Source organism: Dermochelys coriacea, chromosome 4 (genome assembly GCF_009764565.3).
Source record: "Dermochelys coriacea isolate rDerCor1 chromosome 4, rDerCor1.pri.v4, whole genome shotgun sequence".
Classification (NCBI taxonomy): domain Eukaryota; kingdom Metazoa; phylum Chordata; order Testudines; family Dermochelyidae; genus Dermochelys; species Dermochelys coriacea.
The window spans coordinates 21,667,747-21,739,835 of NC_050071.1; the positions used below are offsets into that span (position 1 = coordinate 21,667,747).

At 42.3% G+C, this 72,089-nt stretch overlaps 1 long non-coding RNA gene across 1 annotated transcript; it reads right to left on the reverse strand.

Annotated features, from left to right (window-relative positions):
• Window positions 1-17,575: 17,575 nt before the first annotated feature.
• LOC119855039 lies at window positions 17,576-29,487 on the reverse strand. The gene is made up of 3 exons (XR_005292736.2): window positions 29,355-29,487; window positions 23,082-23,229; window positions 17,576-18,838 (listed from the first exon to the last, which is right to left on the reverse strand). It is a non-coding gene; the product is annotated as an uncharacterized LOC119855039 (long non-coding RNA).
• Window positions 29,488-72,089: the final 42,602 nt, after the last annotated feature.

A 72,089-nucleotide genomic window follows, 5' to 3' on the forward strand; every position in this document is an offset into this window, starting at 1 on the left:
TGGAGACTGGCTTAGGGGAAAAAAAAGCCCGTTCATCTTAGGTGCCATTGAATCCATAAATGTCTGCATAAGGTTTGCACAGCAAATAGAAAATGGATGCAAATTTCTCTAAATGCTAGTTTAGTTGGAGACATAATTACATATTTGCATTCATGCCAAAAATGATATGCATTACCTCAGGAAAAAAAAAATCTTGTTTTGTGGTATTAGTTGGCAGAGATATTAGGAGGATGTTTCCTTTTAGCTGTCTCTGCGGGCTGCATCATGTAGCTCCTCTTAATTCATTCTTCACCTGTATAGGCAAGAGTAGGAGAATGGCCCATGATTAAGACATTAGGCTAGGCCTCAGAAGACTTGGTTCAAGTTCTGGGTTCTACTAAATGCCACCTTTGTGACCTTGGGCAAGTTGCAAGATGTGTGCCATGCCATCTGTAAAAGGGGGATACTACTTGCTTCCTCCCAGTGTCTGTTTTGATTCTACACTCCAAGGCAGGAATGGTATTACATCTTTGTATAGCACCTAGCATAGTGGGACCCTGATTTTGGTGTGTCATCTACACACTGCAGTAATACAAGCCACGACCACCACCATGCTCTGGGATGCAAAGTATCTCAAAAAAAGTGTGGGGAGAAGAGGAGACCAGGATCCTGCCCCCTTCTAACCAGCTATCAGTGCTGGCTAGTTATGCAGTGAGGAGCATGTTGCAGTATCCTCAGTGACAGTTGCAGTGGGCATTCTCATGGGAGCTCTATGAGAGATTGTGCTCAGGCCCTGAGCTTTGCAGTTCCCACTGCCAAACTGAGCCCATAGCAATTTGAGGTTTTGAGGGAGAAGTGCATGGAAAGGAGTTTGAGTGACACAAAGCTGGTACAAGTCCTTTTATATGTGTATATGGACTTGCAAAGGTCTCATTCTAAGTTAATTGAAAGTGGAACCCATATGGCATTACCATGTTGTTTCAGCATCTTCAATAGATTTGTCCAATAGTGCATCAGATCACAATCTGCATTATTTGGTTTTGGGGGGCAAGTTAGATCAGAGTGGACATGCAGAAATATTTTCAGTTGAGAGCAAGGAAGAGAGGAAGCAATTTAAAGCCTTTCAAGGAACACTCACTGGCATATTGTTGCTAAATACAACTGCTGTGATCATAGGCAGAAACACACACCACAACACCAGGAACAAAGAAAATCTGTTTTCATTGCACTGCTTCTTTCATGATCCAATTTTGCTGCTGGTATGAAATTACCATTCTTTTTCTTAGAAAAAGGAAGTCGGACCAAGTCATAAAAATAAAACCCTCACACCAACATTGCTTCTCTTTTCATTCAGAGAATAGAGAAATAAAGTTCAAGGATGTTCCAAAAGAAGCTAAAATGATATCTGAATAGGTGATCCACCTAAGGCAGAATTTATTAGTGATCTGGGAAATGACCAGGCAAGTTTGTTGTGTTGTAAGAAATGTATCTTCATAATCAAGTTTTAGTTGGTGTTACTGGTCTCTTCCCCTTACTGTGAGCTGCAAGTCTCTTATGAGCAATCTTGTAGTTATGAGTCAGAACTTCCTGCTGCTAGCCAAGAACAGTTTGGGCATTACTCTGCTCATAGTCCATACAAACGATGCAGGCTTGGAAAAGTTTGCAGAGTGCTGGGAGACCAGCCAATAGGGATAGAGGAGAGCTAATGGAAGCAGCCAAGAGTGCAGCATGGGTGAAGAACTGGAATAGAGGACCTGGAGCAGTAAGTTTCCCTTGTAGTAAAAGGTATAGGGCAGGGATACGCAATCTATGGCATGTGAGCTGATTTTCAGTGGCACTCACACTGCCTGGGTCCTGGCCACTGGTCTGGGGGGTTCTGCATTTTAAATGAAGCTTCTTAAACATTTTAAAAACCTTATTTACTTTACATACAACAATAGTTTAGTTATATATTATAGACTTATACAGAGAGACCTTCTAAAAACAAACACCGAAATGTATTACTGGCACGTGAAACCTTAACTTAGAGTGAATAAATGAAGACTTGGCACACCAATTCTGAAAGGTTGCCGACCCCTAGTATAGGGAAAGGTCTAAGATTCACACTTAACATGCTCCAGGTACACAAGGTCTACAGTAAACTAGGATTTATGAGAGCAAAGAGTGTAGTTTTAATATTATGTTTATTACAGTAGTGCCTAAAAACTGACCACGAGGGGGCCTATTGTGTTAGGCAGTGTTGTTAAATGCAGTAGCAGGCAGTCCCTGCCCCAGCAACCTTACCCTCTAAAGTTACGTCTACACTCATGGCAGCATGTTGAGTACAGACACTGCACACCCAGCTAACACAGGGATAAATAGTGTAGACAGAGAGAAACTGCTTAGAGGAGTATAGATGTGCCCTACCCGGCTCTCTACATGTCCAAGCAGTGCCTCCCCAGTCTACTCGGCTATTTTTAGAAGCGTGATGCTGTACTGACTCCCTGCTCTGAGCCTTTCCCCGCTGCCAGAGGCCTTGCTCTGTGGCATGGAGCTATGGGTGGACAAGGCCTAAATAGATAAGGCAGACACAGGGGGGAGGAAAGGAGGAGGACATGCAAACAGACTGAGCTCCTGACCAAGGCCAGATCCTTACCTTGTCCCCGGTGAGAGCGCTCACCCCACAGGACTCCTCTCCCCATGCAGAAGGAATATTAGGGAAGTCATCAGCCTCGAAGGCAGAAGTTCCCACCCCACCCCACCCCCATATAGAGGGAGGGCTGCTGCTCAAGATTCATACTCTGAATATATGGGAATGGTACCAAAATGTGATATATACATAAGCAAGCCAAACATAAATCACCTATTCCTACAGATTAACTGGTGATTACATATTGTAAGTCCAAAATTAATTCCCAGACAACCCAAGTCCTGGTTCAAACAACTTAGTACAGTGCATGCACTCCTTGGAGCTCTGCATACATTAGTGGTGCTCTGTAAAATAAGCAGAAGAGAAAAAACGATGTCCTAGTTGGACATGCAGTTCCTATTTTCTTCTCCTGTTCTGCCACTTAGCCCAGTGGGATATAGAGATCAAGCTTAACAAGTTTGAAGTAGCTAGCCTGCCGTATCTGGCAATGCTGCCTCAGTATTTTATCTGCATAGCTCGCCACAAAAGGGTTAACATGATTTACCTTATGTAAGTGACAACACTTAAAAAAGCACCCTCTAGCCAGAGCTGTTTGTACTATAAACAGAACCATGTACATCCTTTATCACTTGTCTTGTAGAAGAGCAAACATTGCCTGGGTTCAGGGTGTCATTCGGAATGCAAAGTTCATTCCAGCATCACAAAGCTTTCAGAACCATGGACAATTTATTGTCTTGAGCTGAAATCATGTGCAATTACTCAGCTTCAGCTGAGTTACACCCTGGGGTGAAACCCTAGCCCCCCACTGAAGTGAAGTCAATGGAAGTTTTGCTGTCACTGCAGCAGAGCCAGAATTTCACCCATGGTGTTTTGTATTTGTTGGAAGTAGATGCTCAATATTCATAGATACTAAGGTCAGAAGGGACCATTCTGATCATCTAGTCCGACCTCCTGCACAGCGCAGGCCACAGAATCTCACCCACCCACTCCTATGAAAAACCTCACCCATGTCTGAGCTATTGAAGTCCTTAAATCATGGTTCAAAGACTTCAAGGAGCAGAGAAGCCTCCCTCAAGTCAACTGTGCCCCATGCTACAGAGGAAGGCGAAAAACCTCCAGGGCCTCTCCAATCTGCCCTGGAGGAAAATTCCTTCCCGACCCCAAATATGGCAATGAGCTAAACCCTGAGCATATGGGCAAGATTCACCAGCCAGATACCCAGGAAAGAATTTTCTATAGTAACTCAGATCCCATCCATCTAATATCCCATCTCAGGGGATTTGGCCTATTTACCCTGAATATTTAAAGATCAATTATCCCATCATACCATCTCCTCCATAAACTTATCGAGTAGAATCTTAAAGCCAGATAGATCTTTTGCCCCCACTGCTTCCATTGGAAGGCTATTCCAAAACTTCACTCCTCTGATGGTTAGAAACCTTGGTCTGATTTCAAGTCTAAACTTCCTGGTGGCCAGTTTATACCCATTTGTTCTTGTGTCCACATTGGTGCTGAGCTGAAATAATTCCTCTCCCTCTCCTGTATTTATCCCTCTGATATATTTATAGAGAGCAATCATATCTCCCCTCAACCTTCTTTTAGTTAGGCTAAACAAGCCAAGCTCCTTAAGTCTCCTTTCATAAGACAAGTTTTCCATTCCTCGGATCATCCTAGTAGCCCTTCTCTATACCTGCTCCAGTTTGAATTCGTCCTTTTTAAACATGGGAGACCAAAACTGCACACAGTATTCTAGGTGAGGTCTCACCAGTGCCTTGTATGACTGGAAAGGCCTCTCCTGATGCATCCCAAAACCGCATTAGCTTTTTTCACAGCCATATCACATTGGCAGCTCATAGTCATCCTATGATCAACCAATACTCCAAGGTCCTTCTCCTCTTCCGTTACTTCTAATTGATGCGTCCCCAACTTATAGCTAAAATTCTTGTTATTAATCCCTAAATGCATAACCTTACACTTCTCACTATTAAATTTCATCCTATTACTATTAGTCTAGTTTACAAGGTAATCCAGATCCTCCTGTATAATATCCCGATCCTTCTCCGAATTGGCAATACCTCCCAGCTTTGTATCATCTGCAAACTTTATTAGCACACACCCACTTTTTGTGCCGGGGTCAGTAATAAAAAGATTGGTCCCATAACCGATCCCTGAGGAACTCCACTGGTAACCTCCCTCCAACCTGACAGTTCGCCTTTCAGTAGGACCCGTTTCAGTCTCCCCTTTAACCAATTCCTTACCCACCTTTTGATGTTCATATTGATCCCCATCTTCTCCAATTGAAGTAATAATTCCCCATGTGGCACGGTATCAAACGCCTTACTGAAATCTAGGTAAATTAGATCCACTGCATTTCCTTTATCTAAAAAAACTGCTCCTTTGTCAAAAAAGGAGATTAGGTTGGTTTGGCACGATCTACCTTTTGTAATACCATGTTGTATTTTGTCCCATTTACCATTGACTTCAATGTCCTTAACTAATTTCTCCTTCAAAATTTTTTCCAGGACCTTGCATACTACAGATGTCAAACTAACTGGCCTGTAGTTACCCGGATCACTTTTTTTTCCATTCTTAAAAATAGGAACTATATTAGCAATTCTCCAATCATTCGGTACTATTCCTGAGTTTACAGATTCATTAAAAATTCTTGCTAATGGGCTTGCAATTTCAGGTGCCAATTCCTTTAATATTCTTGAAGATTATCTGGGCCCCCTGATTTAGTCCCATTAAGCTGTTTCAGTTTTGCTTCTATCTCTGATATGGTAATATCTACCTCTATATCCTCCTTCCCATTTGTCATGCTACCATTATCCCCAAGATCCTCTTTAGCCTTATTAAAGACTGAGGCAAAGTATTTGTTTAGATATTGGGCCATGCCTAGATTTTTAACCTCCACTCCATCCTCCGTGTTAAGCGGCCCCACTTCTTCCTTTTTAGTTCTCTTCTTATTTATATGGCTATAGAACCTTTTACTATTGGTTTTAATTCCCTTTGCAAGGTCCAACTCGACTCGACTTTTAGCCTGTCTCACTTGATGCCTACATGTTCTGACCTCAATTAGGTAGCTTTCCTTGCTGATCCCTCCCATCTTCCACTCCCTGTATGCTTTCTGCTTCTTCTTAATCACCTCTCTAAGATGCTTGCTCATCCAGCTTGGTCTACAACTCCTGCCTATGAATTTTTTCCCCTTTCTTGGGATACAGGCTTCCGATAGCTTCTGCAGTTTTGATTTAAAGTAATCCCAGGCCTCCTCTACCTTTAGATCCATAAGTTCTTCAGTCCAATCCACTTCCCTAACTAATTTCCTTAATTTTTGAAAGTCAGCCCTTTTGAAATCAAAAACCCTAGTTGCAGATTTATTTTTGTTAATCCTTCCATTTAGTTTGAACTGAATTAGCTCATGATCACTTGAGCCAAGATTGTCCCCTACCACCATTTCTTCTATGAGGTCCTCGCTACTCACCAAAATTAAATCTAAAATGGCATCCCCTCTAGTCGGTTCAGCAACTACTTGATGAAGGAATCCATCAGCTATCGCATCTAGGAAAATCTGAGCCCTATTATTATTACTAGCACTGGTCCTCCAGTCTATATCTGGGAAGTTAAAGTCTCCCATGATCATGCAGTTTCCATTAGTATTTACTTTATTAAAGACATTAAAAAGGGCTGTATCCATATCCAAATTAGATCCCGGAGGTCTATAGCACACCCCAAGCACTATCGTAGGAGAGGCTTTACTAGTTTTCTTCCCCAAAGTAATTTTTGCCCAGACAGACTGTCTTATCCATTGCATCGCTTCTTATTTCTTTACATTCTACCTCATCATTGATATACAATGCTACTCCACCCCCTTTACCTTTGTTTCTGTCTTTCCTAAAGAGCACATACCCTTCAATACCTGTAGTCCAGTCATGACTACTATTCCACCATGTTTCTGTTATCCCTAGAATATCTGGTTTCACTTCCTGTACCAGTAGCTCTAGTTCCTCCATTTTGTTACCTAGGCTCCTCGCATTGGTGTACAAACATCTTAATTTTTGCTGTTTGGCCTCGCTCACATTTTGTACCCTATTAGGCACAGTCATTCTACATCCAGTATAACCTATTAGACTAATATCCACACCGCCCTCACTCCTTATATACGTTCTCCTACCCACGGCTGTATCCATTATTACTTCATCTTCTTCCCTCTCAATGCTAAAATCTGGCGTGGAGATTTTTTGGACATCTCCCATCCATCTCCCCCCAATTCCTAGTTTAAAGCTCTCTTTATCAGTTGTCCCAGTCTCGATCCTAGAAGTCTATTTCCTTCCCTACTGAGATGAAGTCCATCCCGAGAGAACTGACCTCTGTCCGTGAATGCCTCCCAGGGGCCATACATCCCAAAGCCCTCCTTATAGCACCACTGCCTAAGCCATCTGTTGACAGTCATAATCTTGTCACACCTTTGTTGCCCTTCTCTAGGAACAAGAAGGATCCCGCTAAAGATCACCTGAGCCTCAATTTCCTTAAGCGTCTTCCCCAGCCTAGCATAATCTCCCTTAATACTTTCCAGCGAGAATCTAGCCGTATCATTTGTTCCCACATGAAGGATAATTAGGGGATTCTTTCCCGCTCCCTTTAGGATCCTTTTCAACCTCAGGTCTACATCCCGTATCTTAGCACCCGGAAGACAGCACACCCTTCTATTCTCAGGATCAGCTCTAGTTACAGGCCTGTCTATTCTTCTCAATAAAGAGTCCCCGATCACATAGACCTGCCTTTTCCTGGTGACAGTGCTATTCTCCAGTCTCTCCCCTGTTCCCTCTGGCTGCAAGTTCTTTCCATTCCTATTTTCCCTTATAATCTTCAACCCATCCTGTATCCTCCTGGGGCTCATATTTGGTGTAGTCTCCCTTGACTCTCCCCCTTTTCCTATAGGACTAGTCTCTTCTCTTCTTCCTTACCCTTCCACCTTCAACAAGTACCTGCTGAGCCCCTTCTTCATTTTCCAACTCTGCAAACCTGTTCCTAAGCTCTATTTTTCCTTCACTAGCCTGTCTTTTTCTCTGCCTGGTTCTTTGAGTCATGTTTCCACTGACCACTTTCCTCACCCAGTCTCCCCTCAAAATTCCCCAGCCCTGGTTCCATCTGTGAGTCTAAGCTTCTCCCTTCAGATATCTCATATCTTTCCTCCGTCATCTGCTCAAACCCCTTCCTAAACCTCAACCAGACTTTCCACCTGCATCTCCAAACCTCGGATCTTTTCCTCCATCAGCTCTATCAGACGGCATTTCATGCAGAAAAAACTCTTACCGGTTCCCCCCTCCAGGATCATGTACATACCACAGCTTCCACATCCAGTCATCCTCAATGTGTCTTTCACTGCAGGAGTCACTCCCACAGCTGCCTCTATCTGTCATCTCCTTCCCACCTAAATCCTTTTAATCTGGGGAACAAGCCACACCAAAAAGACCACAACCCCCCAGCAAAAGCCAACCCCAAACAAGCACCACAATCCAAACTCCTACTCAAAGTCCCCTGTTTAGAGCTCTGTTTGCTAGCTCCTGTGCCGCTGCAGCTGTGAATGCCTGGGATGAGAACCAAGGTGATGGTTTGTCAGGGCTGGCTTTCCCATTAGGCGAACTGAGGTGGCTGCCTCAGGTGACAGACTGGGGCGGGGGGTGGGGGGAGGAAAGAGGAGGACCACTAGGACCCAGAATGTAGAAAATTGTGTCTGCTGCTGGTGCACAAGTATTCTCTCTGCTCTAGACCCTCAGATGGTGGAGTGCTGTGCTAGAGGAAGCAGGGCTCAAAAGACTTAACAGGCAGGCAGGCGAAAAGGTGAGAGGGAATAACCGAAAGCAGCAGGAGCTGCCGGGGGAGAGAGGAGGAGGAGGAGGAGGAGGAGGAGTCTCTTCTGTACCTCTAGCACCCCCAGACTGGGCTGATTAACACCAGCTTCTCAGGGAGCTGAGGAGGACAGGCAGTCAACTGAAGTAGTACGAGCCAGTTAGGCCCTTAAGATGCTGCTATCTTCCCTCACTCAAGCCCTGCTACCAGCCTGCTTATTTGTTCCCTTCAACTGAGTGAAGAGAGCCACTATAGCTGACACAGAACAGCAGTTATGAGTGAAAGAAGAAAATGCCCCTCGGGGGCAGCGTTCAGAAGCAAGCAAGCAAGCAAGCAAGCAAGCAAGCAAGCAAGCAAGCAAAGGAAGCTTTTCTATCTAAACAGGAAGGAGATCTCCTCAGATACGTAGACACAAACGAGTTCACAGTGAGCCTTCCAACCCCAGTGAGGATGTGAGTGGTGAGGAGATGCCTGATCTTCCAGTTAGCCAGAATTCAGGTGACCTGGCAGCTACTGCACATCCATATCTCCAATGGATGTAACCATGCACATTCCTAAAGGAAAGCGTTGATCCGAGAAGAGTGGTGGAGGCACAAGACGACAGCTGCTGCTAAGTCTAGATGATTCAGGACTGTGGATCCACTTGAGCAGTAGCCTGAGGGACTTCCTCGTACTGCATGGGCCACAGCAAGTGAAAAGCTTCATGTTCCCCAGAGACAATGAAAATAGGAGTTTCCAAACATCACGTTACTGGCGTGAAATCCCCAATGGTGACAAAGTGCAGAGGCCATGGCTTATGTGCTCCAAAACCTAGAATGCTGCATACTGGTTTTGTTGCAAACTCTTCCAGACTAACGTTCCAGCCACATTGGGTTCTACAGGAACAAAGGACTGAAAAAGTCTGGCTAGAAATCTGGCATGCCATGAGAAGGCAGCAAATCACCAGAGAGCATTCCTTAGGTGGAAAGAGCTTGAGATGAGACTAATGTTAAAGGCCACCATAGATAATCAGCATCAAGAGAAGATTGCATCAGAGTCTCTTTACTGGCAAAAATGTTCTGAAAGGGTTCACTGCCATGGTGAGAATGCTTGCTACCCAAAACCTAGCACTGCGTGGCACTTCAGATCAGCTGCCCGTGCCAAACAATGGAAACTGCCTTAAAATTGTGGAGCTGATGGAGGAGTTTGATGCTGTCCTCCAGGAGCATCTAAGAAGAGTCACCACCCAATAAATGTACACACCACTACCTTGGAAAAAATTCAAAATGAGATCACACAGTTACTGGCAATGAAAGTTGAACAGAAGGTTGTGGCAGATCTGAAATCAGCAAGATATTACTCTGTTATTCTCGACTGCACACCTGACATTGGCCATACAGAACAAAATTACTTTAATGGTGCGTTTTGTAACAGAACCTGGTGAAAATGTCCCTGCAATGGTGACTGTCAGAGCATTTTCTAGGATTTATTGACATTGATGATACTACAGAGCTGGTATGACAAATGTGCTTCTTATAAAGCTGGAAGATACGGGAATTGCGATAGCTGACATGAGAGGTCAGGGCTACGATAACAGTGCCAACATGAGAGGAAAGAACAGAGGAGTGCCGACACGGATCTGAGAGTTAAACCCTCAAGCCTTTTTTGTCCCATGCAGTTCTCATTCATTGAACTTGGTTGTCAGTGAGGCAGCATCAGCTTCTAGTGAGGCTGCTGAATTTTTTAATGTCATTCAAAGCATTTTTCTCTGCATTAACTCATTGATGGCCAGTTTTGAAGCACCATCTGGGAACATCCTCTGACACTGAAACCACTGAATGCCACATGATGGGAAAGTCGAGTGGAGGTGATAAAGTCTAACACACACCAAATTGGAAAGATAGATGATGCCATAGTTGCCATTATGGAGGATAATGCTATGACAGGAACTGTTCGTGGGAGAACAGTGGAAGAGGGAAAACGGAATCACCAGAAACACACAACTTCAAATTTCTGTGTTGCTTAGTGTTGTGGCATGACATACTGTTTGAAATAAATGTTGTAAGCAAGAGACTCCAAGTTTGTTGACCTCGATATATCTGGAGCAATGGAACAACTGGACAAAGCAAAGTCATACCTACAGTCTTACTAGTCGGATGAGGGATTTCAAAACCTTCTGAAGAGGCCACAGAAGTTGACAGACGAACTTCACACTGAAGCTATTTTCCCACCCATTCAAGAATCACTGAAGACGACGACATTTTGATTATGAGGCACAGGATAATCCCAAACAACAATTCAAAATTGAATTCTTTAACCAGGTGCTAGATTGTGCAGTACAGTCAGTTGAAGAAAGTTTCACGCAGCTCAAGGAACACAGCGGTATATTTGGGATGTTGTGTGATATTCCAAAACTCCTCACTATACATGAAGGAGACCTACACAAGCAATGCAAGGCACCAGCAATGCAGTGTTGACAAATTACAGGTGCGATATTGATGTGAGTGATTTAGGTGATGAACTGAAAGCCTTTTCAAGATACATTTCGGCAGGATCAACTCCAAAGGTTGTTCTGGAATATATGTGCATAAATGAGATGATCACCCTCTTTCCAATGCTTTTGTTGCTCTGCGCATACTTCTAACACTTCCTGTAACAGTTGCCAGTGGAGAACGCAGCTCCTCCAAGCTGAAGTTAATAAACACATCTATGCTCCACAAATGACACAGGAGAGGCTGGTTGGCCTTGCAACCATCTCAATAGAAAATGAACTGGCCCAGACTGTGGACCTTCAGGAAGCAGTTCAAATCTTTGCAACCAAGAAGGCACGGAAAGCCCATTTAGATTATTCAAACAGATAAAAATGCCAGTGTTTAGTATGCAGACAAGAAAAGTTACATTTGTTATTCAGGCATTTGAAAGTTAAGTGTCACTTAAAATTTTTGAACAAGGCATTTTAAGTTGTTAACAGAGCAGTACCATGAGAGGAGTAGAACAAGGCGGCGGCAGAAGTGAGACCTTTCAAAGTTTTGGCCCAAGTGAGGGGGCATGGGGGTGTCATTTAAGCTCCCCGCCTCAGGTGCCAAAATGTTGTGGGCTGGCCCTGTGTATCATCTCCCTGTGATGCAAAAAAAACAAAACAAAAAAACAAAAACAAAAACACACTACAGGTTTGCCCTGGGGATGGGCAAGCCCAAAATCTCAAAACTAAGGAGTCTCCATCCTTCGGGGAAGTTTGGCTTTTGATCCAGGCATTTTTTGCTCATGCTCAGCTCACTTTTTGTGGAAAAAAAAAATACATCATGTGGAAGTGCATGTTCTCTCTAGTCTAAAAGCTTGTGCTTACTTTGAAAGCAGAAAAAAAAACCCACACACCACTGAGAAACAAAAAACTTCAGACAGGTTTTTAAAGGGAACCTCAGTTTTATCATCTGCCACATTCAAGAAAATTATGCTTTTATGTGCAGTTTTGAGTCAAAGCATTCCCACTTTCCTGTGTATTTAAAAGCACACAGTTTGACAGGCAGCTGAGTGCCTATAAATGGCTATTTGTTAGTTATGGTGACTAAGTATCCATGTTTTCAACTGTATTACATCTGCAGTGATGCAAGGCTTCTATTTTAAAAGATAATATTTATTTATCACACCAGAAGCAGCCAATGTCTGGAAAGGTTATATCCATAAAGCAAACAAAGCTCTCCCAAACAAAGTATACCCTAAATGGTCTGTTTGCATTCAGTATTGGATTTTTTAATCTCATTTCCCCATTTTGTTACAGGCAGTAAGGGGAAAAACTAATACAGGATCCATAGGAAAAAAAGAGTCCAGAACATTGTATAGAAGAACTACTGCTCTCCACTCACTTGTAGTTTGTTGCTACCAACACTACTGACAAGGAACAAGTGGTTGTCCTCAATAGCTGAAAGACTTCCGTTGAGTTTCTTTCCTGTGCCAGGGATGAACTCTGCAGTAGATTTACCCTCCAACACTTTCACCCCTTGATAAAGAGGATTTCTGAATGTTTTGTTGTTTAGGTCAAGTGTTATGTAATGGATATTCCAGTTCCCCCACCTGTACTGGCAGCTTAGAGTTGGGCAGGGAAACAGGTTGGAGTATTGACTCAGTTCTCTGGGCTGTCGGGAGGTAGCGGGTTGACATCTTGGAACCCCTTAAAGTAGTGTTCCCAGGCAAGTCTGCCATATTGGGATGCAGCCACCACAGAAGGGAGCACTCTCCACCCCCTACTCCCTTACAGTTACGGCCCTGAAGATCAAGGTGAGACGGAGCTGGAAAAGTCAGTGAACGTGTAGGAAGTGGGGTAGCATCAGGCCTGGAAAGAATGGGACTTGCTTAGCTGCACTATGTATCATGCTGGTTGGAAATAATCTGCATGGTATAAACAGTCATTGCACGGCAATGAGATCTGTTCAAGCCTGTTAGGTCCTGCGGTTGGAAGGGGATAGTGGATAGAAGTAGTTTACTCCCCTGTAGGTATCCTAGGGATTGGGATGCAAAGTCAGATTTAATTGGCCAGTCCCATGAAGAATAAATATAGGGTACAACTCCTTGGAGATGTTTTCCCTCATCCCCAACCACATAGAAAAGGGATGGAGATGCAGACCATGGTTACCTCAGAAGACAGCCTAATCTGAATCCTCTCCCCCTAAAGGCCAAAGAGGACCTGTATGCTCATCTACTCTCACTTACCCATGTTATGATGCAATAGAACTTTACCCAATAATTCCCATCTCAAGCCTATAACTTGGGGAACGGAGCTACAGTATCCTTTCTAAAGCGTCTTGATTTAAGGGCTCCAGTTGACTACCACATCCCTTCAAAAATTGCTCCCTTGCTCTCAAAACTCTGTACCTCATTTCCAGTTTGAAAGTGCCTGCTATTCTATCTTCCTATGTCTTTATCTGCTAAATTAAAGAAACCTTTGGTATCAGATATTTCCCTCCTGGCTTCTAGGTACTCAGCCTGTAATCAAGGCATGTCTTAAATAGATTTTCCATGAGACAAAGTAACACACTTACGCTTTCCACAAGAACGAGTTGAGGTCTGGCACCGCTCTAAACCCTCTCCATTCAACATCCTTTTTAAAAATTAGACACCAGAAACAGATGCAGTATTCCAGCAGTGGCCTCACCAATGGTGTGTACAGAAGTATCCTCACCTCCCTAGCTCTACTGGGCTCATTGTAGCCTTGCCTGGGTCAATAGGGAAGCAGTAAAATAGTATCCTAGAGATGATTTGTCCAAGGTGATTGTTTCTGGGGCAAACCTCAAGGCAACTCCAATTTTGCACACTTTCCATATCAACCAAGTTTCACTTGTTAGTTCTCATGGAGTCTTTGAATTTCTCATTTGACCCTGAAACGCAGAGAGGTGCAAGACAAGACCCAACACCAAAGATCTGCTAAACCTTTTGCAAAGCAAAACCACAAGGTTTCAAACATCTCTACAAAGATGGCCTTAAGTCGGATTCCTTTTTCCAGTCAGTCCTCTTTGTTTTAACTACAGTCCAACAGCCAGCCCCATAAACATTTTTATAAACAGTGAAAGCAGTGCAAAGTAAAGAACCACCAGGCAAATCAGAATGGACTTCTATTGATTTTGTGATAAAGGCTCCATGGAGACAAGCTGTTACCTTCCTAGAGGACAATCTTGTTTAGCCTGAAGCCAGTTTCCTGCTCGTGTTAGCATAGGATTCAGACCACAAGTGTGCATTTTGAGTGGGACTTTTCAAGAGTGCTCAGGGCAGACATAACTCTGCTCCCATTTTGGACAGTGGGAGAACTCCAATTAACTTGAATGAGAGCAGAGGTAGGCCAATGCTGTGTGCTTTTGAAAAAGCCCAACCAATGTTTCTTTCTACTACTCACATCAACTACATTGTGGCTCAATCCTGCCAGGTGCTGAGCATGCTCAACTCCCTCTCACTTCAGGAGCTGGACACTCAGTACTGTACAGAAGTGTTCAGCACCTTACAGAACTGAGTTACAAGGTCTGGACCCTGCTGTCTGGCTGAGCTGTGCAAGGCAAGGACACGTGTGGCTTAGAAATCATCTCTGCTCACCTGATCCTGGGGCTGGTTGGGGACCAGCCCAATTCATGGCATGGCTGCTGTAACTTCTGCTGGACCCCCCCTTGCTTCCCACATTAAAGCAATTCTAGTTATTTGTGACAACAAGTACAGAGTTTGATGGAAGTTTGATTTTTATTAAAGCTGACAGGGTCTTTAATAACCAGATAGAAAACACTCCCTACCCCCAAGCTGTATACACAAAACAGGCAGTTGTGTACAAAGCCAAGAGTTTCACAGGGTTCCCAGAATTGCTAGGAATATCGCAAAGAAAGTAGGGCTACCTATGCAAGTAGAATGACTGACACCATCAAGCCTGATTAACACTTGTGCTTTTCTCTGGAAAAGACTCATCATTGCTGAGCCTGGTGCTGTTCCACTCATGGTAGTGACGATAGCAGTGCTGGTGTGGAGATCTGTTGGCTTTTCAATCACATGAGGAGACTTTCAAACACAAATGACAGTTAGGCATTTCACTGTCTATTGAAAGTGACTGAGAGCTGGGTGCCTAACTGCCTTTGAAATTTTCTCCCTGTGCCAGCTAGACCTTGCTCTGATGCCATGGCAGTTAGGACACCAGCAGCTTCTGATGCCTTCTACATCCACCAGCTCTCTAACCAGTGTAGGGAAAAAGGCTATCGCAAATGCAGTCTGAGACCTGCTAGGGGCTGCAAGGGTGGTGGCAAAGCTAAAGTTCTTTGGTGTAGACAAGGCCTTAGACGCTCTGAGTATTCAGGCCCCCTTTCTCTTAATCTAGATGTGCTGCACCAGTTTAAATAGGCTTGAGCGCTAGGGAACATCCCTCCAACCAAGAAGCCAGCCCTCTTTCTTCTCCCCCTCCCCCAGTAGACTGGACACAATCAATACTCACCTCGGTTCAGAGTTTCTAGTTTAATAAGCAGTGACTCAGATTAAGTCAACACCAGTCACAAGTTAATGATCTCCCCCTTCCAAATTCATGGTGCCTTGAAAAAACATTACATCTTAAAATACTGTTGTGTTCAATATGCATTGGGTACAGTGCTGTAGGTCTGTTCCAACACATTTCACATGGCCTGGGTAAAGAAAATTTGGCCAGTTCTATTTATAGAAGCCTCCATGCTAGAAATGCAGCCAAGCGGATTTCAGTGGAGAGTTTTGCTGGAGTAAGGATTGCCGAGATCTGGGCCCACAAGTTGCTGTGCATATCACAATTTGCATATTCATTATCTCTGATGTATAATCTGTGGTAAAGGGAAATGCTGAATATTTTGGAAGTCTCTCATACTGTGTGTCAGTTTAGTTGCAGTTTATAGTAGTTACATGAAATAGTTCCCTTTCCCTACATAATTTTGTCTACCATTGTAAATTTGGTATTTGGGGAGGTGGGACAGTTTGTCAAAATCCAGACTCAACCCATTTAGGGCAGTCAGCTAAACACTTTGCTGTTAAAATCAGGAATGTATCTCATCTCAGCGGAGATAAAATGTAGTGCTTGTGAGATAAAAAAAGCCATAGAAATTGTAGTCTAAGAGTAAGATCCTCCAGTGGCATAAATTAATGTAGCTCCATTGAATTCAGTGGGTTATACCAATTTACACCTGCTTAAGATCTGCTCCCAAAAAGGTAGTGAGAAAGGAAAAGCCTTAAGAATTAAACGTGGGCCCCGATGAGTGCCTATTACAGGTTGTTTTACTCAAAGGTAAAACTAATAATTAGATTTTTTCCTGGCAGCATCAAGTTCAGGAATGGTGTAGAATGCAGCATGGCAGTATCCAGATAGCTTTCTCATCACGACCAGCAGCTGGGGAAATAGTGCCACCTAGTGGCTTTACACAATGTTTTCCTGATGAAGATGCAAGGCTGTGAGAGATGCTTGTCAGCATTACAGATAGGACGGGATTTGAGGGAAGAAATGCTCAGGATCTGGCAATGAGTTAATTACAATTCAAACACGAGTGGGGAAAAAAGCAAGCCATGGAATAAGAATGAACAAACACTGCTGAGATGTATTGTCTTCCTCCATCCCAACTATGACACAGCTCACTTCTTGATTAATGGACCATGCTTACAGCCTGATACAAAGCCTGCTGATATAAATGGAAGGCACCCTCCCGCCTTTCCCACTGACTTCACTGTGTTTTGGATCAGGGCCTTGGAAAGGGACCTTGGGGAGAGGGACAAAAACATGCTGACATAATAAAACCACTTAGTCCTCTTAAAGAGGTTTGGGGCAAGGAGTGAAATTTAAATACAATTAATTGGGAAGATGATAATATAGGGGGAATTAGCAAGGGTTGGGACTTCATCCTCAGCTGATATCCTACTGAGGGTTTTCCCCTCCTAAAAGTGGTCAAGACACCTTAAGACTTGTCTGCATTTGAGGACTTATGCATTAAGAAGAGCAGGGAAACATTTGCAAATTTCAGCTCCACTGGTGCCAGCAACAGAGAGAGAGCACAAGCTAGTATGGAGAGATTGACACTTCTGATTTAAGCACTAGGTTGATTACACCTTCTCCAAGCAGAGTTAGGTGATCCTTTGCTTAAGACAGCTGTGGCAGCCAGCCTGTCTGCACTCCAGCTCTGATCCAGCAGAGCCATTAGGCCTTTTCAATACACAGATCAGCACTAGTTTAACCAAACTTGGTTTTAAAATCTGTTTAAAAATAAGAATGCTCTAATTACAACTATGTCAACCACTGTAGTTTATACTGTATAAATCCTGATGTGTGACACCCAACTCTATTTTATCAAGGTGAAGATGTAGTTCTGTAGTGAGAATGGACCATTAAGGAGAAGAGACAGTTAGCACACAAAGGGCCTGATCCACTTACCTTGCACCTGATAGAGTCACATATGTGCAATATGAGTATAAAGAACCACCCAATAAGAATGACACTGCTTTACACTTGTAGAAGTGACTAAATATGCTGCATGACAGTGGGGAGTCATGCCCAGCCTTCTTGGTGACTAGTAATTAGACTGACGCTTTAATAATAGATATGGTATGGCCATTAGTTAGACTGACACAGAGAATGCGGACTTACCATTCTCATGCATCGAGTTAGTATCTGATCAGCTGTAGTACAAACTATAAATATTGGATAACAAGGGAGAGCCAATCGGCTCACATCAATTTAGTTTTAGTAAGGAATCAACTTAAATTGGCTTACAGCTGTCTTGTATTGATTTAGCTTAAGTGTATGTCCACAGAAATATTTTGTTAGCAAGAATGTGTACAGAAGGTGAAAGTATAGTGAACAGGTGCAGACAAGCATTTACATGGTTGTCAGAGACTTGTTTGTGCACGTGGGAATCAGAAACAATAGCATGTGTCTAATCACAAAGACAATAGCAAATTAAGACCATCAAATATCTAAGCCATTTTTGCAGTGAATGTCAGTTTCATTGTAATAGGTAGCCATTGTGAAATGGTTTCCTACTCCTACATAATTTTTTCCATAATTATACATGTATTTGGAACGTGGGACAGCTTGTCAAAATCCAGTCTGAGTGGCTGCTGCAGGAGTCAGCTAAACACTTAACTGTTAAATCAGGAGCAGTCCATATGCTGAGCCATGTTCACAAGCCATTTACCAAATAACTTCAGAAAAAACCTGTAAAAAAACCAAAAAAACAAAGTGTTTGCAGGTAAAGGGAAAAAAGCTCCGCTCATTCAAGAAACTCTTCTGTGAATATTTTGCTGTAGATGTGATCAAGATGGTGTTCTTTCCAAGTGCCAGCAATATTTTGCCATGTGATGAGGGTGGTATCACCACGGGTATGTGGGGCTGATTCTTCATTGCCTTGTGTTTTCTGTAGTCATTTTCAGCAGTGCGGAGTATAGATTGGCACTAAGTCAGAATGGTATCTCTTTACACCCGCTTTGCACTCACTTCACACTCCTGCAAATGGTCCTCATAGTCCTGCACATTAATGCCCTCTTGACTGCATACACATGTGTCTGGGTTGCTGAGCAGAGCTTCCCTCCTTAGAGAAGGCCATCATGAGAAATTCCTCCCCTGCACCCCGAGCCTCTCCCCCCTGACTCCAGGTTCCCATTTAAGTCAATGGGAATGGAGAGTAGGTTGGTCATGCTTCTAAAGAGGGCCTGCAGCGTACTGTGGTTGTGGTGATGTCAGCATGGGGATATGATCCATCATCCCATATCTGCACCTGGATCATCAAGATGACCTCACTCCACCAATTGTAGACGCTTGCTATATGAGTTGCTGCCTTGATTGACAAAAAAGTACACCAAGTTCAGCCCCATTACAGTGACTGAAGGGGTTAATGATGAAAGTAGCAAGGAAGATTTCAGAGCTCAGTGCATAAACTAGAAAAAAACAAACAAATAAGAGGTGAAAAGAAAGCAGCACCTTTTTTAGAATGCTAGTGACAGCATTTGAGGAATTCCAAATGCCCTACAAACATGAATGAATTTAGTGGTACAGGAATGGTGTAAGCTAAGCATTATCCCCATTTGGCAGATAAACAAAGGCACAAAGGGATTAGATAACTTGCCCAAGTTCACATGAAGAACCTTTGTCAGTGAGATTTGACCCTAGGCCTCCTTACTCAGCCCTGCACCTTCCTCTCAAAATGATCTTTCCTCCCCCACATTTAGTACTGAGTTGATTCACTTCTCATTAAGCAGCAAAATTGCAGTCTCTCCCAACCCCACCCCAGAAGTGTCCTTATAAAATAAGCCTGCTATATCTGACACAAGCTGCTTTAACTTATTTTTAATCATAGTTTCAAAGTTAGATTCTCTATGGTTGTTTTTCCTTCCTCTCTCCCATGCAATACTGATGGGCTGATCAACAGGGAAGTGGCTTTCAGCAAGAGGTCTGTTTCCTCCAGCAGGAGGCGATTGTTACCAAGTAACTATCAGCAAGGAAGATGTGTTATCGGAGCTGTCACCTTGCAGAGTTTATAATTTAGATACAATAAAAAAAAGACTGCAAATCAAGTGTTACTACTCCAAGAAATAATCCATTAGAATTGCTTCATTTGATGCTTTTAAATTAGCATGTGTTCAGAAAGCCACACTCAGCTTGTTTTCTAAGCGGTCAAAGGTCTAAACTTCTAGCTGGACTTGAACTGGAGTAAGACAGTTTGTTGTGATAGAGTAGTAATTGACCTAGAACTTCATCTGTCACTTGAAATGGACTTTACAGGAAGTTTAAAATTTAATCTCACCGTCCTGTTATTACATCCTTGCTCAGCTCTGAGATTCCTGACTCTGGCCAAGACTGACAAGAGAAGTGCCAACACAGAGTTTGTACTCACACTTGCTTTCCAGCTGATTTTTGGCAACTATCTTCAGGAGTGGAGTCCACAGAGAGTTAAATATCTAAGGGTGTGTTTTAAAAGCCAGCTCTAGATTCCACAAGAAAAATCCAATATGCTGCTTTCCATGGAGAGCTGCTGGAATTCCCCTCTTACCCTCCCATGGTGCAGGAGTTTAACAGTAATATTGGTACCACAGTTCATAGACAATGCAAGCACACCAAGTCCTTCTTTTCCCATCTCAGGGAGAGTGATGTAAATGGCTTCACTAGAGAAATTAGAGGTATGTGGTATGAGATAGAGGTATGTGGATTTACACCAGCTGATGAGCAGGCCTGATGTTTTAGTCATTAAGTATCTAGGATTCTCTCGAAATTTCTCTAGATTAACAGTTTGCCATTGATTTCTTATCAAGACTGCTCCCTTGGGGCATAGGTGAGGTAAAGTTTCCCCAATATCCGTCTGTTTTTTCTTCTGATTCAGGAAATCAAGTAGCTGGGAAAGAGCCTTTTGTTGGCATTTATGGAAGGAAAATGTATGGTGCACCATACATTGAGTCATAAGGCAGAGACCATTACACAGAACATTTTCCTCCTCCCATCCTCCTGATTCCCCTTAGCTCCATTGCAAAGTTGTTTCATTTGGTAGACAAGCTGGGCACCATACTCTGAGATCATTGCCCTTCGCTCTGCATCCCTCCCTTCAGATCTGTGAGAAGCCTCATTTGCAAAGCTACCTCAGGAACTGGACTCAAAGGAACCCAGCCTGTGCTCAGCTAAGAGTGCTTGGGGAAGGGATTCCACATGCAAAATGATGCTGACAGCAGAGTTATTTCTTCCATGCCACCACACCTCCAGTTCTTACGGGCTGATGGGACCTTCAGTATCATCAACTAGCAGCCATGATGAGGGAGTGATTGTTTGCTGCTAGTAGGCACCAAGCTGCCTTTGCCATTTCCAGCTGCACAACAACAACTGAGCAGGGTCAATAAATTAGGGGGGTTCCTGTAGTGGAGGGAAATACTCACCCCAAAAGATTGATAGCCCAAGAGGGTGTCATTCTAATGGGCCCAGAGTTAAGGCTGGTGTGTGTGTGTGTGTGTGTGTGTGTGTGTGTGTGTGTGTGTGTGTGAGAGAGAGAGAGAGAGATACTTGAACTGAGCAGTTTTGGGTTTTCAAACATCAGAGTTGGGGGTTTTGAAGTCCTACTTTCTGGAAGGGCCAGGGGATCAGAAAGCCATGTGTGATAGTGTGATTTAGTGGACAAGGCAGTGAACTGAGAGCCAAGAAACCTGGTTGCTATGCCTGCTAATCACCTGTTGTATGATCTCAGGCAAGTCACTTCACCTCTTTTGAGGTGATCTCCCTTGCTACTTGTCTATTTAGATTGTAAGCTTTGAGGCAGGGACTCCCACATTGTGTGTGTGTGTCAGGCACCCAGCAAAATGGGACACTGAAGTGCTACCATAAAAATAATTGCTTTTTAATAGGCGAGTTAATGAAGCATATGTACAGAATATTTTCTCTGCTTATCCCATATTTGATAACAGAAATGATTCTAGGAAGTGAACAATGGAAACCTAGGTGCTGGTTAAGAACCAAATCTCTTCACATTTCATTCTAGACACACAAAAGCCAAGGAATGCAAAAACACTGTAGTGTAGAGCACATCTTAGCTTTCAGTTCAGGAGCTCCAATGACTATCGTTTCATTGCCTTAAACCCTGTAGATACCCAGGCCAGAAGGGACCATTGTGCTTAGGCTGACCTCTTGTATTACACAGGCCATAAAGCTACCCCCAAAAATCCCTAGAGCATCTTCTAGGGAAAAGAAAAAAAAATCTTGATTTTAAAATTGCAGGGACAGAGAATCTACCATGACCCTTTAAGTTTTTTCAGTAGGTAATGACCCGCCTTGTTAAAAATGTACCTTTTCAGTTTGAAGGTCTCTAGCTTCAGCTTCCAGTCGCTGGATTGTATTACTTTTCTCTGCTAGACTGAAAACCTGTTATCAAGTATATATTCCCCCACCTCACCCCACATAGGTACTTATGGGCTAATCAACCCACTCCTTAACCTTCTTTTTATTAAACTAAATAGACTCAAGGACCTCAGTCTATCACTATAAGACATTCTAACCCTTGAACCATTCTTGTGGCTCTTCTCTGAACCCTCTTCAATTTGTTAACATCCTTCTTGAATTGTTGGCACCAGAACTGGACACAGCATTTCTGCAGCAGTCACACCAGTGCCAAATATTGAGGCAAACTAACCTCTGCTCCTACTGAAGATTCCTTGTTTTTGGATCCCAGGATCACATTAGCTCTTTTGGCTACAGTGTAGCATTCAGAGCTCATGTTCAGCTAATCATCCACCAAGAGCACCCCAAGTCTTTATCAGAATCACTGCTACCCAGGCTAGAATCCCCCTTCTTATAAGCATGGCCTACATGCTTCATTCCTACACTTGCTTGCACCATTTCACCAAGCAATCCAGCTCACTTACTATCAGTGACCTGTCCTCTTCATTATTTACCACTCCAATTTGGGGGTCATCTGCAAGCTTTATCAATGATCTATGTGTTGTTCCAGGTCATTGATAAAAGTTAAGTTACTGTGGATCCCACTAGAAACACCTGTTGATGACAATTCCCTGTTTACAATTACATTTTGAAATTTATCAGTTAGCCAGCCTTTAATCAATTTAATGTTTCCTTCTTCATTTTAGATTTAAAAAAATCATGTACTACCAAAGCAAATGTCTTACAGAAGTGTAAGTATTACATCAGCATCTTTACTTTTATAAAAAAACAAGATATCAAGTTAGACAGGATCTATTTTTGTATAAACCCCCACACTGATAGGCATTAATTATTTTAACTTACTTTAAATTCTTTAGTAAAAAGAAGCCCATATCAGCCATTCCATTATCTTGTCTGGGATCTGTGTCAGGCTGACAAGCATATAATTACTAGGTTGTCCCATTTACCCTTTTTAAAAATTGAAACAAGCTTTCTTCCAGTCTTCTGGAACTTCCTGGTGTTCCAAGACTTATTGAAAAAAGTCCACAATATTAATTGTTCAGCAAGCTCCCTATCCAGCTCTTCTAAAACTCTTGGATGTAAGTTATCTGGCTCTGTTGATTTAAAAATGCCTATCTTTAATGGTTGCTGTTTAACATTCTCCCAGGATGCTAGCTGAATGGAAAAAAGTTTGTTATCATATGATGTCATTACACCATTTGTCCCCCTCCCCCAAATACTACACAGAAATATTTATTGAAAGCTTACTTTTTCTGCATTATTGATAATGCTACTGTGATGGATTGGACTCCTCTTCTGGGTTACCACATGATGTACTGGGATTTCTCTGAGCCTCTCCTGCTCAGCTTGCGTGGGTTCCCTCTCCCTGTTTTGCTGAATTAGGCTCTCTGGCCTCCTGCAACACACACAGGGCCACACCCAGCTGCAGCCAGACTGAAGTTAACTCTGTGTGAGAGGACTCCCCCAGCACTCACTTGCACACCCCTCTTGGGAGATAACCCAAAATACTGTCTCGCTCTGTATAGAAAAATCTGCACAGGGCAAGCTCATGAAAATCTGCTCTCTTCCGCAATGCGAAGAGACATGTGCATGACTTCTTGCCTGCCCCCCACCCCCCGAAATTATTAAACCCAGTTTATGTAAACAAAATAAGTTTATTAACGACAAAAGGTAGATTTTAAGTGGTTCAAGGGATAGCAAACAAAACAAAGCAGATTTTAGTAAACAAACAAAACATGCAGAACACGCACTGGATAGGTAGGATACAAATTAGCAAATTCTCACCCTGAGTGATAAACAAGCTGGCAGATTAAGGCACAAGTTGCCTTGGCTTTCCTAGGTTTTCATACACAAGCTAAAGGTCTTAGCCTGGGATCATCACTTCTCACAGTTCAGTCTTTGTTCCTCAGGTGTTTTCAGCTGTATTATAGGGAGAGTGAGGGCCCCTCATGTTGTCATTGTCCCTCGTTTATATCTTCCCCACACTTGCTGGAAAGCTTTTTTGCTATGACTCAGGTCAAACAGTTCATTGTTTAGAGCCATCTCTGAGAGGTTTCTAGTGCACACAGTTCCTGGGGTGATCCTTATGCTTGTGTGCATTTCTTCAATAAGCCACTAACCTTGTTTGGCCTCATCCAACATAGCACATTTGAAATACAGAGACATGGTCAACATTCCCAGCTTCAGATACCAAAATGATACATGCATACAAATTGGATAAACACATTCAGCAAATTATAACCTTTCCAATGATATCTTACAAGACCCATCTTGCATAAAGTATCTGTTATACCATATTCATATCATTACCATATTTCTATGAAGAATATGGGGTGTAACATCAAAGCTACCATTACCATCTAGTAACAGAACACCTTTTACCTCCTCCCCCTCATTACCAGGAGAATCTTCATTAAGTCTCAGCTTTGCAAGGCTCATCAAAACTTCATTCTGTTGAGTCAACCTGCGAACTTCCAAATCTACATTATCTGCCTTCACTTAGATGCAAGTTTCAGAATCAGAGGGTATATAGTGTCTATACGCTCTAGCTGCACTGCTCCAGTCAGCCCTGAAAAAAGTTGCGGTCATTTAGTTTATTCTGCTGGGAAAAGCAGCAGCAGGCACCACATCATTGTTTATTTACAGGAGTGTCTTGATAATGCAAGTTCAAATGGTATTGACTTTCCAGACACTGATTGTTTTGACTCAGTATGTTAAAGCGAGAAACCAAACCAAACCAAAACAAACAAACAAACAGCCAAGTAAAATCTATGTAAAAGGAACCCCTCCTTTCCTTAGTGTGCTGTCTAAGGATAAATCTTTGGGTCAGGAACCAAGTCTGTCTCTAGTATGTACAGTGCTTGGCACAAGAGGATTCCCACATATTACTGTAACACAATATTAATTCAACCACAGAACAAACAAATTTTGAGCAGAAATAAGACCAAATGGAAGGAAACCCTTTCTAAGAAAATGAGGGAGGAAAATTTGGCTAAATATTAGTTCTGCAATATATAAATAAAATAAATCTCCGAATAAAAGAAAGTTCTTGGGTAGCCCTGGAATAAATAGAAAGTTTACCTGCACAGGCATGTCTGTCAGCTAGATTGTCCTTTGCCATGATCATGTTGAGAACCAAGCTAATGATATTCTACTAGCCCATCAGAAATGTTACCGGCCAAAGATAAGCATGCGAGTTAAATGTTGCAAGTATAACATTAGCAGGACTTCCAGGGAGGCAGGATGGAATTATGGTTAAGGAACTGGATTGGGACTCAGGAAATCTGCTGGCTTCCTGTGTGAGCCAGGGCAAGCTATTTCTCTCTGTACCTCAGTTCCCCTGCTATAAAATGGAGTCATAACTTCCCTACCTCCCAGGAGTGAGGTGTTATGGTGATAGGGGCCCTGTGGATAGCTAAATAGGAATCAGGTGGCACTATTTCAGATAGTCTTGCAAATTTTGAATGCAAAGGTCTTAAAGAAATGCTTATTAATAGTGATGCAATTTTTGGTAAGCTGAATATCACTAGAAAAGTTGGTTCCTAGCCCATCTGTCTCAGTCGGATGTATTTCATAAATGCAGCTGCTCCTTACAAGACATTCGCCTGCCAGCTTGCTGGGGGTTGGCAGAGGGATGAAGCTCTAGAGAACACTCCTGTTGGTGGCAAAGGTGTATGGGACTAGTTGGTTGATTGCTTTCCACTCCTCTCTGAATGCCACTCTGGGGTTCAGTTTGTAAACTTTCATGAACTGAACCCCAAAGGTGGGGAATTTCACAGCCCTGCCATAGCCCCTGGAGCAACCGGACACTCATCAGATCTCATTTGCTCAGAGTCTGAACAGAGTCATTAATATTTTTTGCTACACGGCTAGCTCTTTTTCCAAGTGAGGAAGCCTCATGACTGTTAGCTACCCAAGGAATTTTTTGCTTTAACTGAGGCTTTAAGCCTGATGTAAGATTTTTCTGAAGATACCAAGCTAAGTTCCCTTCTGTTCAGCTTGGCCCATCTTGGGGATTCTTGCTGTGGGATTCTATTCTGACTATAATACTTGTTGGTCTTCCTCTTCTCCCCACTGCTAGTTTTAGAGGACTGCTTAGGAAAGCAATAGTGCTACAAACATAGCAAAGTTTCCAATTTAATAGCAAACCTTTATTAGTACTCTTGTTATCCCTGCCTTAGCACAGAAGCAAATTAGTGCCTAGCTCACAAACTGTTGCTTTTTTCCCCCACAAGGGCTTGATATAAACAGGACTACATTTCTCATCTCTTCCAGTTATGAATGTGCCCCTGGACTCGTACAGGACATCTGTTGTGTGGCTCAAGGAATGAATTACACTCAGTATTCCGAGTTGGCCAGTTGCACTGTACACTGAAGCAACTGGACTGGACTTTAAATTCTCTACCATTTAACATTCATGTAGTAAGATGTGCTGTTGTATTATTTAGAACCCATCTGGCAATGTGCCCAGCATCCTCCACTGCCACTGAAGTTACTAAATTTACCACAGCTGGTCCAACTCTGCTCTCATGACAATCCCAGCATGCAGGAAATATAGCCGTGGTCACTTTCTGAACCAGACAGTTCATATTCACCCATTTCTTAGCAATCCCCTTTGGGGTCTATACACCCCATCACATCTATTTTACAAAGGAAGTAATATTTTGGCTACAGTTAATTTATGCTTATCAGGATGGCCAGCTGCCACCAATAAGCTGCCCTGCAGCAAATCTGGGATACAACAGTTCTGCATCATTCTAAATGGAGGTGGCAGGGAGGGATTGTGGTATCTCAGATAACACTGTATATAGTATTGTGAACAAACATTGACTCTTTAGAGGTGGCCATCATCTTTTAGCTGTTTGTTAGACACCAACCCACCTTGTTTAATTGTGAGGTGAGGTAATATGGCCACACATCAGGTCAACCACAGAGCTAAGAATAGCAATCAAGCCTCAGTCCAGGAATCTATCCATTGGACTACACTGCCTCTGTATGCGATACCATTCCTCTAGAGAAACTTGAGCAACTAGATAATGCAAGTTCTAAATATTATTGTCTTCTAGCCAGGAAGAATCAGCTCAATTTCTAAGCTAGCTTCTGCTTCTTGTCCTGATCCATCTAACAGAGGACTCTAGGTTTTGTCTCCACTTTTAATCTTCAGAGATCTTATTCATGGTGATCAAAAGATCCTTTATGCTTCAGTTTTGGGCCCTCCTTGTCAGGTAATACCCAAATATTTCCTGCTACAAAGGTTTGGTATTTAAAGTCACATACTATGGATCAATCATTCAAACTTTGTCCTGGCACAGCTTAGTCACAATTCTACACTCACTTGCCCCTTCAGACTACTGAATGCTAACTAGTGCTGGGAGAAATTATGGTCAAAACAATTTCAGGGGGGGAAAAAGCAGATTCAAATTGCCCAAAATATTTTGTGAATGTGTCAATTTCAGTAACTTGTTTGGGCTAACCCCCCTTAAAAATCCAAAAGGATTTATTCATTCAAGACAACTTCTTCAGAAACTTCCTTTGATATAAAAAATGCTCAAAATCTGAACAGTTAAATGACACATTTCATTTGAAGAGTCTGACACAAATATGACTATCTGCAAAAAATTCAGAATAGTTTTTCTTTTGGGGTTGACATAAAACCACCTTTGTACTTTCCAGAATTGACAGCAACACCCCAAATCCATTATTCTCACAGCTCAAATGCCAGCAGAGTTATATGCACAGCTGAAGAGACTAGGTACCTAATCCTACTCCAGTCATCTTTTGGAAAAAACAAAGACCTATATGTGGTTCTCTAATAATTTCTCCAGGTTTAAACACATCCTTCTATTTCCTAGAGTAGAAGATGGTGTTCTTGAGTGACTTGCTACATTTACTATGAGGCTGCATAGAAAGAAGTCTTGATTAGAAGAAAGATGTGTTTATAGCACACTCAGCATTGGTATCCTGAACACCCGTTGCCTTGGATTCTTCAAAGGACAGTACTTTGACCCTTCCTAGTGACAGGCCAAGGCAGAGACACAGGCCTCAACTCTCAGTGAGATGTGTGAAATCTACAGTGTTATTCTGATTTTAATAAAGTTACTTCCTTCTAAACTCAAAGTAATTCAATGCTGAATTAGGCCCACAATCTCAGAACAAGACGTGGAAGAGGGCATATGTCTTTCCCACAAATATACATATCTAAATAGGTCACTGGAGATTAGAGCTTGCCACATGGGCACAGCCTAGCATAGGGGGCAGAGCTGAGCGACAATGCACCAAGGTGAGCATTGAGAGGCACTGTGTACTCCCTGGTGCAAAAGCACACCTGCACATCATTCTGGCATGTGGCCTGCTCCCCCTTACACTTGGAAGTCAGGCAGATGGGTGTCAGGAGCAAGGTACTACTCAGCATTCATAAGGGGGCCAAATCTGGCACATAATGAATTTCATTTCATGATTAAACCCCTTTTGGCTACAGGCGTGGAAGTCATTGATAACTAACATTTATATGAAAGTCTTCATTGCCATATGTGTTCACAGACAGCAGGAAGAAAGGGGTGCAAACATGATGTGAAACTTTATTGGTTTTAGATTTTGCAAGATGTTCACAGATTCTTTGCCCCAGTAGTCACCCAACTCTAGTAATTACCATTATCGCTGTTGTCAAGATGAGAAAATGGAGACATAGAAGTTAAATAACCTCATGAATCCATGAAATTCTTTTAAGGCCAGAAGAATCACCCAGCCTGACCTCCTGCATAACACAAGTCATGGATTTCACCTAGTGATGCCTGCATCTAGCCCAACAGCTTGTGGTTGAACTAGACCATAATATTTATTCTTGATTTAGAGCTTCCAAGTAATGGTGATTCTATCAAATTCCTTAGAATCTTTTCCAATGATTAGTTGTCCTCAATGTATAACATTGCATCATAATGGTCCCTTTTACCCTTAAAAAAAAAAAGCCCCAATCAAATGATTATTACTATAGTAGCACCTAGAGACCAACAGATAGCAGGGCCTGCTCCCTAGTCACTGCCTAGTGGTCAGATGAGGGCATGACAGGCACTCTTCTGTCCTTGGTACTCCCGATTGATAGCTGCTCTAGCCCTACAATGATTTGTCGCCTTGTGTGATTCAGTCCTCAAGCTGGCCCACAAGTTGTGTCCGCTCCTTTCAGGATACATAAAGAGTCCTACAAAAAAGACTAGTTCTACCCTCCAGCAAGGTGCTTCAGGTTTTACCCTACTCAAGTCCCATAGTCAGAACTTTCTGGGATATCCAGTCTTCCCAATCTGGAGTCTCTGGTATCAGATTTGGGCTTTCTGCCTCCAGCCTTATCAAGGGTAAGTAGGAGAATCCCACCAGATTCCAACCCAGGGCCCAAAGATAGATCACTGAATCCTGCACCCTAGAGTGCTATGCAGCTGCCTACCTCAGTCTTTTCCTATGACCCTTCCCACACAAGAAGGAAGTGCAAAGACATAACTAAAATAAATCCAAGAAGAAGAAGTCTCTAACCTTGCAAACAGCCAGAGTCCTTTTTCCTCATCAGGTCAGGTAAACCACCAATAGTCAGGGCCCCAGGAGCTAGGCCTCCCACAGTGCTCTTTTTGCAGCGCTTCAAAGCACAGACCTGCTCACCTAAACCAGCTATCTCTAAAGTAAGCTACTCCATTCCCCTTTTAAGCTCCTCCTCCAGCCTGTGTATGCATTGCAGGTGTGGCAGGGTGGAGCTGCCTGGGTTTAAAGTAGCTCCTTAACCCCTTCCTCTCCAGTGAGGATTTGTACAGTTCATCACAGGGCCTCATTGAATTTGGCACTGTGAAGTCACATAGTGTGAGAGAGTCTCTGTCCTGAGCAGCTTACAGTGTATATACACAAGACAGACAAAGGGTGGGGATACTGAGGCACAGAGGTGAAGTGACTTGTCCAAGGTCACACAGCAGGTCAGTGGCAGAGATGATAATAGGACTTCAGACTTATAATGTGCCGCTTACCTGTGAGTATCTTCACTTTATCTTCACACACAACTGAAGCACTGAGAAGTGAAAGCCTGGAGCACCTCAAGGAAGAGATGATTAATTATGATCATTTTAATATAGCATCATCATAAGTGTATAAAGTGAGATCCCAGGTCTCCTGACTTCTAATCCTCTGCTTTTAACCACCGGCTCATCCTTCCACTCCCAAAAGGAGCACTGTGTGTTAGAGGCAATGATTCTTCACAAATGGCACCCTGCCATTCTAATACATGGATCTATATTTTTCTCCTGTTCTCTGCCATGTTTCTGGCTGGAGAGTGCACAAAAATCCATAGCAACATCTATGCAGTGTCATTTTGAAAGTTTGCATTGACTTTCTAGGAACATACACTATGAATAGTAAACAACCCTGCAGCTTCTGGGGGCTGCTACTTGCAACTAGCCCATCTTTCTCCGGGATGTTTTTTTAGACTCAGAATCTATTTTGCTGTATGTATTGCCAGGGTTAGATTTTTCACTTTATATCCATGCATATCCACATTCTGTTCATTATAGTGGGTATTAAATACCACAGATTTGAAGGAGTTTTATGTGACAAGGCAATTTCCATCAATATCCTGGACAAACCTTATTGAATTAAATTTAAGTACATTAGGCGTTCATTGTATTACAATGCAAATGCTCATGTGTGATTGTGGCATTGTAGGTAACATAAAGAGGAGACCTGACCGAAGTAAAATCCTGGGAAGTGTTATCAGCTTCAAAGGACTCTTTTAAACACTGTCACCTTTTTAAAGTTAAATGAGTTTCCCAGGAAGTCTCTAGGGGAGATGTATGCAAATGTAAATGCCTCCCGGTATGTAGGAATTCAGCCTTTGAAGCTTTGCCAGGAGGAGGAGACCTCTTGTCTGCGGATCCCCTGTTACATGAGGATGGATCAAAAAGGCCCAAATTGGATAAAAAAGTGCCTCCCAGATTAATGGGTGGTTGTTCTGAGCTGAGGTGGTTTATGAACTTGTGCCCTATACAAAAACCCCTACGTGGGGTTTGAAGGCCTGTTCACCTGCCAGAGCCCTTGCTGGAGAGGGGACGATCTCAGGTAAGATTATTAGCATGCATGTAGACTCTTTTATTGTTTAATATCTTTTCTCTGGAATGCTTTTATCGGAAGAATAAATGTGCTTGCTTAGAAAGAGCTGTGTGGTAACTAAACTGTGGGCAATCACTCTGCTTAGACCCTTTGGGGAAGGAAGGCAAAGCAGGCCTGCTGAAGCACTCTGCATTGCTGGGGAATATCACAGGACAGCCAGGGAACTGGATAGCCTGGAAATACTTTGGTCAGGTTAGAGAGACATGTGGGTCTCTGCCTAAGAGTGGTGATGGCTAGAGTGGGTGCCCTTGCTGGACCATGAGGGGAAATACAAGTGCAGTTGCCTTGAATGGTGATGCTGTAAACATATTTTAGTTGCCTAGTTAAGCCAGGTTTACATGGGCTTTGTGGCTCAAAGCAGCCAGAGTGTTCCAGTGAATCCAATCCAGTACATATACAGCATCACTAAAATGTAGCCTCCCCTGTTTGCCAAAGGCACAGGGGCAATCCCCTACTTCCAGGAACAAAATCAGGCCTGTTTTTAATGGATGGAACTACCACAGAAGTCAACAGGAATTGCAACCTTGGAAGTCAAGGCTGAATTTGGCACAAATAGAGTCCACGCAAAGCAGACAGGACCTTCATTTTTAAGGTTTCATCTGAGAAATCCCCAGAGAGTTCCATGAAATTTACACAATTCCCCTCACTCAGACAAACAAAGGGCTGAATTGAAGACGGTAAAATTTGAACCTGAATTCTAGAATCTAGATGGTTCATGGTTGATGCTTAGACCCAGTGATGAGCTGCCAAAATCTTAACAACTGGTTCCCTATAAAAAGTTCTGATTTAAGGGATGTGCCAAGAGGTGGAGGAGGTGGGGGTGTAGTGGCAGGGAAGAGATTGCACAGAGGCAAAAGGGGCTCGTTGCAGGGGGGGGTGAAGGTGGCAGGGAGGGGTTTGCACAAGGGAGAAGTGGGCAGGAGGGGGTTGTTGCAAGGGGCTGGCAGGCGGGGGTGTGTATGTACCTGGGGTTGTTGAAGGGGGGTGAAGGTGGCAGGAAGGGGTTTGCACAAGGGAGAAGTGGGCAGGAGGGGGTTGTTGCAAGGGGCTGGCAGGCAGGGGTGTGTATGTGCCCGGGGTTGTTGCAGGGGGGTGAAGATGGCAGGGAGTGGCCCTGCCCGACAGACCTGCCGGAACTCCCATGCCTACCCAACCCCCCCGTTCCCCATCCCCTGACCGCCCCCCCAGAACCTCCACCCCCTCCCACCGCTCTCTGCCCCTTATCCAACCCCATCTCCCAGCCCCAGCCCGGCCCCCTTACCATGCTGCTCAGGCCAGCGTGAATGGATGCCACGCGGCCTGCTGGAGCGCGCAGTCCCACCCCCTTACCATGCGGCTCAAAGCGGCAGGAGCTGCCGAGCTGCCCAGGAGCGGTCCAGAGCGCTGGCGCCGGCAGCGCGGCACGCTGAGGCTCTGCGACGGGGGGGGGGGGGAAGGCGGGGGAGAGGCCAGGGGAGCCTCCCCGGCCAGGAGCTCAGGGAGCCGTAACAATTTTTAACAACTGGTTCGAAAACTGGTTCAAAATTTAACAACCGGTTCAGGCGAACCGGTGTGAACCGGCTCCAGCTCACCACCGCTTAGACCTCTAGGCCAACCCCTCTAATTTTAAACTCACCAACGCACAGGCAGTACAATACTATATGTCTGCTAACAGCTGCTTCTTATTCTAGAATACCTTGATTAGAGCCCTATGGAGCACCCTCTCAACATGAAGTACCTCTGTTACCTCCTTAGGATATAAAGGGTGAAACCCTGGCTCCAATGCAGTCAATAGGAATTTACCATTGATTTCTATGGGGCCAGGATGTTACCCAAAGATTTGGTAATGACTGAGATTTGTAAAAATTGATCAAATGTTATATTGGTTCATTACCTACCTTCAAAGCGTATTGCAGCTCATACTAAAGTAAAACGTGAAAATCTCCATGTTTCAGAGTAGCAGCCGTGTTAGTCTGTATTTGCAAAAAAGGAAAGGAGTACTTGTGGCACCTTAGAGACTAACAAATTTATTTGAGCATAAGCTTTCGTGAGCTACAGCTCACTTCATCAAAGGCATATAATTATATAACTGGTAATATGGATAGTTTTCATAATTTGTTGGCAGCTAGTGTCTGAGTTGAACAGCTCATTTAGTGGTACTTTTCTCTTACTACTGTAGGTGTCACTATAAAATTGAAGATCTGTAAGTACCAGATGCTGTTACAGACATTTTGCTGGGGGAAGGTACACACTGGGATTTAATGTGAACTGACTACAAAAAACAAATCCTTTTGAGAACTGGTTGTTCTCATTATATAATGCAGAAATTATGCTCTATTATAATTCTAATCCTGCTGCTCTGTTTGTATTTGGAGGTTGTAAATCTATTAAGAAGAACAATTGTTGTTGTGTTTATCTCCCAAGCTGCATTTTTGTTTGTGATACAAATTCATAGCATCTTTGAGCCTGAAATTCAAAGTATCAGTTATCACTATTTTAAGGCCAGGCAAAATACACCAAAGCTGTAACACAATTTGGTAACATAATGACACAATTTGGTTCCATCTTCAGCTGGATAAATTGGAATCATGTTTTCCACAAGTCAAAGTCATTCTGGGCAGAACAATGTATTCATTATAGTACGTTGGGTAGGTCTACAAAGTTATTAGGGCAATATACTACTGTCAGGCTTCTGACTGGAAAGAGGGGGAGGATTACACAAAAGTTTGACCCATATATCAGTTAGAAAAGTTACTATTATATTAGAGAAGAAGGCTAGTTGGGTGTTTAAATTGCTGGCGGAGGAGTTGGAAGGCCTGGGTTCATGCTCCGCCACAAATTCCCTCAATAACCTTGTGCAAGTCAACTGGTCTTTGTGCCGTAATTCTTTATCTATAAAATGGGGATAATAGCACTGCCTACCACACTAGAGTGTTGTGAGGATAATTATATTAAAGATTGTGAGGTATCAAGATAGATATTTATTTGGCCCCTATTACTGTACTAAGACAGATATTCAGAAAAACGAGGCAGGACACCTGTAGGGCCATCCCTTTCTCTGTCCTGTGTTTTTTGGCCAATTGCACATGCAGCGATCAGATCTGAGGGCAAGATTTACACCAGCTGAGAGTCTGGCCCCTAGTGTTGTAGAGCTGCTTTAAAATAACTTGCTTTTGGAGTTTGGTCTCAGAAAGAACAATATCGAATTGATCATGTAAATCCAGATGAATCTAACCCCACGGTGATGCTGGAGATTTCAGTGAGCCAGCCAGACATCTCACTGTCACCCTTCTAAATGAATATCATGAGCCTGACTCACTCCTGTGTTACTCTAGCTTTACCCTGGAGTAGCTCCATTCATTTTAATAGAGTTACACAGGTGTAAAACAGGAGTACTGACATGGTGAATTAGGTCCCACATGTTCCTTCCAGAGAGAGTCCACTCTCCTTTTGCCCTAATTAGAAACTCCTGCATTTTCCTCAGATCTTCTCACTTCATTTCCTGCTTCCACCCAGTGTTCCAGATGTTGATATACCCCATGAGGATTGCTATCTGTCAATCACAATGGAAGCCAGGAGCATTACTGAATCAAACCATCCAGTATTTACTGCTTGCTCACATCTTCTAGTGGTGTTGACAGGCTTGGGTCCTGCTGCAATATTGTACAGAAATCAGAAATGAAATGAAGTGAGTTCGCCTTCCTAGCCAAATTACCGATGAATAGCTGTGTCCAACACACCACCTCCTCTTCCCCAAAATGACAGGTTTCAGAGTAGCAGCCGTGTTAGTCTGTATTCGCAAAAAGAAAAGGAGTACCCGTGGCACCTTAGAGACTAACAAATTTATTAGAGCATAAGCTTTGAAATGCATCCGATGAAGTGAGCTGTAGCTCACGAAAGCTTATGCTCTAATAAATTTGTTAGTCTCTAAGGTGCCACGGGTACTCCTTTTCTTCTTCCCCAAAAGGGAGCTTAAAATCTCCTCTACCCAATTTCACCTAGTCATTTCTCGCTATCTGGTCCTGGAGCCCCCTATGCCACTCTTCTCCTTCCTTGGTGTTAATGCCACTCAAATACTCGTACACAGTTACCATAACTGTGCCCTGCCCCAGTAACAAATATTTAGCTCCTTTTATCTTTCCTCACAAGTCACTCCCTCCAGCCCTTTAATCATTTTTGTTGCCTTTTTCTGAATATCAATTTTCTACACCTTTTGGTATTGAGGTACTCATATCATAATCCAGGATCTCTCTCACAGAGTTGTGTAGAGCAAAGAGGTCCATGTTTATGATGGTAGGCCTCTGTGTTTGAAGGCCAAATTCACATTAGATGTTCATCCAGATGCATGGCAAGCACATTGTATCTGATTTGCTGGCTAGCAACCCTATGTTTTTTGTAGCATTCCTGTTCCTTAGATGTCTGGCCCTGGAAGTTGAGGGCACTTGGTGCCAGGCAGGATTGAATTCCAGATCTGTAGCTGATGTACACTGACATAACTCCTTCAAAGTCAGTTATTGCAAGCATGGATTTACACAAGCTAAGGGTCTGCTTCCAAGTGTTTCCATTCATCTGTTTAATATCTGTGGTTTGTATTATTTCCCACCACTCTTTCTTGGCATGCATTTGCTTTCATTTTTCTTAGCTGCACCTCCATTATTTGTTGTCCGTATTTCAGAGCTCTCTAGGGGTCTGATCTCATGCCAATGAAATTCAATGGAAGGTAGGCGCTTGACTTTTGAAAATCCCACTAGCTGCCTATCTGCATCCTGAGGAGCCTGGATACCTTTGTAAATCTAGCCCAAGACTCCTTTGGAGACCCCAATTCTGCTGTTAACAAAAGTATTAAATAAAAACAGGTCTTGAATTTCATTCTGTTTCATTTAATATGTCTTTAAAAAAAACAGGAATCTTTCCAAGGTTTGAGCCTTAAAACAATCTCATTTATTTAAATCCTAGCTCTAACTCACTAGTCTGATGATAACCAGGGATGGCAGCAGGCACTCCACAAAAGCAGGATTAAGAGCACTGGCTGCCTGGAAGGCATTAAACTCCCAACAATCCATTTGTTCCTTTTCTTCTACCACTACACTATTCCTTGGCAGTATCCTGGGTAACAAACACTAAAGGAACGATTAAGAGAGTAGGGTTCAAATTCTGCCCTCAGGTATGTGTCTGCAGCTCTTATTGATCTCAATAGAGGTTCTGCACATGTCTCTCAGCCAAAATTTGGCCCTAGCTAGATGTAGAGTAGAGTAGATGGGTTAGACTTCTACAGGCAGCATATTCCCCGCATGCTGTGCGACTTGGCATGTTCCATCTAGTGGCTTCTGACAAGAAATGCAGAGAAACCTTTGCTTTTTGGGGTATAGCTCCATTGTACCTTCTCCCTCTGCTATTATTGATCATTGTTAAGGCTGTGCCTGTCTGCATGGAAATTTGGTGCTAGTAGCTTGCCCTGGGAGCAGTTTCCAACTCTCAATTCTCTCCAATGCATATGAGAATTGCCTACCTCCTGTCTCTCCAAAACTAAATACTGTCATGCTAGGGATGCTCCTGAACCCCATTGTCCTCCTACATGCTGCCACAGGGTAGAGGGGCACCCTTGCTGAACTGTCCTTCCTCATAGCAGAAGACTTTTCTTTATATGTGTCGGTTGTGGGCTACAAACTCAGCATTCCCAACATTAGCGGGAAGCCCTTTAACCAGGTGTCTGCAGCCCTCCCTAGCAGCCTGCCCTTCCACCTATCGCCAAGAGGGTCAGGAAAGCACTGGGGAGCAGAGAGCTAGCAGCCCTGTGTTCTGCTGGAGACCTGCACTGCTCCCACAGCAGGGGCTCAGGCCAAAATTTTCAGACTTAAGCACCTAAAAAAGGGTCAAAATTTTAGAGGTGCTAAGCACCCAGAGCTCCCTATGAAGTACCTGCACATTGGATTTAGGTGCCTTACTATAGGCGCTCAAACATGAAAATATTGGCATCTGTGCACACGCCCACGGAGTTCTGTGCTAGGGGCAGGAAGCACTGCCAGCATGCGCTGCTGCACAGAGCATTACTCCCCATTATTCAATTTCAATGCTTCACTGCATCCAGGTATAGGAAGAAAAATCTAAATGCTGTAATTAGGAAATAATTTTACAGCAAATGGAGCTCTAAAAGCAAAGGATGGGTGACAGCAAAGTTTCATGCACCTATGGGTTTCTTGGATAACTATTGCTCCCTTGGCCATTTCAAATTATATGCGATCACTGATAAGCTGTCTATTAGGTTTTTACTGATTGCATATCAGACCTACGTATAGCAATTATCTTGTCTGACAGCTGAGCCTTAAAACTGAGCAGGAAAAAATATCAAGCTAAATTCCTGGCTCTCCCCTCCCGCTATTTACATTGTAAATTGTTGGCCACTGCAGCTTGCCTAGCCATGCTAGTTAAGAAAAGAAGAGACTGAGCATCCCAGTTCTGCCTTGTGATAGAGCATATGGGTCCAGTTACTAGTGATTTCAAAGCACACTGTGCGGGGTATTGTCAATAGCACCCTGATCACTGACATTGCTGCAACCTGCAGAAGGCTACAGGCCAGCTGAGGGCAATTATACACTTTCTGCTGTGGGATTGTGAGCACCTGGGTGATAATCACTCAGCTAACAAGTTCAATGGGGAGAATATAAGGGGAGGAAACAGGAAGCAAGGGGCAACTCAAAAGGGGCTCAGAAGGTGGGAGTGGGAGTGGGAGTGGGAGTGGGAGTGGGAGTGGGAGTGGGAGTGGGAGTGGGAGTGGGAGTGGGAGTGGGAGTGGGAGTGTATGTGTATCCAAGCTGTAAACTTCCATGGCATGGTATTTCTATGTAAGAGAGGAATAAATACACACCTTGGTGAAAGATAAACTGCCTGCTGTCTGTCTATGACTGTGAAACTATTGGAACTAACCAGGCGGTGCGGTTCACTGGATCGCAACTGAGGTGCCCTCTGATATTCATTCTTGTCTCTGAAGACAGAAATAATCCATGGAAAGTGTTGAGAGCTGGACTCAGGAAGCCATTTGCAGTTCACAAGACCAACTTCATTGACCCACTAAATTATGCTACCTACTCTTAGATGTCGGTCATAGTGGTCCTCTTCACTGCCCAGCTATGCACACACTCACACACACAGATACAAAGTTCCAGTAACAGAAGGTGAACCCCACTATGCTGCAGGACCGTCCATATGTTGTTAATGTTTCCTTCTTTGCTAAACATTCATGGGGTTTGTGTGTGTGAAGGGAGAGAAATAAAAGAATAACTCTTGTTAGTGACCAGTTTAGGAGTTCAAATGCTAAACTGGCAAGAATAGACCAGCTGTACTTCTCCAGTATTGAAATGGATTGCTAACAACATTGATAAATGCTTAATCCAGAGGGATGCAGCTAGCACCACTGCAAAAACTAATTGTTCAATATGCTTCTGAGTTGGCTCAGAGAAGCTCCTGTAACATTTTTCTCAAATGGTGGAGGTTAATTTTGAGCTCTGGAGTTAGAGTCCTGTTCCCGTGAGGAACTTTTAATATTTACTTACTCATACAACTGTAGTTCTGCATTTGAGGTGCAGTTCTGTGCAGTTTGACTAAATAAGAGTTTGACTCAATAATTTTAAATAGGGGGCCTCTTTCAACATAGCCAGAACTCTCATCCCAAAAATATGGCCTTTTCAGTTGACACATGTAGCAAGATCCTAGCCACAACATCACCTCTATTAGTGCGATATCATTTATTCTGGTTCAGACTGCAGCTAACATTTGATTAAATGTATGTTTTACTATTCATTAAGAAAATCATGTTCTGAAAATGGCCACACAGCAGCCATAAAGGTGAATGTACCTGAGCTTTGGGCTGTTACAGAGTTGGATCCAAATTTTGTGGCTTGAGATCCTCTCTAATAAAAAAAAAGATTCATGAATGTTTTCATGAGGGAACTTCTCAAGTTCACTCCACTGTTATTGATAGACTCATTTATTTGCTGTTCATAAACCTCCATCTGACTGCAATTACTTGTCAAACTGTTCACAAATCCAAAAGACACCAATTATCTATACAGACATTCATACCAGAAAAGTACTATTCGTTATTTGTCATTCTGCTTCTTAAAAAGTTTCAGACATCCAATCAAGGAGCAGAAATGATGCCATACAACTTCAATGACCAACAACAAATCATGACTAGCAAACGGTCAAAGCGGACCACTCACAAATAACGCAAACTGAAATTTGTTCACATAAACTATTGAACAAATAATTTGATCAGCACTACTGTCTATAATCTGTAGCATTTATAAGGAGCTACTGGCGACACCTTGTATTGTCTAGTGAATCATCTATTGTTTTCAAGCTTCCTATGTTTTTCCCAGCCCACAGTATACAGTCCTAATCCAGTTTATATAGTCTTGTTTCAGTAGTTTAAATTGGGCATCTTTAGGAGCCAAACAGCTTTCAGTCAATATTTTGGGCTATGCTTCTTCCAAACAGTTCTCATAGCTTCATTCACCTATAGCCAGTGTAAATCAGAGGTGATACCCCAGGAATTATTAATTTACACCTCTGCAAAACCAAAGTGAGATGACTATCCAAGCTCAATGACCTCAGTGGATTAACTCCAGAATGTCCCTGGTGTTAATGAGGATAGAATCTGACCTCTGTCCTTCATTAACAAATTTCACTGAACATAGACTTTCTTTGTGGTTATTTTAAGAGATTCAAAGATTTTAAGGCCAGAAGGGACCATTAGGATAATCGAGTCTGTTTTAATAGGCTTCATTCCATGTCTTTGGTCCACACTTTTTTATGGGACTGTTCACTGTAGGATCTCCAGTGTTTTTAGAAGGTAGCCTCTTGGTAGCTTTCCAATCATAGTTTTGGATGTCATTCTGTTTTGACCTATGTGTGCACTCCTCATTGGGTTCCCTTTCAAACCTTAAGAGTTACCTCATGCTCTGCAAAGTCCTTCTACATTTTACCTCCTACTTGACTATCGCCTGCTGCTCCAGCTGATCAATTGATGGCACTCATGAAAATGTAATTTCCCTTGTTCTGACTACACCAGTCAGTCCAATTCCATCCTAAAATGTTGCTGCCGCTGATAAAAGTATTTTAAGAAACTCAGGACAACAAAATAAAAACCATAAGATTTCAAACCTTTGGAAATCTTGGAAAGCTTTCTGACAAACTGAGTAACTCATACTTGAGATATTTATACAGTGACCGAGATCCGTATTGGTTATGCTAACACCTGTCTAGCAAGAGCCATGTTTAAGCATAGTTCACTAAAAGGACCAATACAGTTTCCTGACTAATGTAAACAGGGCGTGAGAATACACCTGCAGCTCCATACATACCATTCTGCAATGTGGGGAGTAATTCTGTGCACTACAGGCCTAAATCAAATGTAGCTTAGCATTATCATAATATTAGCATCTAAAATATGAACTCTTACTGTGTTAAACACTAAAAGGGCAGCAAATCCTTACCCAAGGGGACTTTTGCCATTGCCTTTAGTGGGGTCGGGATTTCAACCTGACTCTACAGCATAGTTGTAATTTAATGCTACCTATGAAAAATATTCTAAGAAACATATTAGGCCACAGACAATTCTGTAATTTCTATTAGAAGGATACACAGTGGCTCCTTTGTTTGTTATCCTGATGGAGCTGGTCTGTGTGTGTAATGGGAGGGATTTGGAAGGAAGGTCCTAGCAAATATACAGGAAAACAGAACAATGTGCAGGGACTTTGGTGCCAGAGTCTATTACATGGACAATGAAATAATGTTTCTGAGAAGGACAAAAGTTCTCACCTTCTGATAGTCAGCATGATTCCATTATCACAGCTATGGAAATGGAATAATATTTTTGTTTTTTTACATAACCCAAAGGAAATCTATCACATAAGGTATAATGCTGCCTCCACCCTGATCTGGATGGGACTTCAGGATGGCAGTTAAACCCTGATAAAACAATGCCAGCTGAAGAATAATGTCCCCTTCCAACCATTCCATCAAAGTTCTCATGCAGAGATTCCTCCTATCACCCCACGGGGGAGGCAGAGTTTGCCCCCTATGGAAAAGCCTCCCACAAACATGATACATCTCAGATATATTGCTTTTGAGTACAGAGCCTCTGTACTAGCAGAGAGAGAGAGAGAGAGAGAGGTGGTTATTTATCAGCTTTTGGTGTATACAGCAGTGAATTTAAATAATCCATAATTATATTATCAACATTTTGTAGCTACCTGATAAACTTGTTAAATGGCAACCGTTTTTAGAAGTATAGTCTCTTTTCCCTGCCGTTTACCCTTACTATCAATAGGTGTTACAGAGCATTGTCAGTTCAAGAGAGAATAATATACGTTATCAGCTATTGCAAGGCTAATGCGGAAGTTTCTTTGGCATTGGGACGCTAGTCTGAATTCTTCAGTATGGTGTCAGTTTACATGATGATAGCACAGAACCTAGGATGGTGTTAGCAGAATACAAAATTAATGTTCTGTTAATTAATGTAGAAATGCATCTTTTCCGATATTAATACTATTCAATCAGGAAGCAACACTCGAGGCTGACAGTCAGATCCTCAGCTGGAGCAAATTAAAATAGCTTCTTAGAAATGGATGGATTAATTGGAGCTACGCCTATTTAAACCGGAGGAAGAGCGGCCCCTGCATTTATTGAAAAAGAAGAAGAATAAAATAAATTTGGGTTTCTCAGGGAATGAATGATTTTCCTGTACTTTGGTGGCTTTTCTCTCATGAAACATTAATTGTGAAGCAGGAAAACAGTTGATATATGCTGTAGGACTTGGTTCCTCTCTTTCCTTGAACCATCACATCTAAACTCTCAACAAATCTTGTCTCTTTTATCAGTCTAACCTTCATGAAATCTGCCCCTTCCTTTCTGTTCCTGCTGCTAAAGTTCTGTTTCACACCTGTGCTCTCACTCATTTGAACTACCATAGCTCCAATTAGGCAGAAAAGGATAAGGCGCAGTTGGAGCCACATCTGGGGAGCTATGTGGGGAATATGCTGCACTACAGAAAGAATGCCACAAGTTACTTCCTATTAATTTATCCATGGAGCCCCCTGGGAGGCATTGTACTTTTTTGGAGCTGCATGCAAATAGCATCATCTAGTTAAGAGCTCCTGAAGGGAGAAATATTGTCTTTTATATATGAAATAACAACAGGAAGTTGTGGGTAATTTTTGTAAAGTAGGACTGGTGGTGATGGATAGGAATGTATTTGACATGGATGTTGAGCTGCAGCTCCTTGAGTACCAGAAGAAACAGACAATTTAATGCAAGATGTAAGTCCAAAGCCAGCAACAATTACAACATGCAATGCCTAGTCCAGTACCTAGAGCAATGCACCATTTGGAGTCATAGTGGATAGTTGTCTGAAGACATCCACGCAGTGTGCAGCAGCAGTCAAAAAAGCGAATGGGATGTTAGGAATCATTAGAAAAGGGATAGAGAATAAGTCGGAGAATATGTTATTGCCCTTATATAAATCCATGGTACGCCCACATCTTGAATACTGCATACAGATGTGGTCCCCTCATCTCAAAAAAAATATACTGGCATTAGAAAAGGTTCAGAAAAGGGCAACTAAAATGATTATAGGTTTGGAACAGGTCCCATATGAGGAGAGATTAAAGAGACGAGGACTTTTCAGTTTGGAAAAGAGGAGAGTAAGGAGAGATATGATAGAGATATATAAAATCATGAGTGGTGTGGAGAAAGTGAATAAGGAAAAGTTATTTACTTGTTCCCATAATATAAGAACTAGGGGCCACCAAATGAAATTAATGGGCAGCAGATTTAATACAAATAAAAGGAATTTCTTCACACAGCGCACAGTCAACCTGTGGAACTCCTTGCCTGAGGAGGTTGTGAAGGCTAGGACTATAACAGGGTTTAAAAGAGAACTAGATAAATTCATGGAGGTTAAGTCCATTAATGGCTATTAGACAGGATGGGTAAGAAATGGTGTCCCTAGCCACTGTTTGTCAGAAGGTGGAGATGGATGGCAGGAGAGAGATCACTTGATCATTACCTGTTAGGTTCACTCCCTCTGGGGTACCTGGCATTGGCCACTGTCGGCAGACAGGATACTGGGCTGGATGGACCTTTGGTCTGACCCAGTATGGCCATTCTTATGTTCTTACACACAGTATGAGAGAGTCCCTACGTTGAAGGAAAGGAGTACTTGTGGCACCTTAGAGACTAACAAATTTATTTGAGCATAAGCTTTCGTGAGCTACAGCTCACTTCATCGGATGCGTTCACATCCGATGAAGTGAGCTGTAGCTCACAAAAGCTTATGCTCAAATAAATTTGTTAGTCTCTAAGGTGCCAAAAGTCCTCCTTTTCTTTTTGCAAATACAGACTAACACGGCTGCTACTCTGAAACCTACCCTGAAGGGTTTACAGTCTTCCTGGGGCTTGTCTACAAGGCTAGTTAGTGAGCAGCATGTCAGGATGTGAGTGTGCAGCACCAGGCACTAACTGGCTGCGTGGACCCTGCTACTGTGCATTAAAAGTTCCATAATGTACTTTGACATACTCTAGTTTGACTGAATTAAGTGGCATCCCCTACATGACACGGGAAGCCTATAGGAGAGCTGGGAACTGAATGCAGATCTCCTCAAGCCTAGTCCAGTGTCTTAACCACAAGACCATCCTTTCTCCTTTCTAGGATGAGCAGACAGACAGAATCCTCTGGCTCCCTTGTCTCTGAGCTCCAAAAATGCTAGGTCTCCCGGCTCCCCCAGCCACTGTTAAGATCCCTCTGCGGGGTACTATGTGAAGGGGATAGTGCTACAGAGGCACCTGATCCCCAATTGCAGGGCTGGCTGGAGGAATGAATAGTTTCCAAAAGGCAATGCAATGCCTGGACCAATCTAAAAATAGGGAATTCAACTGCCAATTAAAAGAGACATGGTTATGTGAAGGGCACCCTGTGTAGTCCCCAGTCCAAGAAGCCTATAAATTTCATGGAAGCAACATTGAGGATATGAAGTCATTTAAAGCACAGATCTTTGTATTTAATTACACTTATTCCTCTAACTGACATATCATTTCCAAACACTGTAGCTCAGTGAAATACAGTTCATTGTCTTGTGATGCAAGAGAGAAGATAAATACTTGAGTTCTGCTTGAAAGTAGCAGGCTCACTAATCAATGAGTAGGAAAAGGTATATTTATTTAAACAAAATTAGATAAAATGAGCAGGTTGGTAACATGGGAGGCAGGAGAAACCTAATTAATTCACGCTGTTAATACATTCAGTAGATTTTTATGTATTTTTCCTTTGTTAGGCTAAGGTTTTTGGTAGCCCATTTAATTTTTTCTCCCTTCAATGATTAAAAATATTATCCACAGCTTATATTTTCCTGATAAATCACACCCAGAAATTTTTTTCTCTTTCCCCTTCTTTGAGAAATGGTGAGTGTGATGAATAAGATTGGCTTGGTTTGCCTTTAAAATTGTGTTGCATGGTGCAGACCTATTTGGTTCGTCGGTAGCAGCAACACATCATGTTAAAAAAATGCACCTGAATGTTTTAAAAGACTTAATTTGGATTCTTTTGCCTCTTTCCCATTGGTTTATCATCACTTGCACCTGTCAACTTGTTGAAGTAAGGGAGATAGAAGAAATATAACAATATAAAATAGCCAAGTTCCATTCAGGGTAGGTAACGCAAATCAAATATTAAACTAAATTTCTGCTGTTTTAATGTTCTGAAATGGCCTTCTTGATATTCCTGAGCAGGATTTTGGAAGAACCAAGGTGGGTCCCTTAAAAAAAAAATTAATTGGTTGATTTGCATATGGCTCCTTACCTAAATATTGCTCTTTTATATTATTGCATGTCTTTTATCGCTGAGAGTGTAGCAACAGTTTATGTGGCCCACCGTGGAGTTCCAGAAATCTCTACAGAGTCAGTCATATTATCTTTTCTCTCCTCACCCCCATGTTCATTACTTGTGTGCGAGAAAAGGAGAGTAAATGGAGGGCCTTTTAGGGGAAGGGGGAAGAGGGAAAATATGGGAATAGTGAGCATGACATTCTTACCCTGTCCCCATATTATTAGTTGCTGACAAGAATTGAATGGGTCCTAGAAAAAGACAGGCGTTTGGAGGGCTCTCAAATGCAGTGATAGAGCCTGCAGGTTCCATGGGTGCGGGGAAGGGCAGCTTGGCACTTGAGAGGAGATACACGCACAGCTGACAAGAATGGAAAAACTGAAAACCTTTTCCTTTTGGCTGCTACTCCCAATTCCCAACCCGTACCTTTGCCTTCTCTCTTCCACTTTTAATATTTGTCAATAGAAGTAAATAACATCCCCTATGTTACGTTGATCTGGACAAGAGCGGGACATAAGAACACCATTACGCAATGGATATTCCAGCACCACTGGAAGCCCTGACCTTTCCTTAGAAACCCCTCATTTTCACAAACTTTATTCTCTACAGGTAGCACTGTAACGCCCTAATACGCAGCCCAATGCATTGCATTTTTGTATGGTATTGACCCTCTGCATCAAGTCCTCCTTTCTCCTGAATAGGTGGAGCCAACATCCAAAAGCTGAAGCTTCAAAAGTCTTTTGCTGGATTGGGGTCTTAGTGCTCTGTCTTGCAAGATGCTGATAACTCTGGCCCTGATCCAGCAAAGCACTTCAGCATAGGCTTATATTTAAACACATGCTGAAGTGCAGTGCTGGATCCAAGACAGAGTCCTCAGCACATTGGAGGATTGAGCCCTTAGGCTGTGCATCAGCAAGAAAGGGATTTGAAGTATTACATGAGATTCATAGAAAACAAATACTTTTCAGTAGGCCAGCAGTGGTGATGGAGTCATTTCCTTTTGTTTCCTTGAGTGGAAAAGATGGTGAATTGCATGGGTGTTTGGCTCCAAAATCAACAAGTCACAGGCGCAGGTTTGTTTCCTTTGTTGGCCAGGGTTACAAACTCCATGCTGAAAGCAAAGTGGCTGGTAAGGAGAAGTGGAGTTAATTCAACTTGGGCATCTTCCCTAACGCTTCATTAAATTCACACTGGCCTGGGAAAGAGCAGTGAGGATGAAAATGAGGGCACGGCCTGCAGCAAGAAGGTAGTCTGTGTTTTGACTTTGATCATAAACCCATGGGGTCAACAGTCTACCTGTCTGTGCTCTATTCAGCATACTGTTGGGGCTCAACAAGTAAATAATCACCATTGTCCAAAGTCACCTGACATCAGAGATGGAAGATGGCTGCCTGACCAAGCTCCCTAAAAATGGAGTGTTCCTTAATTGATATTTACACCAGAATCTCTACTGAATTTAAAAGATATCTAAATGTACCGGCATTAGCCCATAACAAGACACTTTGCATCTCCAGAGGAGCCAAGACTTCTGAAAAAGCTGAAGCAAACAGATTCCATTCCTCTCCCTGACACAGAGACTGAGAATGTGATCTCAGCCATGCAGCCAGGTCATGAACTCTTGTCCACTGTGATCTTCTCTCTCTCTCTCTCTCTCTCTCTGAGCCCAAATTTCACCCACAGTTTTTGCTAGGACTTCCTTAGAGCTGACCGTACAATTCAACTACTTAAAAAGAGAAAATTGGAAGGATTGGTTGGAGGGAAGTTCACACACATTTTACTAAAAGAAAAGGAGTACTGGTGGCACCTTAGAGACTAACAAATTTATTAGAGCATAAGCTTTCGTGAGCTACAGCTCTGTAGCTCACGAAAGCTTATGCTCTAATAAATTTGTTAGTCTCTAAGGGTGCCACCAGTACTCCTTTTCTTTTTGCGAATACAGACTAACACGGCTGCTACTCTGAAACACATTTTACTGTTGCCTTCTTAGATAGGAAGGGTAGATGGGGCATGATCTCCTTAGAACTGGGACAGCCAGTACTCTCAAAGATACTTGGAAACATCAACTTCTCCTCAGAGTCTATAAAAATAATACATCCTAAGAGTGTACAAGGGTAAATGTTACAACAGAAAAATGTAATAGATTATAAAGTAACCTCATTAAGACATTAGCTAGGAATGTATGCTAATGCTCTTTTAGAGCTCTTAGTTTCATAGAAAAGATCTATCATTTCTGTCTTTGGTGCTGATATAGTGCTATACTTTTGTACAGAATATAGAAATATCTAATTCCTTTCAGTTTCATTGCAAGGTGTGCTCTCCCTCTCTCTCATACCTCCCCAGCAGACAGCCTGTCATACCAATCTCTGAGCTCTCCTTTCTCCGGGGGAGGGATGAGTCACTACCAGTTTATTAATCTCATTCTTATTTACTGTAGGAAGAGTTTTCTTTGATCTTTCAGGGATGGGTAAAGGAGCAGTCCTTTCCTACATCTGTTTGCCTCTCTCACTTGATAACCTTATTCTAAAAAACATCCAGAGAAACCCCTTTTGATTTTAGTTTTACAGAAAATCATCATTTTTAGGCATGTCTTTTTTTTTTAGTCTCTGATCCAAACTTTCAGTGTGAAATAATTGAATTGCATTAGTATCTAACAACAATGTTCACTGAGTTAGGAGCCTAAATACCATTGTGAATTTGGGCCTATGTAAACATTACGGATACATTTTTAAAGTCACTTCCCTTTCAGATCCCATCTAGGAAACTAGTTTAGAAAATCCTCCTTTTAATATGCTCAACACGGTAACCAGCACACTGGTATAAAGAATAGATGATGGGAGTCAAGATCCACAGTACAAATCTGAGAAGAAAACATTTGCCCCTTACTTGTGAAACACATTTCCTTTTATTATCTGTCTACTGATCAGACTTTCTAGCTATCATTAAATTCATTCTAAGAAGACATTTTTACCAATTTAACTTTATTTAATTTGATTGTCCAATTGTCCCGAGGTGTCAGTTTAAAGAGTTCTATGTCACAATGTGGAACACAGCAGATACATATTTCTGTAGAAGTATCGTTTCTTTAGATGAAAAGATGTTGCGATTATACAGTAGAAGATCCATCATGCCTGAGAAATACATTTGCAATGGAGTATCGGATGGCTTTCTTTAAAATAATTAATAAATAATATTCCCACTAGAAGAGTATGTTCCATAGCTGAAATATTTGGCAGAGTCCCTTCAGATTTTCTGAGCACAAATAAGGCCTGATCTTCTGTTGGTTTTAAACAGCTTTGCTCACTTGACTAGATTTTGCTCACTTGACTAGACCAGCTGAGGATATCACTGTAGTATGTTAGTGCTTGATCCTGAAGGTGCTGAGTACCTTCACCTCCTACTAAATTAGCGACAGCTACAGACTCTCACAGCACTTCCAGGAGTTGCTCAGCACCTTGGTGGATAGACCCTTCAAAGAAAGTTAAAGCAATGGATTTACGTTTTCAGGAAGTCCCTTTCAACAGTCTGGATTTTCATCTTGCATTAAACTGGGAGTGCTTCATTTGATGTTCTGTACATGTACTATCATTATCATACAATCTTTGCTAAAAAACGTTGGCTAGCACAAATGGAGGGCATCCTTGCATAGAAAGATGAGAGGCAAATAATTACAAGGATTTCTCCTTGAAGTGAACACTGCATGTGGACTTTAGAAAATGGAGACTTTTCAGTAAAGGGAATTTGACCATTTCATCTATAATTAATCTAGCACAGAAATAAAAAAGCTAACTTATGGTGCTTCTTTATGCTTTCCTTCCTTTACATGAAAGTAGATAACTACGGACCTTTTGCCAGCAGCTCAAATAAATTGATATGTTCTGTCCACTGTAGCAAGTAGAAATGCCCTATAAAATGTACTCAACCGCAGCAGCCACCCTTTTTAACACGACTTCAGACTGTATGCCATATGCATGGTAAGAACTTAGAGCCTGATCCAAAGCCTAGTAAAGTCAATGGGAGTCTTTCCATTTATTTTAATAGAATTTAGAGCAGGATTTAAAGATTCTACAGATACAAAAGTCCAATTTTCAGGATTTTAGACCCTCCGCATTCAACAGCCCCAAAAGACAAATCAAAGACTGGTTCAAGATCAGATATTCCATATGCCTTGAGTAGACATGGGAGTTAGAACTTTAGCGATAGCAGATGGATGATCCTATTTATCCAGGTGACTTAGAACACAACTTGTTTCTTCCCTGATTTGGTTCATTTCTTTCCATTCTGGTATCTCCTATGGTCATGGCTGATGGCTGTCCATGCATTCTGTTATCCCCAATTGTTCTTCCTGGATTATTGAGGCTTTCACTGGAATACATAATAGATGGAAAGTGGCTTGTAAACTGTCTATATTCCTTTCCACCACCTTGTTGATACAGTGGACCAAATTCTGTTGTCCCTTACTACCAATGTAATTCCAGAATAGCTTCATTGACTGCAGTCAGGTTATTCTGGATTTACACTGGTGTAACTGAGATCAAATCTGCCCCACTTTCGGCATAGTCATTTCAAAAGATATAATAGTGTAAAGCATGTAATGCCCCCTATCACCTTAGTGCTGACACAGAAGAGGACTTTCCTTACAAAAAAGATGACCCTAATGGGACTAGCTAGTGCATGAGGCTAGGGCAGTGACTTTTATATCTGGGGCATTGAATCCAAATCCCAGTTTACACTCTCACTGTAGTTCCTATTTTTCAGATTAACATTGCCCACCCCTTCAAAACACATAAAGTAGCATAATTGATTGTCTATGTTATCAAGGGTCACAGGGTCGTTAAGGCAAGCCTTGATTGCAGTTACACTAATTTATACCAGCTGATGATCTGGCTTTAAGTTTTTGGGTAAATTGTCACTGACTTCATGGGAGCCGGATCAAGCTCATGTGCATGAAGTGCAAGTTGGTGGCTGTGTTGGAGGAAAAGAGTCTTGGATTTGAGGGGCAAGTTGAAATGCCACTGAGAACCAAAGAAGCTGAGGAGTTCTTAGTGTCACAGCTGGGTGGCCAGACCTAGTTGTCAGAGCCAGATTCCACAGTCACAAGACAGGGGTCAAGAGTTGGCTGGGGAAGGATACCAGGAGGTCAGAAGCAGGAGACAAGCTAGACATCACAACCACAAGTTAGGAACCAGAGTCAGGCCAGGTTGGGACTCCAGGGAGGGCCATCCCAAGCTATTCTGGGGCCCTACGCGGCCCCCCCACGAACCCTGCTGACCTGGATTTGTAGACCTGTCAGCCATGACTGACAGCCAAGTTCAAGAAAGACAGCAGGTTCAAGGAAGAATGTAGCTGGCCACCAAGGAATTGGAGAGAGAGCAAGTCAGACAGGAGTTCTGGTGGTTCCTAACCAGTGGAGGTAGGAACTCAGAGCAGCATTCTACATGGGTGGAGATAGATGAGGATGGATAGGCTGTGGCTATCAGAGAGAAAAGGACTGGGAGGAATTCAACACAGCTAGACGTTTCAAATCAATACCAGGTCCCCAGTGCGGAAAATTTGGAAGATTCCACTCAAGATCCAGCAGGTCACCGTGAACAGACAGATATATGGGACACACGTGGATGGCACCTTGGCCCAACCTGTAAGAAATCAAGCTTCCTGCAAAGACTCCTCCAACTGTCCAAGGAAAACAGATGATCCTTGTTGGAGATTCAATACGCAAAAGAACTTTCTGCAAGGGACAGGCAGACAACAGGAGAGTGTGCTGCCTTCCTGTAACCAGAACATGAGATATCACTCTAAGACTGGATAGGCTTCTGAAGTCAATGAGCAAGGATCCACTGTTGACGATTTGTATCAGTAATATCTTACAGGCAGTAGATGACTTCAGGGGACTTTGAAGTATGCTGAACAAGAAGAATGGTCAAACAGTCTTTGCCAAAGATCCTTCCTGCTCTAGGAGCAAAGGAAGGCAGAAGATTCTGGTGAGTGTTTGGAAACATTAACATGTGAAATAAATCCACCTTCTGTGGGGAGAGGGGGCAGTATAGTTTGCATGACTTCCACCTCATTAGAAGGGGGACCAATCTCCTAGGAGACAGGCTGGCTGGAGTCAGGAGGGAGTTAAACTAATAACACAAGGAGAAAATAAAAAGAGGGAAGGTATGAGCACTCTGCACAAAATTGAGATGTTAAGAACAAAATCAAGGAACCAAAGGACATGAAGAGAGAAGAAATTTTTGAATGAGCTCTACACCAATGCTAGGCAGCTGGGTAACAATCAAGAGCAACTGGAATTGCTCATTTATGAGAATAAATTCAATATAGCTGGAATTACCAAAACCTAGTGGGATGATTCCTATGATTGGAATGTTAAAATCTATAGTTATAACTTCTTTAGGAAGGATTGAGTGGGCAAAAGCAGAGGGGGAGTGATATTCTATGTCAAAAATGGCATTACCGGTTTCTGAGACACTGATAACTCAGAAAAAAATGATCTTGAATGCATATGGATCAAGATTCTAACAGATAAAGCAAAAGATGGGATATTAGTTGGTGTCTGCTACAGACCACCAAATCACTCAAGGGAACTGGATGACTGCCTCCTTACACACACACCTGTAATGTGCAGGAGGAAAACATTAGTGATAATGGGGGACTTTAATTTCAGTGACATATTCTGGAGATCTCCTGCTGTGACATCTTTGGGACTTCTAAACATTATAGATGACAATTTCCTAACTCAAAAAGTGTTGCAGACAATATGGGGGAATTCTTTATTAGACATTGTCCTAACCGATAAAGAGGAATTGATCACAGAACTAAAAAGTAATAGTAGCTTAGATATAAGTGATCATGACTTGATCAGATTTACAATGTGCAAACAGAATAAAGTTCAGACCAGTAACACACACACACACACACACACACACACACACACACACACACACACACACACACACACACACACACAAAATCTTTATGGAGCCAATGTCATAAAACTCAAAACAATTATGAGTTAAATCAGGTGGGAGAAAGTTAATCAGAAACATAAAAAGAAAAGGAGTACCCGTGGCACCTTAGAGACTAACAAATTTATTAGAGCATAAGCTTTCGTGAGCTACAGCTCACTTCATCGGATGCATTTGGTGGAAAAAGCAGAGGAGAGATTTATATACACACACACAGAGAACATGAAACAATGGGTTTATCATACACACTGTAAGGAGAGTGATCACTTAAGATAAGCCATCACCAGCAGCAGGGGGGGAAAAGGAGGAAAACCTTTCATGGTGACAAGCAAGGTAGGCTAATTCCAGTAGTTAACAAGAATATCAGAGGAACAGTGGGGGGGTGGGGGTGGGGGGTGGGAGGGAGAAATACCATGGGGAAATAGTTTTACTTTATGTAATGACTCATCCATTCCCAGTCTCTATTCAAGCCTAAGTTATTGTATCCAGTTTGCAAATTAATTCCAATTCAGCAGTCTCTCGTTGGAGTCTGTTTTTGAAGCTTTTTTGTTGAAGGATAGCCACTCTTAGGTCTGTGATCGAGTGACCAGAGAGATTGAAGTGTTCTCCAACTGGTTTTTGAATGTTATAATTCTTGACGTCTGATTTGTGTCCATTCATTCTTTTACGTAGAGACTGTCCAGTTTGGCCAATGTACATGGCAGAGGGGCATTGCTGGCACATGATGGCATATATCACATTGGTAGATGCGCAGGTGAACGAGCCTCTGATAGTGTGGCTGATATGATTAGGCCCTATGATGGTATCCCCTGAATAGATATGTGGACAGAGTTGGCAACGGGCTTTGTTGCAAGGATAGGTTCCTGGGTTAGTGGTTCTGTTGTGTGGTGTGTGGTTGCTGGTGAGTATTTGCTTCAGATTGGAGGGCTGTCTGTAAGCAAGGACTGGTCTGTCTCCCAAGATCTGTGAGAGTGATGGGTCGTCCTTCAGGATAGGTTGTAGATCCTTGATGATGCGTTGGAGAGGTTTTAGTTGGGGGCTGAAGGTGATGGCTAGTGGCGTTCTGTTGTTTACTTTGTTGGGCCTGTCCTGTAGTAGGTGACTTCTGGGTACTCTTCTGGCTCTGTCAATCTGTTTCTTCACTTCAGCAGGTGGGTATTGTAGTTGTAGGAATGCATGATAGAGATCTTGTAGGTGTTTGTCTCTGTCTGAGGGGTTGGAGCAAATGTGGTTATATCGTAGCGCTTGGCTGTAGACAATGGATCGAGTGGTATGATCTGGATGAAAGCTAGAGGCATGTAGGTAGGAATAGCGGTCAGTAGGTTTCCGATATAGGGTGGTGTTTATGTGACCATCGCTTATTAGCACCGTAGTGTCCAGGAAGTGGATCTCTTGTGTGGACTGGTCCAGGCTGAGGTTGATGGTGGGATGGAAATTGTTGAAATCATGGTGGAATTCCTCAAGAGCTTCTTTTCCATGGGTCCAGATGATGAAGATGTCATCAATGTAGCGCAAATAGAGTAGGGGCATTAGGGGACGAGAGCTGAGGAAGCGTTGTTCTAAGTCAGCCATAAAAATGTTGGCATACTGTGGGGCCATGCGGGTACCCATTGCAGTGCCGCTGATTTGAAGGTATACATTGTCACCAAATGTGAAATAGTTATGTGTCAGGACAAAGTCACAAAGTTCAGCCACCAGGTTAGCCGTGACAGTATCGGGGATACTGTTCCTGACGGCTTGTAGTCCATCTTTGTGTGGAATGTTGGTGTAGAGGGCTTCTACATCCATAGTGGCTAGGATGGTGTTTTTAGGAAGATCACCAATGGACTGTAGTTTCCTCAGGAAGTCAGTGGTGTCTCGAAGATAGCTGGGAGTGCTGGTAACGAAGGGCCTGAGGAGAGAGTCTACATAGCCAGACAATCCTGCTGTCAGGGTGCCAATGCCTGAGATGATGGGGCGTCCAGGATTTCCAGGTTTATGGATCTTGGGTAGCAGATAGAATACCCCAGGTCGGGGCTCCAGGGGTGTGTCTGTGCGGATTTGTTCTTGTGCTTTTTCAGGGAGTTTCTTGAGCAAATGCTGTAGTTTCTTTTGGTAACTCTCAGTGGGATCAGAGGGTAATGGCTTGTAGAAAGTGGTGTTGGAGAGCTGCCTAGTAGCCTCTTGTTCATACTCTGACCTATTCATGATGACGACAGCACCTCCTTTGTCAGCCTTTTTGATTATGATGTCAGAGTTGTTTCTGAGGCTGTGGATGGCACTGTGTTCTGCATGGCTGAGGTTATGGGGTAAGCGATGCTGCTTTTCCACAATTTCAGCTCGTGCACGTCGGCTGAAGCAGTCTATGTAGAAATCCAGGCTGCTGTTTCGACCTTCAGGAGGAGTCCACCCAGAATCCTTCTTTTTGTAGTGTTGGCAGGAAGGTCTCTGTGGGTTAATATGTTGGTCAGAGGTGTGTTGGAAATATTCCTTGAGTCTGAGACGTCGAAAATAGGATTCTAGGTCACCACAGAACTGTATCATGTTCGTGGGGGTGGAGGGGCAAAAGGAGAGGCCCCGAGATAGGACAGATTCTTCTGCTGGGATAAGGGTATAGTTCCTGAGGAAACTACAGTCCATTGGTGATCTTCCTAAAAACACCATCCTAGCCACTATGGATGTAGAAGCCCTCTACACCAACATTCCACACAAAGATGGACTACAAGCCATCAGGAACAGTATCCCCGATACTGTCACGGCTAATCTGGTGGCTGAACTTTGTGACTTTGTCCTCACCCATAACTATTTCACATTTGGTGACAATGTATACCTTCAAATCAGCAGTACTGCTATGGGTACCCGCATGGCCCCACAGTATGCCAACATTTTTATGGCTGACTTAGAACAACGCTTCCTCAGCTCTCGACCCCTAATGCCCCTACTCTATTTGCTCTACATTGATGACATCTTCATCATCTGGACCCATGGAAAAGAAGCTCTTGAGGAATTCCACCATGATTTCAACAATTTCCATCCCACCATCAACCTCAGCCTGGACCAGTCCACACAAGAGATCTACTTCCTGGACACTACAGTGCTAATAAGCGATGGTCACTTAAACACCACCCTATATCGGAAACCTACTGACCGCTATTCCTACCTACATGCCTCTAGCTTTCATCCAGATCATACCACTCGATCCATTGTCTACAGCCAAGCGCTACGATATAACCGCATTTGCTCCAACCCCTCAGACAGAGACAAACACCTACAAGATCTCTATCATGCATTCCTACAACTACAATACCCACCTGCTGAAGTGAAGAAACAGATTGACAGAGCCAGAAGAGTACCCAGAAGTCACCTACTACAGGACAGGCCCAACAAAGTAAACAACAGAACGCCACTAGCCATCACCTTCAGCCCCCAACTAAAACCTCTCCAACGCATCATCAAGGATCTACAACCTATCCTGAAGGACGACCCATCACTCTCACAGATCTTGGGAGACAGACCAGTCCTTGCTTACAGACAGCCCTCCAATCTGAAGCAAATACTCACCAGCAACCACACACCACACAACAGAACCACTAACCCAGGAACCTATCCTTGCAACAAAGCCCGTTGCCAACTCTGTCCACATATCTATTCAGGGGATACCATCATAGGGCCTAATCACATCAGCCACACTATCAGAGGCTCGTTCACCTGCGCATCTACCAATGTGATATATGCCATCATGTGCCAGCAATGCCCCTCTGCCATGTACATTGGCCAAACTGGACAGTCTCTACGTAAAAGAATGAATGGACACAAATCAGACGTCAAGAATTATAACATTCAAAAACCAGTTGGAGAACACTTCAATCTCTCTGGTCACTCGATCACAGACCTAAGAGTGGCTATCCTTCAACAAAAAAGCTTCAAAAACAGACGCCAACGAGAGACTGCTGAATTGGAATTAATTTTCAAACTGGATACAATTAACTTAGGCTTGAATAGAGACTGGGAATGGATGAGTCATTACACAAAGTAAAACTATTTCCCCATGGTATTTCTCCCTCCCCCCCCCCACTGTTCCTCTGATATTCTTGTTAACTGCTGGAATTAGCCTACCTTGCTTGTCACCATGAAAGGTTTTCCTCCTTCCCCCCCCCTGCTGTTGGTGATGGCTTATCTTAAGTGATCACTCTCCTTACATTGTGTATGATAAACCCATTGTTTCATGTTCTCTGTGTGTGTGTATATAAATCTCTCCTCTGCTTTTTCCACCAAATGCATCCGATGAAGTGAGCTGTAGCTCACGAAAGCTTATGCTCTAATAAATTTGTTAGTCTCTAAGGTGCCACGGGTACTCCTTTTCTTTTTGCGAATACAGACTAACACGGCTGCTACTCTGAAACCAATCAGAAACATGTGACTGATAATTGGGAATCATTTAAGAACACCTTACTAGATGCTTAAAAAGCCACAAGGTCACAGATGAGGAAGACAGCTGTCCTGGATAAAAAAATGACCTGGCTTACAGGGGAAGTGAAGATAGTTTTTTTTTTGAAATATAATAAATGGATGAAAGGAAAATTGATAGTAATATAAATCAGAAGTTAGGAACTGTACAAAATTGATAAACGAAGCAAAGGTACACAAGAAGAAATCTATGGCAAGCTGCATTAAGTACAACAAGGAGAAGTTTCTTAAATATATTATGAACAAAAAGAATCCAAACAAAGGTACTGGTCCATTACAATATGTAAATGGTAGAATTATCAGTAATAATGTAGATAAGGTAGAAATGTTCAATACATATTTCTGTTCTGTATTCGGGAGAAAAACAGAAGATGTAATCATATCATAAAACACTCTTTTCATTCCATTGGTATCTCAGGAGGATGTTAAACAGCAGATACTGAAGTCAGATATTTTAAAATCAACAGGTCCAGATAACTTACCAAGAGTTATAAAAGAGCTGGTTAAGGAGCTTGATGTACCACTACTGTTGATTTGCAATAAGTCTTGGAACACCAGGGAAGTTCCAGAAGACTGGAAGAAAGCTAATGTTATGCCAATATTTAAAAAGGGTAAATAGGATCACCAGCGTCATTATAGGCCTGTCAACGTGACATTGATCCCAGGTGAGATAATGGGGCAGCTAATACAGGACTCGAGGAATAAAGAAGTAAAAGGAGGGTAGTACTTAATGCCAATCAACATGGGCTTAGGGAAAATAGATCCTGTCAAATTCACTTGATATCTTTTTTTGATGAGATTACAAATTTGGTTGATAAAGGTAAGAGTGTTGATATAATATACCTAGAGACTTCTGTAAGGTGTTTGAGTTGTACACATGACATGTTGGTAAAAAACAGAATGATATAAAATCAATACGATACACATTAAATGGATTAAAAACTGGCTAAGTGATGGGTCTCAAAATTTAATTGTAAAAGGGGAATCATCAGCAAGTGGTTCTGTTTCCAGTTCGGTCCCATAGGGATCAGTTCTTGGCCCTACACCATTTAGCATATTTCTTAATGATCTGGAAGAAAACATAAAGTTTTCACTGATAAAGTTTGCACAGAACATAAACATTGTAGGAGTGATAAATAATCAGGAGCACAGATCACTGATTCCGAGCAAACATTATATATTTTTTAATACAGCTAAATGTAAATGTATGCCTCTGTATGGCCTACAAAGACTGTAGGCCATACTTAAAGGATGTGGGGCCTTTATCCATGAAAGAAGTGACTCTGAAAAATATTTTGGGGGTGAGGGTGGATCAACAGATGAACATGAGCTCCCAGTGAGATACTGTGGCTAAAAGAGCTTATTCGTAGCATGCATAAACTGGGAAATCTCAAATAGCAGTAGAGAGGTTATTTTATACCTGTATTTGGCACTAGTTCAACCATTGCTGGAACACTGTGTCCTGTTCAGTGGCAATTCAAGAAGGATATTAATAAATTGCAGAGAGCTTAGAGAAGAATGGTTAAAGGATTAGAAAACATGCCCTATAATGATAAACTAAAGATTGAGCTCTTTGAGTCTAACAAAGAGAAGGTTAAGGGATGACTTGATTGTAGTTTATAAATATCTATATGTGCCCCAAATGTTTAATAATAGGCTCTTCAGTCTAGCAGAGAGAGATATAACAATGGCTGGAAGCTGAAGGTAGACAAATTCAAATAGGAAATAAATTGTAAATTTTTAATGGAGAGAGTAATTAACCATTGAATCAATTTACAAAGAGTTATGGTGAATTCTCTATCACTGGCAATTTTTAAAACAAGATTGGATGTTTTTCTAAAAGATCTGCTCTAGGAATTATTTCGGGGAAGTTTTATGGCCTGTGTTATACAGGAGGTCAGACTAAATGATCACAGTGGTCCCTTCAGGCCCTGGCATCTATTAAAGGAAGCTGCTGATCAGCTGGGGGCATTATTCATGGAATGGAAAGATACTCAGATACTTTTTTCTTTGGTCTTTCCAAGAAACAATTCAATACAAGCTTAGGTAACTTTTAGCAGAGCAGGTCAGCGGACTTTAAAACCTCATGTTCAGCCAACTTCTGCATATGTAAAATTTAGTGTGCAGAGCCCTAAGGGCACTTCAAGATACAGAAAAGGTCTGAGCACAATGTTAGAATGGAAAAGTAATAACTCTGGCTTTCAGTTTGCATTTACTTTTCAGGTTTTACAGTTTTTAATAAAAAAGATAACCAAGGGCCATTTCATACAATTCCCAAGTCAGTGTAAAATTGCTTTAACCCTGTAGAGATTTACTTTTTGCAAGATCCACACTACTTCACTTCTTTTACCCATCAACTCAATGGGAAACCATCAAGGAAAATGTTCTTCTTAGTAAGACTAAAATAGTGCATAAAATGGACAGGGTTTTGCCACTTTTAGGCAGAGACAATCATTTCAGTTTTGAGGTTTTGCTCTTGCAGGTCTGAGCAAAGGCCAATTCCACTAAATAATATCTCCATGAAGTGTGTCAATATGAACAAAATGCAACACTGCTTTATATACTACATTCTTAAAATGAATTTCTGTTCTGAACTCTCAAAATAGTACCTTCTTACTCAGTGTGATGGGGTGTGACTCACCACTGCAGCGCCTCCTGCTGGCTGTCCTGGGGATTAGCTCTGCTAGCCAGCGTGCCCTCTTCTGGTGGTGTCTCACCACCGTTACTTCTGCTCCAGGACCCCAAAACTCCAAGGACCATGGCATTCTCTTCATGACAAAGGCCTCTGGCTTTGCCACATTCTGTTCTCCCCACTTCTGGGGGAACTGCAGTCTGGTGTCTAGCCACTTCCTTCAGTGGCAACTGTAGCCAATTGTATGGCCACTTCCTCGGTGGCCTGGGGTGGGAACCTGGGCCTTCCCACTACTCCGGGTTCTGGCCCAGAGACTCTGTAGATGGCCACCACTTGCTGCATCCCCTCCAGCTCCTCAGTTCATTTCTCTGGGCCACTTTTACTTTTTTTCTGCTTGAGTAATTAATAGCATTAATTATAAGAGCTAATTATTATTGTTTGGTGCTTTTCATCCTGAGATCTCAAAGCGCTTTACCAAAGGAGGTAAGTATCTTATCCCCAGTTACAGGAGATTAGTGATGGATACAGTAATAGTTGCAATGTAGTAAACTGACATCAGAGTTAATAATTATACATCACTACAGAGACAAACGTAATTAGGAGGAATATGGTTTATTCTGGCTGAATACCTCCATATTTGCTGAATATAATGAAGCGGGAAATCATTTTTCTGTTTTCAAGAAACTTAAGCAACAATATTTACAGAGAACAGCAATACAGAGAAATCTACTATAAAATATCTTCCTCCATCCCCTCAGTTTTATAACCAGTTTCAAAATGACTTTTTATTTTTAATTCTAATCAAAATGTATCTTCAGATCAAACAGGATTGTTTTTATACAGCAAAGTTATGCTGCAGACCAGCAAAGCTGGTCTAGATGTGACATTACATTTCATAGCCTCATACCTGAATCAATATTACAGGCAGGCCATGTGCCAATTTTTTTTATCAGCCCTTTATTGCTCTTTATCTGGCTTCTCTTCAGCTCCTTTCTCTTTGCACCTCTATAAACTACTTGAACTAAATTCTGCTCTCATTCACATGGGCATAAATCTATAAAAACTCACTGGTGTAACTGACAGCCACGCTTGGCCCACTGTGTTCAAAGTTCTGACTGATCACACTAATGCATTCATGCATGATTGTGCTAACCTGTATCTAAGTCTATGTTCAGGTTTTATACCGCTACCCAACACTCTTGCATACATGTGAAACTGATAGCAATAATCTCTGACATTTCTCTGATGCCAGTAGAATTATATCAGCCATGAATCTGTTCCTCTTTGTTTTATCTAATATTCTTACCAATTCCCAGGCCTGCCAGTGATTATTTCAGTCCCTCAAGGCTGCTCTAATTTATCCAATCTCGTAACAGCCCTCTTCCAACCCGGCATGCTCCCTACCCTGAGAGGAGTCAGGATTTGGCCCATGGTCCCATCTTCTTTTTATCTTCTCGGAAATTCAGCAGAAACATTTGCTGTGTGCCTTAATAATTTCCCCAGCATGTTTCCTTGAACCTTGGACTCTCAGATCCAACTAAACTAATCTATAGCTATAGAATAATATAAAGTTAAAATACAGTCTCTGAAAACGACACTCAGAGTAGCTACTTATGAGGCCTGTGCCAATGGCTGACCGTGGTAAATGTTCAAAGCAGTGCTCAAGCCCTACAGCTCCTTTAAAAGGCACTGGGAGTTAATCAGTTGAATCCCAGCTCACCACTTTGAAACTGAAGAAGAAAAAGGCTTTCTGCCGAGAATTCACTGCTAGCTGCACCCATACAAATTTAGTGACCGTTGGTGTGTCCCGCAGCTGCTAGGGTAGAGCACAAAGAGAGAGATGAGCTCTAAAACACACAGTACCCAAGCCAGGGAGAGCTATCTAGATTAGAATCAACACCTTGAATTATAGCCAGCAACAAACGGAAAGATGCTAGAAGGAATTTATGTGCATAGGCATAAGACTTGGACACTGATGAGTTAACATGCTGCAACATTCTGTATTTTCTAAAATTTGAGTGGTCTTCATGGATAGCCCTCACGTAGACTATTGCAGCAATCTAGTCTGGCGGTGACAAAAAGGGGAGTGTGGACATAGGACTGGGAGTCGTGACCCACTCTGTTCTACATTTACCTCATCTGTAACCTGAGGCTAATGAACATAACATTTACCAGCCTTTGCAGAATGCTTAGAGAACTCCAGATGAAAAACTCCCTATATAATTATTAAAAATTATGGATAACTTGGTAACTGTAGTGAGGTCCACATACTGAGTATACAAACCTCATAGCCAAGTGCAGAGTTAGACAAAAACACGTGTGTGTTTACTTCCTGTAGCTCATATTTCATAGAGGCCAGAAGGGACCACTATGATCATCTAATCTGACCTCCTGCATAACACAGGCCAAAGAGCTTCCCCGAAATAATTCCTGTTTGAACTAGAGCAGACCTTTTAGGAAAATATCCAACTTATTTTAAAGATTCGTAGTGATGGAGAATCCACCGCAATCCTTGGTAAACTGTTTCAATGGATCATGGTTAAACATTCACATCTTATGTCCAGTCTGAATTTGTTTAGCTTCAGTTTCTAACCACTGGATCTTTGTCTGCTAGACTGACAGAATAATTTGTTCCCCGTGTAGGTATTTACAGGCTGTGATGAAGTTGCTCCTGAACCTTCTCTTTGTTAAGCTAAGTAGATTGAGCTCCTAGAGGCTATCACTATAAGGTGTGTTTCCTAATTTTTAATCATGTTCATGGCTCTTCTGTGAACCCTCTCCAATTTATCAACACCCTTCTTGATTTGTGCACACCGCAGTACAGGATTTGCCAGTTTAGACTATTGTCTAAGTGGTCCTGTTGCCCTTTAAAGTGGCACCACAGCTAATCATATCCCCATGTCAATTAGCAGTGACTGACTAACATGGTATGGTAGCCTCCTCTACTGTTCAACATTCATAGGCATGTGTCCCCTAGAATTCTGCAGGAGAGGTTGCCTCCAAAATCTGAAAACAGAGCCCCAAAAGAAAAAAAATCTTTCCCCTCTTGTGCAGTGTTTAAAGAGAGCCTCTGCTGTTGTAATTGATGCCTTCAAACATTTCAGGCATATTGACTTTGATTTTCTCATTTGCTCCAGTCTAACCACTCCAATTTTAATAGAGACATCAATTGCATCTGACTCGCTCCAGTGGTATGACATTGATCTTTTAGCAGGCTTGTAACCCTGAGAATCGTATTAGGGAAAGCTGAACATCAATGAAATCAGAGATTACATTTTAATCGGGTTATAGTCAACATCATTAAAGGGATATGACGCCACCATTAAAATCTTCTTCTGCATTCTCTCTCTCACAAAAGTGAAGTAACAAAGCCACTCCTATATGTGTGCATGCACTTTGTTTCCTTGCTTCAACTGCTAAACATCACCAATCCATTTCAAGGTCTGCGATACTGCTGCCCTTTCAATGACATTATGTTTTCTGGACAGCCTAATGAAATGAGTGATCCTGTTAGCAGCTCTTTGGCAGAGTTCACAAAAAGCCAGACAGATTTTTCACTTGCCTTTAGACCCCAATGCAAAATAAAACTGACACAAGTGTCTGTCAGAATCCAGCATTTCAGGATATGTTTCTAGTTATCAGAACTACCTCAGAAGCAACAGTAATTTCTTCTCTTCTTTCTGTCTACTTGTATCCAATCAGTTTCCCAGGAACCTTTTGAGTGCATGCAGCTAAGAGACATCTTCCTATGGCACGCTTTACATGCAGTGGAGAGTCTCTAATAATAGCTGTTCTTATACCATTAATTATCTGTGCTGACCACAGAGGCTTCTGTAAAATTTGGACCTAATCCTGTTTCCATTGCCTTTACCCTCTGATTCCACTGAGGGTTAACAAAAAAAAACTCCAGCATTTGCTCAAGAAAGTCCCTGAAAAAGCACAAGAACAAATCTGCACAGACACACCTCTGGAACCCCGACCTGGGGTATTCTATCTGCTACCCAAGATCCATAAACTTGGAAATCCTGGACGCCCCATCATCTCAGGCATTGGCACCCCGACAGCAGGATTGTCTGGCTATGTAGACTCCCTCCTCAGGCCCTACGCTACAGCACTCCCAGGTATCTTTGAGACACCCCTGACTTCCTGAGGAAACTACAATCCATCGGTGATCTTCCTGAAAACACCATCCTGGTCACTATCGATGTAGAAGCCCTCTACACCAACATTCCACACAAAGATGGACTACAAGCCTTCAGGAACAGTATCCCCGATAATGTCATGGCAAACCTGGTGGCTGAACTTTGTGACTTTGTCCTCACCCATAACTATTTCACATTTGGTGACAATGTATACCTTCAAATCAGCAGCACTGCTATGGGTACCCGCATGGCCCCACAGTATGCCAACATTTTTATGGCTGACTTAGAACAACACTTCCTCAGCTCTCGTCCCCTAATGCCCCTACTCTACGTGTGCTACATTGATGACACCATCATCTGGACCAAAGGAAAAGAAGCCTTGAGGAATTCCACCATGATTTCAACAATTTCCATCCCACCATCAACCTCAGCCTGGACCAGTCCACACAAGAGATCCACTTCCTGGACACTACAGTGCTAATAAGCAATGGTCACATAAACACCACCCTATACTGGAAATCTACTGACCACTATGCTTACCTACATGCCTTCATCTTTTATCCTGACCACACCACACGATCCATTGTCTACAGCCAAGCTCTACAATACAACCGCATTTGCTCCAACCCCTCAGAGACAAACACCTACAAGATCTCTATCAAGCATTCTTACAACTACAATACCCACCTGCTGAAGTGAAGAAACAGATTGACAGAGCCAGAAGAGTACCCAGAAGTCACCTACTACAGGACAGGCCCAACAAAGAAAATAACAGAACGCCACTAGCCATCACCTTCAGCCCCCAAGTAAAACCTCTCCAACACATCATCAAGAATCTACAACCTATCCTGAAGGACGACTCATTATTCTCACAGATCTTGGGAGACAGGCCAGTCCTTGCTTACAGACAGCCCCCCAACCTGAAGCAAATACTCACCAGCAACCACACACCACACAACAGAACCACTAACCCAGGAACTTATCCTTGCAACAAAGCCTGTTGCCAACTGTGTCCACATATCTATTCAGGGAACACCATCTTAGGGCCTAATCACATCAGCCACACTATCAGAGACTCGTTCACCTGCATATCTACCAATGTGATAGATGCCATCATGTGCCAGCAACATCCCTCTGTCATGTACATTGGCCAAACTGGACAGTCTCTGCGTAAAAGAATAAATGGACATATATCAGACGTCAAGAATTATAACATTCAAAAACCAGTCGGAGAACACTTCAATCTCTCGGTCACTCGATTACAGACCTAAAAGTTGCAATTCTTCAACAAAAAAACTTCAAAAACAGACTCCAACGAGATACTGCTGAATTGGAATTAATTTGCAAACTGGATACAATTAACTTGGGCTTGAATACAGACTGGGAGTGGATGGGTCATTACACAAAGTAAAACTATTTCCCCATGTTTATTTTCCCTCCTCCACCCCCCACTGTTCCTGAGACATTCTTGTCAACTGCTGGAAATGGCCCATCTTGATTATCACTACAAAAGGTTTTTTCCCTGCCGCTCTCCTGCTGGTAATAGCTCACCTTAAGTGATCACTTTTGTTACAGTGTGTATGGTAACACCCATTGTTTCATGTTCTCTATGTATATAAAATCTCCCCACTGTAATTTCCACTGAATGCATCCGATGAAGTGAGCTATAGCTCATGAAAGCTTATGCTCAAATAAATTTGTTAGTCTCTAAGATGCCACAAGTCCTCCTTTTCTTTTTGCGAATACAGACTAACACAGCTGCTACTCTGAAACCTGTTTCCATTAATGTCAATGAAAAAGATTCCCATTGACTTGAATGGGAGCAGGAGCCAGAGCAGGAGCAGGCTCTAAATCTGATACAAACTATTTTCTCCAATTCAGAATCCCCATGCTGACCCAGTAACCTCTCAGGGGCTTGTGCCTTTGTATAGACCCAGAAAACTGAGTCAGTAACTGTGTCTATGCCTTGCTTTCAGCACGAAAACTGAATGGCCTGTGTCTTGGTTTCAGCATACAAGGTAGAAATGCAGAGCAAGAGACCTTCTTGCAGAAGCCTATGCCTTAAAATCATCTCAGGGTGCTAAAGATGGTGAACCAGTGATTCACAGAGGCTTAAGACTTGGTATCAGTCCAGCATGCTCGAGTGCTCACGAAGGCCTATATCTTAAAATCCACTCAGCAAGCTGAAGGTTCTCCAGAGCCAGTGATGTCACAACAGCATGGTCTGTGACATCAGAACAACAGAAGAAGATCCTGAGTAAATCTCTCAGAGAGTCTTCTGCCTTGACATCAGCCCAGCCCACTATTTGAGGTAAGCCAGGAACCTCACAAAGGCCTGTACTTGCACATCAGCCCATGTAACTAGAAATGCGGAGTTACTTACCTCTTGGACACTTTTGTCTTCACATCAGCTCAGCTAGATGCCGATGCTTAGTCAGGATTCATAAACTCTGTACCTTGATATTATTACAGCTAAGTACAGATACTTAACCAGCAACCTCTCCGCATTGACCTCAGTGAATAGAATGAAGCAGCGGAACCGGAAGCCTCACAGAGGCCTGTGTCTTCTTCACATCAGCTCAGCAATCCACAGTTGCTGAGCAGATGTTAAAGGTGGAATATGTAGGAATGCAGCTTCCTCTTATCTGCTTAAACAAGAAAGAGAATTTCCCTCCATTCTCTCGCCTGGATTTTGAGAAGCTCAGCTCCCACTCCTGCTGCCTCTTCACTGCTGGGTGAAATGAGGATGCAGACAACAAGAGACTCTGAAGTGCAAGCAGCAGGAGGAGCTCATGCTCCATGCTCTCCCACCGGCAGGTCAAGGAGCACAGGCAACTGATTGGAGGAGAAGAACTGTCCAAGCTAGGATTTTCCATCTACCTCCTTTCTTTTATGGGAGTATTTACCACTAGCAATTGAATCCCAGAATATTTTGCTATGTCTGACCATAAGAAAACACTGTCAATAGAAGCAATGATGTAAGAAAATAATTCTAAAATTCAAACCAAGTTTGTAATACTTTAATGTAAAGGGAATACCATGTAAGTGAAACTGCAGAGGGGAATTTAGACAGGATAAAACGGGGGCACTGGGGTTTAATGCTTGTAACTTTTTGACAAGTGCTATGGGATCTTTGATGACCTGTGCTTGTATTGTCCTATGGGGGGAAAAAAAAGACTGGCATGATTTCAGTAAACGAAAGAACCATGGTGAAATCTTGGCCCCGTTGAAATAAACTGAAGTTTTGTCACTGAGCCCAATGGGACAAGGATTTCATCCATGTCCTTTATTTAAAAAGTAGGCAGAGGGCATAGATCCTCTCCTGCTGTTGCTATTGGTGTTACCAATTTGCTTTTCTCTCAGATGCAGAAAAAACAGCTAAAAGTCATGAACGTCCTTTCAGCCTTACTTCCTGATAAAGGACCAGCCCATCTGGGAGGAACCACATCTCTAGGAGATGCCACTCACCCAGATACCATAGTAAACTCTATTATGCTGTTATTTAGGTTGTTAGTCTAGACATGAAAAATTTGTCAGCGCATGAAGCAGTGTTCCAAAAAGAAAAAAGAAGAGGTATGGAATATGATGAGAAAAAAAAAACCTACTAAAAATGTAAAATCATAAAAAATGCTCTCTCTTGGAACAACAGGGTTCAAACTATGAACTGCCTCTGCCTCAAAGAGGATATACCATAAATAGAAAGTGCATTAGACATGAGTGTAAAACGGATGAAAGGCAGAGAAACTTCCATATGAAAGAATGAATAAAATTGGTGGGACTGCTTACAGAGGACTGAAGACTGTTTAGTGTAGACTAAAGAAAAAAATATGGGATGAATGTAGTTAAAATAGGTTCTGAGAATCCTGATGCTTCCAAAAAATAACCAAACTCTACTGGAGAGGGTTATAGAACTAACATTTCCAGAACACAAATGAGACTACAAAATGAAATTTCAAAGTTTATTGTCAGGTGGCATTGTTCAAATGGTAGCAGGTTCTTGCATCTTAGGAAGTCATCGCTGGATGTTGTCAGAGAAGGGTTGTTTGTTTTTGCCATAGCAGAAGTTGCAGAATGCTGGGTCCATGTTGTGCACAGGAGAAAGGGAGAAATTGGGAAATTAATATCTTCTCCTCCTCCTCCTCCGACCTCTACCTCTATGACCTTTCCTCCTTCGGCCATGTCGTCTCCTTCTCCTCCTTCCATGTCGACCCCCGTGGCCTCCCCTTCGTCGCCTCCTGCGACGGCTCCTGCTTCTGGTCCTGCTGCGTCTGTATCTTGCCATTTCTGGAGATTATTTTGATTTTCAAGATCTCTGCAGTTGGAGCACCACCTCCGTAGGAGGCAGCCAACCTGTCTGGTGGATTTCCTTAGTTTGTGAGTTTAGCTGGCACCTCTGGCCCTTATATAGGGGAGCTGATAACTGTGACAAAAACATACCAGGTCACTCACCTGTGATGAACTATAATGGGCTCGTTCACATATGGGCAACAATTTTACTGGATAGCAAAGTGCCCATAAAACGGGGGGTGGGGGAAGGCTAATGTGACCATGTATGACCACTAAATACCACTATCAATTGAAATGACTGTAAAAGGAAAAAGCCATACGTTTTTACCCTACCTGACCATAAAATGGCTCTTTGCTGAAATAACCGTACAGGTACAAACCCTGAAATTTAGATAGCAAATGATAAAGATAATAAAAAGGGAAATTAAACAGACCCTAATGCCTACACAAAGGGCTATTTTGTGCTATGCTCCTGAAGACACTCACTCATCTGTGATTAATTGTTATGGGTTTTGCAATATCTGACTATCAAATTCATCTGTGTATAAGACTGAGTATATAAGAAAATATAAACTGTTTCAATGACAAGGGAAATATGTTCAAACTTTTTATGAAACAACTTCTTTTATATTGTAATTAAATAATAAGAGAAATAGAGCATATATTCTAATTCTAGAAAGGCAATGTTGTTTCCTTCTGAAGTTTCTATGGGCAATATGTGGGGTAGGGTGGTGTGGAGGGTAAAGTGAAATTCAAAAAAGTCCAGGATCATCAAGAGTTTTGAATATTAATCCACCATTATGCTTGTATATTGATGAAAAGAGGATTGCAACATCCATTCCTCTAGAGAGAAATTCCCATCTGCAACCACTATAATGCTGTGGATGTGTCTCATCAAGAAGTATATGTTTCTCCAAATAAGTAAAATATCTAATATTTGGATGTTAAACTAGCTTGACCCTTTTCATAAAATAAGTAATTAATCATAATTAATGTTCATTATTTTTTCTTAATGTTAGAGGAATCTAGTATTGTTCCATATTTGATGGAAATATGAATGCTTTAACCAGCTTCAGAAGAGGGACCATTTTTTATTCCTATTATTACATAAAAATATCTTTAAGGATCTTTAGAGCATTGGCTTTTAGGATCATTTTTAAAGGCCAAAATCCTTAGTGTGCATGATCTTGGAGGGTGGGGAGATGGGGAATCTGTTGGAGGGGAAAGAACACACCATGGAAAATAACTGCAAGAATTGTGTATGTGTGCTGATCCAATTTCTGAATAGTCTCTGTGTGTTGAGGAGGGGGAAAGAGTGTTTTAAATCCTGAATGCTTACAAAGGAGGGATAGCTTGCTTTTAACTTTGGGAGGCTGCTTTTGAAAAATCACCTGTTCTCTGTATGACCATGACATCTCTTTTCAGAGGAAAGAGAGGAGAATGAAAGGTGAGCAAGATCCAATTAAAATCCACACAGACAGAATACAGCCATGATTTTAGAGACAAATCTTTCTTGGTTAAATTCCAAAATGGATGATTTTTAACACATCTCTCAAAACTGCACAATCTATGTCCTTAAAACAATGAAGAATGTTTCTATTGAGAAGACTAATCTCAAAACATACTCACAAATTAATCTGGATTTGGATTTTCCATGTTTTCCAAACCATGTGTCTTTCCCCTCAAGAATATTTTTCCATGGTACGGGTGCATAGGAATGAATGGCTTTCCTTATTGGCAATGTTGTTGTAGCCATGTTGGTCCCAGGATACTAGAGAGATAAGTGTTTGAAGAAAGAAGAATACAGATTTCCACTCTATACGGCTAAATTCAGTGCCTTGCATAATGACAGGTTTCTGAAACCTGTCATAAGTGTTTGAGTTACATAGAGCTCCTCTTCAGTTCATATGAGTTTGTCTCTTTCACCAACAAAAGTTGGTCCAATAAAAGATATTACCTCTCTCATGCTAAGGAACGATTTTCAAAGTGGAGAATTTGTTTTTAGCAGGGATTTGGAAAATCTAATCTCACACTGATTTAATTTATGTCACTGGGACGGATTCTCCCACTGTTTATACAATGGTGTCATTCCACTGACCTCATTACAGTTGCACCTAATACATATATGGTAATTTTCTAACACAACAGTGGTGGGACCCTGTTTTAGATGTCCTTAAAAATAAAATGAATATGAATTTTTTTTCCTTCTAGACTAGAAATTGGTGGTCACTTAGGGACCAGGGATTATGACCTGATCACCGTCAATATGAGAAACTGAGGACAGTCTCAACTAGTAAAAAAGATATATATGCTGCTTCAAAGGCGCTATCTGATAGATGCTGCAAAATTGTTAACGGTGATGAAGAAAAAAGCAGAGGTGTCCAATCAATATTTCTGTTCAGTATTTGGAAAGAAATCAGGTAATGAACTACTTTATCATCCCCCATAGTCACTAATGGAGGGAAAAATATCATCTACTAGTGATAAATATTTTTTACTCAGCAGGCCCAGATAATTTGAACTCAAAAGTCCGAAATGAGCTGGTTGAGGAAAGATCTCTAAATTTTAATATAGCTTGGAACACACAGGGAAATTCCAGAAGTGTTATGGTATTGTACCATTATTCACAAAAGACAAACTGTATAAACTGGGTAACAGAAGGCTGCTGAGCCTGAAATCAGAACTTGGCAAATGAACAGAAAAAACGATACGAGATTCAATCAGTAAAGAGCTAATGGTTGGGAATATAATTAATATCAGTCAACACATACGTTTTCTTTTCTCCAAGATACAGAAAACAAAGCAGGTGACATCCATGAGCTTCTCCCTCAGTGAGACTCTCTGAATCAGGTTGTTCAATCTGAGAGGAGGCAAAACTGTTAGGGAATGTCTGTGGGTGTGCCAAGAAATACTCACTCATCCATCCAGTCAGCAAAGTAAACAATTACACTACTATGTCATTCAAATGAATACAATGGTTTCAGAACTAACTGCAGTGTTCTTTACTGGAGGCAAATATCTAGGAATAGTGGTCAATATTCATCTCAGCAAAAGGTCTTAACCACAAGTGACACAAGGTTCCAAATTTAGATCGAAGGCTAAGAGATTGAACTAGCAATATGAGATGGGAAAATGTTTCAGGGGTGTGTCTCAGCCTGAAGAATTTGTCAGGATGTGCAACAAAATGACGGGTAAGTGAAGGAATGGAATATTACTGAAAATACAGTGCTGTTATAAAATCAGAAAAGACCAGAAGTATGTTGCAGCACTGTTCAAATTCCCCTCCCTGAAGGAATGGAATGGACAATAGTGAAAATATGCCATGATAAAATCACAAATGCTTTCTCCTGGAACAGGGCAGCCTATCCCATCTGGGGGCTCAGAGATGTGTGAAAAAATATGATCAAAGTTGGAGAAATTTCCATATGAAAAGATGGAAAAAATTGAGACTGTTTATAAAGAAAAAAACAGATACACAAGAGTGCAAACTAGAGAAAAAAGTAGGGATGAATGTAGTAAAAAGGATGTGAGAAGCCTGATGCTTCCAGGAAACATCAGCCTCTGAGAGGGGTGTAGCCTAGTGGTCCTGATCCTGCCTTCTTCCTATCCCACAAACAGTTCAGAGTCCTTCTTCATCTTGTGCAATTTACAGAGTTCTTTTCCACCATCTTTACAGGCCATCAGCCTCATCCCAACAGCAACACAGACTCCTTAGCACCTCAGGCAAGGAGGGGAGAGGTCTCTCATGGCTCCGACTCTACAAGCCTGCTGGCCTGCCTGCCTTGGTGTCACCCCACTCACTCTCTTCCTCCCCTTCACCACCTTCCTAGTGTCTTTTGTACCATCTGGGCTAATGAGTTAATTAGGCTTTTAACTCTCTCAAGCCCATCCCAATCTATCACCGGGGTGCAGTTCCCAAAGTCAGGTCCGCTCAGGGCAACTAACTGGAGCCACAGAGATCAAAGTGCAGGTTCAGCTGCTGTCACGGAGAATTAGGAAGAAACTGCAACCTGTCAAAAATACAACCCCTATTTTCTAAATCCAGGCAAAACGCAAAGACCCAATGAGACTGCAAAATGAAATTTCAAAGTTTATTGACAGGTGGTATTGTTCAAACAGTAGCAGGCTCCTTGCATCTTGGGAAGTCATCGTGGGGTGTTGTCACTGAAGGGTTGTTTCTTTTTGCCATAGCAGATGGTGCAGAGTGGTGGGTCGATGACTTGCACAGGAGAATGGGAGAAATCAGGAAATTAAAAACTCCTCCTTCTCCTCCTCCTCCTTCGAGATCGACCTCTACCTCTATGACCTCTCCTCCTTCGGCCATGTTGTCTCCTTCTCCTCCTTCCATGTCGACCCCTGCGGCCTCCCCTTCGTCGCCTTCTGCGACGGCTCCTGCTTCTGGTCCTGCTGCGTCTGTATCTTGCCATTTCTGGAGAAGATTTTGGCTTTCAAGATCTCCGCAGTGGGAGCACCACCTCCGTAGGAGGTGGCCAACCTGTCTGGTGGGATTTCCTTAGCTTGTGAGTTGAGCTGGCAGCTCTAGCCTTTATATAGAGAGGCTGATAAGCATGACAAAAACCAACCAGGTCACTCACCTGTGATGAACTATAATGGGCTCATTCAAATATGGGCATCAATTTTACTGTATAGTAAAGTGTCCATATAAGGAGAAAAACAGCTAACGTGATCACTTATGCCCACTAAATACCACTATCAAACAAAATGACTAATCAGGAAAAGAGACATGTTTTGACCCTATATGGCCATAAACAGGCTCTCTTTGTTGAAATG